The sequence below is a fragment of the Ictalurus punctatus genome, chromosome 9 (assembly GCF_001660625.3).
Source record: "Ictalurus punctatus breed USDA103 chromosome 9, Coco_2.0, whole genome shotgun sequence".
NCBI lineage: Eukaryota > Metazoa > Chordata > Actinopteri > Siluriformes > Ictaluridae > Ictalurus > Ictalurus punctatus.
This window is the reverse complement of record NC_030424.2, coordinates 22934156-23006244: the sequence shown is the minus strand read 5'-3', so window position 1 is coordinate 23006244 and position 72089 is coordinate 22934156. Positions and strand designations below refer to the sequence as shown.

Here is a 72089-nt window from a genome sequence, read left to right as displayed (position 1 = left end):
CTACAAACATGGGCCTTATATTTTAATTATATATCTTAAAAATGTACCGCCTTAGTGACGAGCAATGGTACGGTATGAAATAAAACCCCTAAATCTTAACTCTAGCCCCTAACCTGTAACCATAACCCAAACACGTAACCCGTAACCATAACCCTAACATGTAACCTGCAACCCTAACCACTAAACAGTAACCTTAACCCCTAACATACAACCTGTAGCCCGTAACCCTAACCCCTAACCTGTAACCCTAACCCCTAACCTCAACATGTAACCCGTAACCCTAACCTGTAACCCTAACCCCAACACGTAACCCGTAACCCTAACCTGTAACCCTAACCCCTAACCCTAACATATAACCTGCAACCCTAACCCCTAATGGTTATTAAAAATTACTGTAACATGCCATGAACTGTGCACACACAAAGGTATTCATGAGTGTGGTGGAACGAAGTAAGTGTGCAGAGAAACTGTTGAGTGTGAGAGAGCACTTCAGTTCTGCAAGCACTGAGCACTAGAAGCACGCATGCGTCCTTTACATTTGGCTTATGAGTCAAGATGCAAAGTATGGAATCTTATGTTAATAAGGGCCATGCTCACTGATACTGCTCTGCATGCTCAGCTCGGCCACCCTCACGCTCTCAGTTAAAGAAATATTTAAACACCATAAGATCTAGCATATAATACTCAGCAGGAGTCCATCGATAGCAGCACATGGCAGCAACCAGTATATAAAGAGCTCAATAAAAAGTTCCATACCAACCCTGATTGATCACAAATCCAGAAGGTTCCTCATTTCAGTATAAGTGTCACGGTATTACTTCATATACAGTTTGGTATAATTTTTGTCTAAATGTAAAACATATCGTATGTATTGGCGTTAAGGAATGTTTTCTATCTATGCTGTTTTCTGTGTTCCACTGGTAAAATGCACGTCAGTATAGTATTGCTGAAAATGAAAGGTTTATTGACACAGGTGGCTGACAGCCATGCTCATTCTCACACACAGCATCCGAAATCAACACCTTCATCCATGACCAGTCACACTAATCAATGCCTGTCATTCTAAAATTGCCCAATTTCGAGCTCAGATTCTGTGTCACTATTCTTGGCTGAAGATACAGAAAAGAAGATTCAGGGATGGGGGAAGGGGAGGGGGGACACTTCAGACATGAAATATTACAGTATATAACCAGAAATAAGGAAGTGTGATGCACACTATCTATAGCATGATGCTACAAAAGAAGCAGATGTTCAAACATAAACCCTCTGGGCTTCAGAATACAGCTCTCTCCTTGGCTGCCCGCTGTGCACCGTCCTCCCTCTGGACCGAGGATGAGCTTTTCCTGGATCTGCCTCTCCTCTCCTGTCCTCTCTCCTTTTGGAGGACGTAAGGGCTTTAGAAACGCTCGTGGGAGTAGGAAAAGTGGAAAGGATGAAAAGAATTTTTCCTTTTCCTTCAGGGAGGTAGCTCCCATTCAACAGCAGCACGTGGCTAATTTCCATGTGTGAAGGTCAGAGAGTGACTGAGAGGTGAAGCCACAGGGCTGGCTCGCTGCCAAACACACAAGTGACTGACAGAATCCAAAATCAAAGCAGAGAGACAGAGGGAGAGAGGGAACGAGAGCAGAGCACAATGTAGCCTAGTCTTCCTATGAGAAAATTACTCAAGTTGTGTAGGGCGTGCCAGCTTCCTGAGACACCACATGCCATTGACATAATGTTTTTTATTATTATTATTATTATTATTTAGCAATACTGTTATACATATTATATGTGTTTTTTTTTTTATTGAAACAACATGACAGACAGAGGTTTCTCATGAACTAAATGTCATGAGAACAGCTACAATAGTACACCATTTGTCCCATGATATGAAGGTCATGTGGTGTCCAAGAGAAATTTCAGCTAACAGAGAACATTCGGTATTTCATGAAAGGTTCTTAAAATACAAAAATAACATTCTGCAATTCTAAAAACATGTACATTTTGCTCCAGGGCGTAAAAAAAAAAAGGCTCATGGAAATGTCAGTGTTAATGTTCCTACAGCTAAAAATGTTTTAGCAACACTATAGGAGCTTAAAATGTTCTGTAAAATGGCTCTCAGAGCTCCCAGAAAATCTGACAGAGTTTTAATTTTCTAGAACTGTAACATTAAAAAACAAACAAACAAACAAACAAACAAAAAAAACCTTTTGCTATTTGCTAACTTAAACTTGTTAGCTGTGTATGTTCATAAGATGTAGAGAAACGATAGAAAACGCATATTGAGAGTGAGATCATCAGAGAAAATCATAGCGCAGGTTTTTAGTGTTTTTATAACTGAATCTGGCACCAGATAGCAAGTGAGATTCCAGCTGATGTTTCTAAATCATCTGAAAGAGCTACGTCTCACTTGCTGGTCAATGCTAGCTAGAGTTCAGTATGAATTGGCTATGATGAGCTAAACAGCCTAGTGTTGCACGGCTATGGTAAATAGATATGGTGCTAGCTGGCTAATAAACCTCAAATTTTAGAACGTTAGATTAAAAAAAAAAAAGTGATAACACTGGTTTATGAAAATTAGCTAGCTAACCAGTTAGCTAGCATCTTGTTCATAAAACAACTAAAACAAACTGCGTATAGTTTGCTTGTGAACTATATATAGTTTGCTTTTGATATTGAGATTTTCATATATAGATTAAGACTACTGCACGTTGCTAAATATTCAATTCAACCGTAATCAATTTTATTTGTACAGTGACTAAGATACCTATTAATAGACATTGTCATAAAGCAGTTTTTACAGAAATCTGGATGTAGATCACTAAGAGCAAAATAGAGATGACAGTGACAATTAAAATTCCCTGAGGTCAAATGAGGAAGAAACCTTGACTGGAAAAAAGTCCCAAAAGGGAACCCATCCTATTCTTCATTAGAGTATACAGGTGTTTGAAAAGTAAAGTCAAACAGTACTAAGTGTGCTGAAAGGATGTTCAGTATAAAACATATTGTGAATAAGAGTCCTAGAATGAGCACAAGACATTCTTTATGATTACAGCAGGAACAAATCTACAGTGATATTATCTACTGAAGCAAGGGTGAGACTTGGGCATAGACTGTGTTTGGGAATTGCAAGTCTTTAGGGACCATATCAACAACAGCATAAAGAAAGGCCTTGTTCACACTAGTTTGTTTTTGTTTTAAAATGGCATTTAAAATGAAAACGATCCTCGTCCACACGCATGTCACATGACCATCCATGCACACTGGGCATGTGCATACAAGTGTAAACAGGAAGTTGGTTGCTAGTCATCGGCAGGCACAACAAACTGGCGTTCCATGTAGGGCTTACGCCGCTTGAAATGAGAGTTGTTGCCGATTTCTCTAATCATAGCTCGCCTCTTGCGCATGTACTCAGCTGCAGAATTATAAAATACAGAATTTAACTGTACAACGGCTGCCAAGAATGACGACAAAGCCAGCAAAGCTTGTGGTTCATTCTCCGTGTTGTTGTGAAAACGATCAAGGTAGTGTAATGGTCATATGATAGGGGCTTGACAAATCAGGGAAGGATACGCAATGATCCAGAAGACCCAATCAGGGGGCGAACGTGGGCGAAGCCACGCCTTCATTTGCAAAAGTCTTCGTTTTGGTCTGTTTACACGGAAACGTGAGCCCGGAGTTTTCAAACTAAAACGGGGTCTTCAGCGTTTCCAAAAGTCTCCGTTTATGAGGGGCGAAAACACCGGAGTAGTGTAGATGACAGGTGTAACCGTAGCAAAAGTTATGTGTTTTAAAAGGAAAACGCACTAGTGTAAACAGGCCCTAAGTCACAGGGCTCATCGGGATGAACAAACAAGATAGATAAATAGACATACAAGATACATCAACTAACGGAAGGAACTATCACAAATGGCATTTTGCAATCTAGGTGCTAAAAACCATGGCGAAACCATGGCTACAAACCAGCAGGAAACATGAGGTGAAAAATGTCTGCCAGTGTGAATGAAGGATAAGGCTCCAGGAAGGCTAGGACTGGCACTGAGCCAAGTGCACATGGGCAATTTACTGCAATTTATTGTAAACACCTTTTATTGCACTCATTCCAATGAAACATGGAAGACCGTGTGATATTCTCAAACCCGTAGGAATTCAGCACTTTGGTTATGTGATGTGAAGTAAATGATAATACTTTATGGTGCATGAGGTCTTCCAGTGCGACTGCCCTCCAGAGTTCAAATACGAGCCTTTTTTCCATTACTCTCCACCATCAGCTCCCCAGAAGCAGCACTCAGCAGCTTCTATTCACACCCCTGTGGAGAGCAATAACCAGAGAGACACAGCACTGGCAGTGCAGGCCGGAGTGCTGCTCAACCACACACAGTCACAGACACATGCTGTCTCTCTCTGTCTCTGTCTCTGTCTCTCTCTCTCTCACACACACACACACACACACACACACACAGCTTCTTCTTTTTTTTTTTTTTTTTTTTTTTACAGTATCAGAGCACCCCAAAGTCAGTTTTTCAGCATGGCCGAGCTCTGTGGCACAACCTGCCAACAAGCTGTTACAACATGCAGGCTACCACAAAACCAGCAAAGAAATCACAGCTGGATTAATTTAGAGTGATTCAGAGCAAAAGGCAGGCAGTGTCTGGGTGGTCCATATAAATCTACTCCACAGCTCATTTCAGCTGTATATAAATAATTTGTCTTTGATAAACTACATTTTATGTTTTATTAACCAGCTTCATTTACTCTTATATCGCAGTGCTGTTGAATTCTGGATTCCGATTGGCCAGAACGTGCTGATTAATTTTCTGGCAGTAGCATCGGCTGCAAGGTTTGTAGTGATGCACTCGTTTTAATGTTGTAGTTTCTATGGTAACAGTTAATTTAAGGCTAAGCGATATGTTAAAATCTATATACAATAAACAGCAATATTACAAAACACAATATGTATCACAAAATTTAGGTTTGCTCACAAACTGCCAGCAATACAGTAGTGTTGTTTTTCTTTTTCTATTTTAAATTATATCAAATGTTTGTTAAAATAAATGACCATAAAAAACTCAAACAAATTCTAATAATTAAAAAAATTACAATAATAATAATAATAATAATAATAATAATAATAATAATAATAAGAAGAAGAAGAAGAAGAAGAAGAAGAAGAAGAAATAAATCTTGCAAGGTTCAAAGTAATGCACTCATATATATACACGAGTGCATTACTATACATGCACACACACCCACACACACATATGGTGAAGGTTTCTGTAAGGAGAAGTGTAGCATAAAATAATTAATAACATGAACTAATGCTCCGTGACATTAATGTAAACATAAACTGATAAAATATAGGAATAATTATCTATTGCTTCAACAATTTATATTGGGTTGTGTCCTTCAGTGATTCATAAAAGTACTGCTTTATAATGCTTTATATTCAGGCCAAACCTAAGCCAAGATAAGAAATAAAAAAATGTCCTCTAATCACATTGTCATTCATTATGAAAAAAAAGGTGGGGGGAGGGGTGAGAATTGCTGTGATATAAGAGGAGTAAAACATCAGGAGGCATGCTGTTAAAAGAAAATAATCAACTTGTGGGTGACAACAGTAATTCCTATAACAGCATGCCCTGTCATGTTTTATCTCTTACTTATTATATTCACTTTTGGCAGTGGGAGGTGTATTTGTTCTGATATTGTAACAAACAGCACTGAGAATTAAGTGTCTGGATGGTCTATAGAAATAAGCAGTACCTTTGTAGCAGCTCTAAGCTTCTAATTGAAATTGGCAACCAAATACCAGATTTCTGCAGAATGCACAGGGTTCCAGTTTCACTCAGTGTTCAAAAACACTATTTTGACAGAGCTCTTAGCAGGCAATTATGAGCAACAAGTCTACAGGATTTCACTGATTCTAGTCACTGTCTCAAGGAACATATGGAGTTCATACGGTATATTATATGCCTGGCTAGGCCCATTGGTTGCAACCAATTTTAGAGAGTTCTGAAAAAAAAAAAAACCAGCAAACAACTATTAATTTCAAATTAACCATATTCATTTTCGGTACTATCAGCTCTACTGTAATTGCTTTTTCCCCTCTGTAAATACACACTATGCAGATCATCTACGAGATCATTATGCAGAAAAATCAACACACCATGATCTTGTTATGCAAGAAAATGTTAATGCAAGCCTTAATTCTGCTGAGAAGGATCTTTCTGTCCCAATGTTTCTGCTTAACTAAAATAAATCTTCAATTATTTTATTTAATTTCTAGAGTAAATTGAAATTAGTTGGCATTTTAACAAAAAAAAAAAATCATAGGCAATCCTGGGATAACCCATATGCCAATTACGCTCCGGCATTTGGCGTTTCATCCTAGAAGATGAAAACACTGCCGGCCCTTATCACGAGCAACGGAGCAAATTAAAATTTCACTCAGACCGCCTAATCAGCTAAACTGCTAGAGCTAGCAACGTAAACAAACACACACACACACACACACACACACACACACACACACACACACACACAAAGGCTGGGGCGCCTTTGGAGGTGTGCTGTGGCCCAGAAAAGAATTCAGCATCCTAACATAAGTGAAATAACGGCATGTATATTTACAGGCTTACATTGGTTATCGTCTAGGCCAGTGTTACAGCTAACGAAAAGGGAAGAATTCTCCATAGCTTCAATAATTTATATATAGTTATCTCCTTCACTAATTTATAAAAGCAGCACTAAAGAATCATTTAAAATAAACAATGCTTCCATATAGCATGCAGACTAACACTAAGCCATGCTAAGAAATTCAAATGCTCTAATAATAATGTGATCAGACCTACATTCAAAATTGATCATTTATTCCAATGTACAAATGATTTATGCAGGTCAGAAGATGACTGGTAAATAAAGAACATATATCTATTACGTAAACTGACAAACCCCTAACACGATCGTTAAATGTATCGTATACATCCACGTAATTGGCCTTTTAGTAATAAACAACAAACGGACATCTATCCTCCTGTCATTACAGAGACACAGACGTAGAAGACTCAGCCACGTTCTCCTGAAAGAAGGAGCACTCAGCAGTTTTTCATATTTCTATGTGGCCCATATGGAAACACATAGCCAGTCACATGTCAGATTTGATGTGAACTCGGAGCAGTGGGCTGGCAGAGCGCCCATGCTGAGTTTACCTTCATTATTCACACTCCAAGCCTGGAGGGCAGAAGCGAACAAGTGCAGAGGGCTATATGACAGCCATCTGAGGATAATAGCAGTTAGTGTCGACTGTTACAGCAATTATAATGTAATGATCATGTAACTAGTTTTAAGGTTTCATGCAATTAAAATGACATCAGTCAATCTTTAAATACTATTGCTTCTGTCTTGTGTAAACACACACAAGACAACTTTGTTACCCTGAACACTAAATCACAGAATGAAAAGCCATTTAACATGCCATTTAAAGAATCTTTTCATTACATGCTGTAATACTCAGGGATGGTTATAGTAAACACCCGAGGCCTAATAAACGATAGGTACACAGAAACATTCAGTGTAGAATTAACTTTTATAATGTAGCATTAGATTTACACCACCAAAAGAGACTGCATTATTTCATACAGCGATGTCCAGGTGAATATAGCAATGTATTTGCACGTCACAATAAAGCCCCAGAAATTCCTTTTCTGGACAATAATCAATATTTAATCAACATACTACATTGGGAGAATTTTCACAAAGCTTTTGGGTTTGTTAGAAAAGAAATACATTAGCCGTCATCACTTTATTCCCTTCACAATGCAATAAAGTTCCCTATAAATTGCTGAAACACATTATAATTTTTTTTTTTTTTTTGCTGTGTAAAAAGTAACACAGCATCAGCAGACTGATATTATATTATATTTTCTAATGTTGGTGTGTGAACAAGTGTGTTTACGCATTATAGTTGCATATATAAAAACATATGAATTTACACTGAATTGTACAATTTTACACCTTGCAAGCCCAGGCCTAAATGACTTGATATTATTACAGTAACACTTAACATATTAAATGTAAAAAGCAGACTATTCATTTTATTCTTATGAGTCACTTAATTAAAAAATAATAATAAAGGGATTCAGGCGGTGCTGCTTGGTCTAACTTTATTTCATATATAATATATATGTGTGTGTGTGTGTGTGTGTGTGTGTGTGTGTGTGTGTGTGTGTTTCCTGTGTTCATTGGGGGGGGGGGGGGGGATGTAACTCTTGCTACATTCGTTTAGCTGCGTTCATGTTATTAGCGTTGAGCTAATTTCATTCAGACTGAACTGACTGATGACCCTGACCTTTCACCTTTGACACGTTTTGAAAACAAATGGCTAAAACACAGTAAAACATTCAGAATTATCCAAAAAATATTATACAAATTAGAAACCTGGCTTACGACACAGAACCACCCCCCCCCCCCCCCCCCCCCCCCCCCAAAAAAAAAAAAAAAAAAAAAAAAAAAAAAAACAACAACAACAAAACAAAAAAACAAAACAAAGTATAGAGTGAGAATTTACCTGGTTCCGGTTGGCGCTTTGAGCGCTGTTTGCAGCCCCGGGATTAGTTCTCTGTCCCGGCCACCCCGAGCCTCCACACCCGTACTGAGAGCTCGCATCTTTGCCGCTGTTGTATTCATAGTATCGCATCATTGGCCCGGGAGAAGTGAGCAGCTGGTTCAGGGTGGGCGTTGCGCCTGTAGGATGCTGACTCTGTCCCGGGAAACGTGCAAACCCCGCGGCGTTGTTCATGGACCCAACCGGGGCGCATTTGGCCTGACTGGAGGCCGGGTTACTGTATCCCGCAGCCCCGTAGCCCGGATACGCGCCGTACTGACTCTTCTGATGTCCTTCGTGGGAGTTTGGAGACGCGTCCACATGATTAGAAGTAGCGGGATACATCAAAGTGCTAAAGCCCTGCTGTGCGCCGTGCTGATCGAAGCAAGGTCCTGATCTTGAACTTCCAAAATAGTGATTGAAGTCAGAGACTGGTGTTTTCCCACCACCTCCTCCTATTCCCCCTGCGCCCTGGGCATGGGAGGCTTGGAGATTCGGTGCCAAGTTGCCTTGCTCGTACCTGCTGCCACTCATGGGCTCTGCAAGGGCTCTACAAGGCTGTTCTTCCGCACTTTTTCTCAACATGTGTTGCTCAGAATTGCCTCCTACAGCACTCTCCCTGCCTCCTAATCTCTGGTTGTCGGAGGCGTCTTGGCTGCCGTGGTTACTCTGTACAGCGCGCTGCTGAAACTGGCTCAACTGAAGGTCTCCAGGCGCGTGCTTGAGCTTATGATTAGCCACAAAACCCGTTTCTACACCAGGAGAGCTCGATGACATTGATGATGATGAGGATGAAGATGATGATGAAGATGATGATGAGGAGGACACCGAAGTTGTCACGCTTCCACCGGTTCGGCTCAGGTCATCACAACGCCGATCCACATTATTATTATTACTATTAGCAGGATTAATATTTGTGTTGTTATTCGCGCTTCTGACGTCACCTATTCCTCCTGCGCGTTTCCCGGAGTTTAAGTCTTGTCCCAAAACCCCAGTTAAAGTCTTGCTCTTGTTATTAGACGCGGCTGGGACTGATGCCACTTGCGCGGCCATGGTCACTGCAACATCCCGAAAAGCAAACACTAATATCAGTGTAAACTGGACACGCAAACACTGCGATTAAAGCGCTCCGTCTGCTTCCTGTGTAGTATCCGAGGTGCTGTTTCCGGCGGAGGAGGCTGTCAGTGCGGCTTCATGCTGAAAGTTTTTTGGCTCCAGGGTCTGAAATGAAAACTTTCTCCGCTTCTCTGTGAGTAAATCGTGAGCGTCTGGGCAGAAACCTCTGCGGCTCAGCATGACAGGAGCTCGCGCTGCTCTTATCCGCCTCTCCGCCTTCCTGTGCACGCGCTACAATCCGCCCTGGATCTCCGCGCTCGTGGACTGAACTCCGCCGGTCTCTGTACAGCCGGGTGGCGTCGCCTTGAACCGGATTCTGTCCTTATAACAGCACTCCCCGAAGCGTTTTCATCATTGCACACCGCAGCAGTTTGCGATTAGAATGATTTAAGATTTTATGGTTCACACTGACTATGTTTACATGGACAACAGTAATCTAATTATCGACCTTATTCTGAGTAAGACAATATTCTGATTAAGGTGTTTACATGAGTCGCTTTTAGAATGTTCCTTTCATGTTCCTGTGTTACATGTTATAGAACATAGATCGATTAACCGCGCACGTCATTACGTCACCGCGCCACGCTGTCCGACGTTCCCTCCAGAATTTCACGTATCAGCATACAGCTCGTCTTCGCTATGGAACCGTATGCAGTTTGGGGTGTTTTTATTTGTCATGCTATACGTGCAAATAGACGACTGCTTGAAGCCGTGAGCTGCATCCCAAACCGCGTACTTACCCACTATATGGTAGCTGAGATACATGTATTTGACTTACTATATAATAGGTAAGTACGCGGTTTCGGCCGCAGTCGTGCTCTCTTGTTTACCGTTAAGCACTGCCATGTGTGAATGTGTCCTGTCGCAAAATGCGGTGAAATCTCCCACACGACGTTAATAGTATGATTAAGGTGTGTACATGTCTGTAATACACGTCGATAATGCGACTAAAACAGGAGTACTCCACACGTCTTAATTCGATCCGTGTTTACTTCGAGTATGACTTTAATCGGATTAAGGTAATAAAAAATGACTGTTTACATGCTAGTTTCTTAATCAGAGTATCGTCTTAATTGGGTTAACATTGAATTATTGTTGTCCATTTAAACATACTGACTGTATGAGTTTGGCCACAATCTGGTCGTCTGAGACACATTTGGAGAATCCTAAAAGATTCCTATAATCCTAGGCCAAAATCTGTAATCATTAATAATTCCTTACACACACATACATACATATATATGTATATATATATATATATATATATATATATATATATATATATATATATATATATATATATATATATATATATAGCACTTTTCTAGACACTCAAAGCGCTTTATATAGGTAGTGTGGGGGGAAATCTCCTCAAACACCTCTAGTGTGTAGCATCCACCTGGATGCTGTAGTCTTCCATCACTAGTTTGACATGTTCCCCGACAGCCGATTAAAGCCGGGATCACACTGTATGATTTTGGCCACGATGTGGTCATCTGAGACAAATCTTGTGAATCCTAAAAAGATTCCTATAATCCTAGGCCAAAATCTGTAGTATCTGATCGCTAGTTTGACACGTTCCCCGACAGCCCATTAGTGCAATCGAATTTTTACGCTTACATTTACATCTATTCATTTAGCAGACGCTTTTAACCAAAGTGACTTACAAATGAGGAAATACAAGCAAAGCGATATATCAAGTGGAGAACAATACAAGTAGTGCTACCATACAAGACATTTAATTGAGTTCCAGAAAAGCAAAGTGTGCAGAGTAGAGGTGTAAGAGCCAGAGTAAGGTTTTTTTTTTTTTTTTTTTTTTAAGGATAATGTGGGGTTGGTGTTTTAGGGGTTAGTTAGGTGTTCACGGAAGAGGTGGGTCTTTAGCTGTTTTTTGAAGATAGTGACAGATTCTGTGGTCCGGTTTGAGGTCGGAAGTTCATTCCACCACCGAGGGACAGTTAGTGTGAAGTAACACAATTTTCCTTCAGATTAAATTCTTGCAGTGTCAGAGGATTTGCAGCACAGTCCTGTAGTGTGGCGTCCTGTGTGATTTTTAATAGCCCTTTGCGAATGTTGCTTGTCAGACTGTACGAACATGATCCCCGCTGTAAGCCGTGTCACACTGTAGGATCTCAGTTGTCATTAATGTCGGACTGTACGACAGTCAAGACGCGAAATACGGATGCATGCAAGAAGACTCGTACGGAGTAGGAGACTACAGGACTGTGCCTCAGATCTTCTGACACTGGCAGAATTGAATCGGAGGAAAAATGTGTGCCTTTAATGGGCTGTCGGGGAACGTGTCAAAATAGCCATTAAAGTCTACAGATTTTAGCCTAGGATTATAGGAATCTTTTAGGATTCTCCAAATTTGTCTCTGACTACCAAATCGTGGCCAAACGCGTACATTGGGAACCCGGCTTTACAGCAGGGATCATGTTCATACAGTCTGACAAGCAACAGTCACAAAGAACTATTAAAAATCACACAGTGTGCGCCTAATTGAAGAATGGGACGTTGTTGTTTTTGGCAGTTTTTAGTTACATTTTGTGGAATGTCCGGTAAACAAGTTAATTTCCTGTTTATGGTTATGCCATTTAGCATTACATTCATCTCATTTATACAGTACAACTGAGCAGATGAGGGTTAAGGCCTTGCTCATTGGCCCAGCAGTGACAGCTTGGCAATGCTGGGATTTCAACTCACACCTTTCCAATCAGAAGTCCATCATTCACACTTGGGGGCAATTTAGAATAGCCAATCTGTACGTTTTGGGAGGTAGGAGGGAACCAGAGAACACAGAGGAAACCCATGCAAAACTTTGGCCACGTAGAAACCGCAGCTTTTTTTTTTATATGTTTGTTACTTGCCTCTTCTCTTGGTTTACACCACAATCTGATGGTGACTTTAAAGTCCTTTCTCTTGTTATCCTTTTCTCTGACATTATTACTGTGTCCCAATTCACCTACTATCCATCCTAAATAGTATCCGAGATTAGATTTCGTGTGTCCCAAATCATCGTATGTTGAAATGAGTATATCAAAGGTACCCGAATGGTCTACTGTTTCCGGTAGATTTTCAAAGTGTGGATCCTTGGACACTTTTTCAGCTAATATTGCTCTCACAACTCTTTGCGTGATGGAGGAGGAGTTTCGTGTAACGTCCGTGATGCATATATTAGAGAGGTGTAAATGGAATAATGAATGAAGGAAAGCTGAAATACAACAATGAGTTTGTTTACGGCGACAGTGTGCGTAACTAGGCAACAACGTTCTCTTCAGTTACATGGCATGTTGGGACATCCCAGTACTTGCGTACTCTTTTGCTAGACACTGATATGTATGTATTTTTGTTCACAAAACGAGGACATACTTTTAGTGCATAGTATAGGTGAATTGGGACACAACACATGTGTTTCTCCACTGGTGGCTTCACGCTGTTGCACATGCTCAAGATTCTCTTGATTCAGTTAAACAGTTTTGTTCAAAAGAGTTGATTTAGTAGAGGGAGTCATAATGAACTGTTACTACATGTGCCAAATAAAACCACTGCACAGGAAAACCATACAGCTGTTACTCCCATAAATGTCACTAAGCTCATTCAGCCTAATTTATGGTTAAACCAGACTTCTGTTCGCTCTAAATATGCGGATATGTGTAAAGAATACTTTTACATATATTTTATGTACATTTTTAATACGTCAGTTTTAAGCATGTACTGACCAGTCAGATTTGAGAATTCAACAGCTCTGTGGTATAAATGTGTATTTAGTGAAAAGACCTTTTCTGAGTATTTTAGGTGCCTGAGTTAAATGTGTATAATGGCTCTTAATGGAACAGCAGAAAGTCCATGTCTGGATTTGTATTGGCTCAGCAGTGCTTATGCAGGTCTGTGGATGCTCAAATCACACAGAGTCTACCAGCTAGGTGTTGTTATTATTATGTATCTCCTATAGAATAAGTGAGTAAGGTTTACTGAACAGCATTATGTATTTGATTAATATTTTTTAATAATGTACAACTCTGATTTTTAAAAAATTGCATTTCTTTACTGTTAAGGATGAAGGGATGTTTTTTTTTTTTCTCTCCCATGCATATTCACCAGTGTGGTATTTCTTTTCACTACTGTATCACTATCCCAAAATAAGTTTTAAACTGTTTAAAATCAGTCGTTTGAATTTGATGCACTCTGCGTGGATGTGGTCTGCTGTACAGTGTCTCTCACTTGTTTCCCTTTATAATATTTCGTTTAAACATTGTGTCATGTGAAGTAACTTACTGAGAAAATTCACTGCACACTTCAGATCTTCACATCTGGCTGAGTGAAGCTTTTTTTAATGGGTGGTGTCATTGAAAGAAAAGGCCACTAATGTTAAAATGGTGAAATTAAAAGCAAGCCAGGAAGGGACATCTAGGGGTGTAAAGACTTCCCATACCAGATCAGTGCTTCCATCTCAATATGTACTGGTAAAAGTTGAGATTTAAAAATGTATTCAAATTTTCTCTCTTTGTACTTCTGTTAGTCCCAGTGAAGGAGGTGTGGCCTCTATGTTTGTCTGTTCCAGTGAAGGAGGTGTGGCCTCTGTATTTATTGGTCCCACTGAAGGAGGTGTGGCCTCTGTGTTATACAGTTTAAGTGAAGGAGGTGTGGCCTCTGTATTTGTTGGTCCCACTGAAGGAGGTGTGGCCTCTGTGTTATTCAGTTCCAGTGAAGGAGGTGTGGCCTCTGTATTTATTGGTCCCACTGAAGGAGGTGTGGCCTCTGTGTTATACAGTTCCAGTGAAGGAGGTGTGGCCTCTGTATTTGTTGGTCCCACTGAAGGAGGTGTGGCCTCTGTGTTATTCAGTTCCAGTGAAGGAGGTGTGGCCTCTGTATTTATTGGTCCCACTGAAGGAGGTGTGGCCTCTGTGTTATACAGTTCCAGTGAAGGAGGTGTGGCCTCTGTATTTATTGGTCCCACTGAAGGAGGTGTGGCCTCTGTGTTATACAGTTCCAGTGAAGGAGGTGTGGCCTCTGTATTTATTGGTCCCACTGAAGGAGGTGTGGCCTCTGTGTTATACAGTTCAAGTGAAGGAGGTGTGGCCTCTGTATTTGTTGGTCCCACTGAAGGAGGTGTGGCCTCTGTGTTATTCAGTTCCAGTGAAGGAGGTGTGGCCTCTGTATTTATTGGTCCCACTGAAGGAGGTGTGGCCTCTGTGTTATACAGTTCCAGTGAAGGAGGTGTGGCCTCTGTATTTATTGGTCCCAGTGAAGGAGGTGTGGCCTCTGTGTTATACAGTTCCAGTGAAGGAGGTGTGGCCTCTGTATTTGTTGGTCCCACTGAAGGAGGTGTGGCCTCTGTGTTATTCAGTTCCAGTGAAGGAGGTGTGGCCTCTGTATTTATTGGTCCCACTGAAAGAGGTGTGGCCTCTGTGTTATTCAGTTCCAGTGAAGGAGGTGTGGCCTCTGTATTTATTGGTCCCAGTGAAGGAGGTGTGGCCTCTGTGTTATACAGTTCCAGTGAAGGAGGTGTGGCCTCTGTATTTGTCCCAGTGAAGGAGGTGTGGCCTCTGTGTTTGTCAGTTCCATTGAAAGAGGTCCATCTGTAAAGAAGGTGTGGTTTCTGCACCTGTCAGTCCTAGAGAAGAGGTGTGGTTTTGTTCTTGCATGTCCCAGTAAAGAAGGTGTGGTCTCTGCACCTGCAGTCCCAGTAAAGGAGGCATGGCTCTGTTTCTGTCAGTCCCATTGAGCGAGGAGTGGTTTTATTCCTGTCAGTCTCAGTAAAGGAGGTGTGGCTTTGTTCAGTTTATCATTTCAGAAGGACAGCTATACTACTCAGCCCTAACACTGCAGAAAACACTGCAGTGAACAGAACACATATAGCTGATTTATTCCCTATAAACCAAAGAGAGAACCAAAATGTTTCCAGGTATTAATTGTTGAGTGCGAATAAAATAGACCTGTGTATTTAAAAAAAAAAAATAATTCTACAGTGGGGGTGGTCTGTGCAGCCTACTCCCTAGTGGCATACACTCCAATGTCCCTGAATTAATCTAGAGACATGCTGATCTTTTTGAATAGGGAAAAAAGAACAATGGCACAGCTCATTTGCATTAATGTTTAATTTATAACTGTAAGCCTCTTCTGATTGAGCTGGGCAAGAATTTAAGACCAATTTTACTTACTAACAGTGGAGTAGGAACAAACACATGCGCACACACTCGTGCACACACACACACACTGCAGGTGGAAGTGTGGAAAAAGAGAACAATCTAGAAAGGAGCTGCTAATATGATGTATTATCGTGTATGGTTATGTAAATTGTTGTGCTGCTTTTGATAAATTCGATTGGGATGGGGCGTGCGGTGCCACCATGCCACTCTGGTTGTGTGTTAGAGGGTTGTGGAGGATCTCAGAGGGGAATCTGCAGGGAATCTCCCCAGCAGCACACGTGTACTCGGTTAGGCAGAGAAAGTGGGTCAGCTCAAAAAAGCTCTGGATGCACACTGAGGCCCTTTGCAGCAGCAGCAGTGTGTGTGTGTGTGTGTGTGTGTGTGTGTGTGTGTGTGTGTGTGTGTGTGTGTGTACTGCATGTGTGAAGAGGGGAGAGCATCCATGTGTTCTATCTGTGCAAAAAAAATCCCAAAGAAAACCATATGTAATCACTCATTTATGCCAGTTTAAATTAAAACTGGAAGTCTCATACCTGATGTCCAGTAAAGCAGGAAAGGCAGATGATTATAACACTGATCATACTGATTGATGCTGGCTGCAGGAGTAAAGAAGAGCCCCACAAGATAATGTTGAGGATCAGCTGGAGTAAATGACATCAAAACCATTTCAAGTCATCCTGTCACATGCTGAATTCTGAATTATTAAGCTTTCTTGTAATTAAGCCATATGTGATTAGGAAGAGGAAATTGCTCAACCATGACTTCCTGTTTCACAGAGGTAACACATAGGTCAAATTCCCTTAGTCATTCATCACAATGGGTAAGACCAAGGAATATAGCTGTGATGTGTGGCAAAAGGTTGTTGAGCTTCACAAAATGGGAAATGGCTATACGGAAATAGCACAAGCATTTAAAATGTCCATTTCTACCATCAGGGCAATAATTAAGAACTTCCAGTCAAATGGAAATGTTGTGAATCAACCTGGAATTGGACGTTTGTCTATATCGTCTCAACGCACTGTGAAGAGGATGGTTTGAGTGGCCAAAAAATCTCCAAGGATCACAGCTGGAGAATTGCAGAAGTTAGTTGCGTCTTGGGGTCAGAAAGTCTCCAAAACTACAATCTGAAGTCACCTACATCACCACAAGTTGTTTGGAAGGGTTTCAAGAAAAAAGCCTCTACTCTCATCCAAAAACAAACTCAAGCATCTTCAGTTTGCAAGACACTACTGGAACTTCAAATGGGATTGGGTTCTACTGTCAGATGGTTGGATCTTCCAGCAGGACAATGATCCAAAACATACATCAAAATCAACACAAAAATGGTTTACTGACCACGAAATCAAGGTCCTGCCATGGCCATCCCAGTCCCCTGGCCTGAACCCCATAGAAAACCTGTGGGGTGAACTGAAAAGGAGAGACCACTAGAGTGGATCTTGAAATGTGAAGGATCTGGAGAGATTCTGTATGGAGGAACGGTCTCAGATTCCTTGCCATGTATTCTCCAACCTCATCAGGTGTTATAGGAGAAGACTCAGGGCTGTTATCTTGGCAAAGGGAGGTAGCACAAAGTATTGACTAAAAGGATACCAATAACTGTTGCACACATATTTAACTTTTTTTTTTTTTTCGATAAACCTGTGTTGTGTTTCCAATTGTTTGATATCCATGAGAGCAGAGTATTTTTGTGAATTGTTTGAACAAAAGATCAAAAGGTTAAACAATAAAGACAAATGTTCACAGCTTTCTTTGCTCATATTTACCAAGGGTGCCAATATTAGTGGAGGGCACTGTATATATGTGTTATATATGTGTGTGTATATGTGTGTGGGTGTATCTAGTGTTTTTTTTTTTGGTCTCTTATGACTCATACGCTACACAAGCAGGCTGTCACGAGTCCACCTTGTTGTGTGTAAGTGCATCCAATTGATCCAAAGCCTTTTAATTTCAGGCTTGGCTAAATAACAGCATTTGAATTGATCAGTGTGCAAGGACAAGCAGGGAGACTGGGAGGACTCGGAGAATGAGGAGGATGGCAGCCTCAGGGAGAGACACAGGAGCAGCCATGCGCTTATATATATACACATCACATAGCATGAAAAATGACATAAATGAGCCTATATAGATGTATAGTGAAATCAAGGATTGGCAGGATTGGATCTTTACTGTAAGACATGTCGAAACCCTGGTGTGATGTGTGTTTATGATCAATATTGCTCAATACTTTAACACTGGCTAGTATGTATGGCTGTCATGGTGTAATTTATTCTAAAAAAATTTCATACTGTCAACATTAGGGTACTTTCACAGGTAAGGCTGCCGCTTCCAAACTTCCTTGGGTAAAAATTTGACTATCTATGTGTTGAAAACTTGGTTTCTTTGGGGGTTATGCACATATATGGGAGCATAAAATAAGACATTTCAGAGTTTAATCGCTTAGTGTTTTCTTTTAATATCAATGTAAGTAACACTCAGCTACAGAATGAATAGGTATAACTTAACATAGAAGTGCTGTACCAGGAGGAATGTCCATCCATTTATCCTACACAGGCTCATGGGGGAGCCTGGAGCTTATCCCAGGGAACTTGGGGCTCGTTTTTTTGTTTGTTTGTTTTTTTGTACTTTTTTTTTTACTTAGAAAACTAAACAAGAAACAAACAATGTTGTCTGTTTGATCTAACCACTGAAATGCTACTTACTATTTTTTTTTCTTAGCTGAATGCCTGTGAGAAACAGGTTTGTCTTCTCTGGTGGCAAATTTATTAGAATAAGTGCCTTTACTGTTAAAAAAAGATCGTGTACTACAATCAGTATCAAGAAAAAGTGATGTTCATGCTTTACTTTATTATTATTATTATTACTAATCTCCACTGTCATACATATGCTATGATTAGGCGAGGACATTTTAGTTAAACATTTTATATTTCAAATTAGTGCTCATCTATATACAGTATACATGGGTACAATTGCTCCGCTCTAAGATAATATATACACCACTGTGTTACAGCAACATGCTCTTGTACAATAACTTTCCAGCTTCAGGAGAGGACACTTTATAACAGAAATTTTGTTTCCCTTTGTCATTTGTACATTCTAGTGTGTTTCCGGGTTATCCGATCAGTGTCTTATCGTTACAGAAGATAAGAAAAATGTACCCATTAACAGTTTATCACTGGCCAACAAAGATCTGTCTGATCATGGGTCAGACTTTTAATTCAGCATTTTAGGATTTTATAAATAACTGGTCAAATTTGGGCTATCCTATGCATAACCTGTACTTTTCACTATAAAATCATACTTTTTGGGTTGTTTTTATTTATTTATTAATTTTTCTTAACATTTTTAAGCTAAAGATAATTTAGCTTAAAAATGCAATAATGTATGTAATATTGCAACAATCTCTTTATACTGTATAGAAAATGCATTATTTTACTTTTTACATGCAATCAAATGTCATTTTCTGAAGTAGCAACCTGGTGAAAGTGTCCACTATTAGAACGTTCAGTAAGTATTTGGGAGGTTCTGCGAAGGTTAAACTGGAACATTCCAGAAATAACGATCCTACAACATCCTAAAAAGCTTCTGTCATAATGGTTTGCTTTGTAAAGAATAAAATGCAATGTGGCATTCTGCTGTAAGAAAAATGATCAACAAGGGGGTGGTGTGATGTGGCCCGAGGTGTAATTTTTTTTTTATTAGTTTCTCGTTACATTTAATGTCGTGGAACATCTGCAAAACAAGTTAGTTCCTGTTATTAATTATATTACAGCAGCTATAAATAGTCATTCCCTTACCCGCCTTAATTTAGTTTTTTTATTTCTTGAAGCTATTAATGCAAAAAAAAAAAAAAAAAAAGAAAAGAAAAGAAAAGAAATGCAGCTTGTCATGTTACAGAGAAATTGCAAAATGCAATGTTCTCGGTCCTGACTGATATCTGAAAAAGGTACAGCTTTACGTCTGTTTGACACTGGAGACTCCTTCCATTAGTATAAAATAAACATCTCCTAATAGAAAACTTTACCATATCACTGATCATATTCTTTCTTTTTTAAATAACATCACATTTTAAATTGGTTCATTACTAGCCTTAGATTATGTGGAGTGTCCACCATACAAGTCCCTGAGATATTAGCTGTTACTATAGAAACGATAATGTAGTACATTATAAACCTGTGATTTGCTGTGCAGCCAGCACTACAGTCACAGCAATGCTGCTATAGAAAATGAATGAACACCTTCTGACCAATCAGATTTGAGAATTCAACATGTGATTTAAATGTTTGCTTGTTTGTTTCGTTTTTTTTTTTTTTTTTTTACAAATATTATGCCGTCACAGTATTAGCAGTTGGACCAAAAAATCCATCATGAGAATGTTATATAAAATGTTATACATGTTATATAAAACATTCACAGAACACAAAGAACACATGAAGTTTTAAATGTTCATTCATAAATGATTCAGCTAACCTAAAAGTGGCATCAATATCTGTTATCAACACATTTACATCGACTGCTGGCATACATGGGGTCAAAGTTCACCAACTGCCTGAAGGCTGTACATATTATAGCTAGTAAAAATTGCATGTTTTTATTTGTACACTTTGAACATGTGTACTTGAATGGTGCACCAAAAACATATCTACCCAATTTTCCCAAATTTTCCCATTTACCCAAAATGTTCTTCCCAAAGGTATAACAGTTCTGTTTTCCCAGTATGTGCTGGATCACGTGCCATTTTATAAGCTGTGTGAAATAATGAGGGTGGAACCCATATTGTTAAATTAAACCAGATTTGCAGTGATTGATGTGATGATTACGACTTGGACTGTTCATGTAGCTATTTGTTATAGATCTGCATTAGACGACAAGACAATTCCCAAAAGTGTTCCAGAGTTTGAAGGTGAAATTATACAGGAAAAATGAAAGTTCAGTGACTGAGAATATAGTTCCACTTAAATTTGTAAATATGCCCCAATTTCCAAAATGATTTATTTAAAAATAAGCTATTGAAGCTTTCTGAAGTCATTTGAAGCAAATAGTTAATTGATAATTTGTGCGTGTATTATTCATGGAAATGATTTTGGTTTAGACAGACTTGTTAGGGAAATTAGCAACATTGCTCTTTAAAAAAGAAAACGCCGGACACAAAACACGTCTTGTGAGCACTCGTTTCCTTGCATGTAAAAAAAAAAAAAGGTATTTAGCCAATAAAGCATTTCTGGTTCTTAAATGGGTTTTGCGAGAGGAACTAGTGGGAATGGAACCAGAGGCCGGCATGAGTGAGTGTGTGTGTGAGTGAGAAAGCTCTCCCGTGGTTTGAGTGCTGTAGAGTGCAGTCTTCCTGATGCCTGTCACTGGCTCAGCTCTTCACACAGCCCTACTCTGCTGAAGTGTGTGAAGTGTTTCCCCCGAGAGGCACGACTCCAACACTGCATTTACAAGATACACAGTGAGACCGCGTTTAATTGTTTGTGCTGAATTTAACTAAATCCCTTTGACGTGAAAACTTAATGGTAAGAGCTTGCCGGAAGTCACTACTAATGTTAGTAGATGAATGCTAATCTCCGAGCAGAGCAAGGCTGAGTGTACAGGAACACTCACACCTCCTTTATATTCCTTTTTACGTAAGGAAGAAAGATTTCATGAGTAATTATGTATGAGTTTAGTACAAAGCCTTATGAAGGGCTCTGTACAGGAAAAGTACATAATTACCCGAACTAAAGTCACACTTAGGTTTTACATTTGAGCTACAAGGATGAATTAAATGGAATGCCATTCAAAGCCTATATTGAATACATAAATACAACATTATTAATGAATTGATTCATTCAATTAATTAATTACTTTCTTACAGCTGAAAGCCACATCATATTCTATTCTTTACTAAGCAAACCATTATTAGCTTTTTATGACGTTGTAGGCACATTATTTCTGTAATGTTTCTCTCTGAATTGTTTATAAATAAAATATGAACACTTACTTATAGTGAGCTTAAAACATAGCAGCTGAGTACTCGGTCAGCTTATCCTTCAAACAATGGGCATGTTTTCTTTACAGGAGAGCGTATCGAATTAACTAAAAAATTTGCCATTATTTTAACTGCGACACTAAAAAAAATTTATGCAATATCATTTTTGTTAAATAATAGCATGTGCTGGATCAAGTGCTATTCTATAAGCTGAGAAATAATGAAGGTGGAGCTGAAAGGGAAGTTACTTACTAGGCAATAACTTAACCGATAACCAAAGCCTGCCATTCAACTGTGTGAGGAACTCACACTGTGGAAGGTTTTAGACATCTTTAGGCAGACTAAATGCAATTCCTGCTGAGTTTGTAAAATTGGCTCCTTAGCTGATATAAGGCAAGGTTAGAAAGCAGGTTTAAATAAACATTTCTGTGTAAATTTGGTTTTCTTGAAGTACATATGTCAAAGAATTTTATTGACAGAAATCAATTTTTCTATAATCCAGCCACAGCGATATCTGATGGGTTTTCCCAGACCGCCACACGTTTAATAGTGTAGCTGCTTTACAAATGCATTCTTAGGTATCATGTTACAGGAAAGTATCCTTTTATTATACGTAAGACTCAGAATGGATGGGCCAATAATCACCCGGATGTAACTATGAAGCACATGAGTGCATATGAGGAATAAGTAGGGGAATAATTAGTATGATGACTGATGGACCGCAGCCATTTAGACACACTTCTGTTCATACGTGCGTGAATTAGAGAACACTTCCTGTGCATTTAGTCTAGATATTCTGCAGCTATTTTAATGTCTTCCATTTGAAGTAAGTTTTACAGCTTTTTTTTTCATCCCTCTTATTTAATCCTTTTAGCTTTAGTGAGAGTTACCTTACTGATAACGTTGAATAATAATGAACATTTTAAAATGACAAGGGGGAAAATGTACTAAAAATTATTCCTGTAAAAGAAAGGCTAATGGAACACCACAGTCAGCAGTCAGAGGCAAAGTGTCACATAATAGAATCGTACAGAAATGTTCAATGAGAACACCAATGTGTTGTTCTTTCTTTTGTTGGCGCTCCCTTTCTAGCATGCTGGCTACTGGGATGTGTTTGAACTAAGGTAATAAAGTCTGTCCTGTGTTATTCTCAAGAACAGTGTCATTTCTCTTAATTTAGACTATGATGGGAAAAACTTCTCTTGAAAGATGTCTTATACTTTCCTTAGTTCAGACTTAATTCTTTGAGAACATTGGAAACAGCATTAGTTTCACCCTTTATTAAAATGAGCAAATATGAGCATATAAATGTGACAATTGCTATTTTAAGTCCAAACATAATATAGTATAGTATGATATAGTATACTATAGTTTTATTTTGACACATTTTCTAAGTAAAAATGTAACAAAAAAACTACATTCTTTAATGTTTATCATTATATTACATTAGTTCACTAATACTAAATAAAGCAAGATTCAAACATTTTACCTTCACGTTTGCCTCACACCTCCGGGGGTTTGAATGTTCGAATCCCGGGCTCTGCCCTGTGTGCGTGGAGTATGTTCTCCCCGTGCTTCAGGGGTTTCCTCTGGGTACTACAGTTTCCTATCCCAGTCCAAAGACATGCGGTGTAGGATGAGTGTCACTTTCAAATTGTCCATAGTGTGTAAATGAGTGTGGGATTGTGCCCTGCGATGGGTTGGCACCCTGTCCAGGGTGTTCCCTTCCTTGTGCCCCGAGTTCCCTCAGATAGGTTCCAGGCTCCCCGTGACCCTGTGTAGGTTAAGCGGTATGGAAAATGGATGGATGGATATAGTGGGGTGTAATGCAGTGGCACTGTTTAGTGCTCCAAATATCCATATCTGTGTTTGGAGTTTTTGAACTTTTTTCTCACAAACACTAAGTGTTTACTCTCTCTCTCTCTCTCTCTCTCTCTCTCTCTCTCTCTCTCTCTCTCTCTCTCTAATTATATATATATATATATATATATATATATATATATATATATATATATATATATATATATATATATATATGTAATTATTATTATTATAAAAAAAAACACTGGAACAAATAACACCATCAGCACTGTGCGTGAATCCTGGCTCTGACAGCTCGTCAACCTCAGCTACATCACTCGATTTACAAATTATACACATAATTTGTTTCACCTAGACATGTGCAAGACATTTTTTCCCCAATAATTCCGTTTATGCTGTTATTACAATTTGTAACAGCCCACTATATATTCTAAAAAAAAAATTAGTTGGTTCTATCTCCCAAAATATAAACAAAGTAGTAGCCTAATTTAAATCATCGTCACCTTGACCATGGCCTGACATGGCTTTTCTTTGTCCTGCGAGCGGTGTCTTGTATTGATGCACACCTCTCATCTCAACCAGATGACAGATTTGTATTTGTATCCATTTAGAACACATTATTTGGTCATTCCAAGTAATGTATTCATATTCGGTTACATTCCTATTATGAAAGCTGCTGTTTTTGTTTCATTATTCACTGGATTTATGTCTAGAAATGTAGCAAAAGATAGAGAACTCTGACTAAAGTTTGAGTAAGTATTCAAGAGTAAACCATTCTTTTATGAACCATATAGCCCCATATAGCCACCTAGTACTGGTTTTCTGCAATTCAAGCTGTCGTGCTCTATAATGGTTTCAGATTGGGAAATATTGCTCAATGAAAGTCAAGTGTGCGCCTCATTATTCACCAAAGTGGCCGGATTGTGTGGACCTTTTGTTGCCATAATGGATCCAACAAGACACCGATATTGTAATTACACACAGACGGCTCGTCTGATGATACTGAGAGCCAAGTGGATAATTCCATGTGGTTTTGTGTGTGGTGGTTGCTTTTCCTGTCTGAAATGCCCATTATCCCTCTGTAGACCGCTCCTCTTGGTTGCTGCGCTGAGAGGAGCCACAAAATTGGCTCAGGCACTGAAGACAAATCACTCGCCTTTAACATTCACTTCTCAGTACTCAACCTCAAAGAGTTTTAATAAAGTGAAAACAGGTTTAAAATGGTGGCCAGAATAACAGCAAATCACAGAATCAGTGCTTTCTAGCATGTTCTTGGTTAGGGCATGGAGTTAATGTTAGTCTAATAAGCTGTATAAAAGCACTGTGGTTTCTACTGTTATTTCTAAAACATGTTTTACAGCACATGAGGATTATACTCAATTCCAGAATTATTGGCACCCTTCGCATAAATGAGCAAAAATTAAAACAGAAATAAGAATAACAGTGAATGATAATGTGTTGTACAATTGTTGTTGTTGTTTTTGTTTTTTGTTTTTCAAAAAAATATATTTTTATTTTAGAAATATTGGCACACCCATAATTAACATGGGTGAAATATAATCTGTAAAGACTGACTTTTGAAACATATTAAGGTTGGATTTCTCCATACAAAACATTTTAAGCTCCTTTGTAATCTTATGTTTGTACTCGTCAATTTATATCAATTTCATATTTTATTACAATTTATTTGCATTTATTTGAAATGTTCTTTAGGAGTGTGAATAATAGTGGGGCTGTTAGGCGGCAATGCTGTCTACCCGCTGTTTCACCATGCCGCTGATAAACCTAAACAGTGCCAGTATTTCTGAAGTTTACTGTAGATGATTGGTATGATATCAAAGAAACATCATAAAGATGTATAAAAAAAACAAAAAACAACAAGAACAAAAAAACATTAGCTTGTGTTATGAACCTCATCAACACAATCAAGGACTAAAAGACTGCAGAATGAACTGCATCTCGGCATGAAAGGCAAGCCATCTTTTATTAAAATGCATCATCATTTTTGATGGACATGAGCTCAAACATCATAATCTCTGCTTCTAGCCTCATCTCTAATTGATGTATTGACAAGAAAATACATCATAATCTCTGATGAACATCAATTCCTGTTTTCATAGCCTCAAGGGGGAACTAGATTTAAATGTTAAACTAATCAGCGTCTGAAACGTGAAGTATGGTTTTGCTTCGAGCGCCTGACTAAGAGGCATCATAGAGCCGGGACGAGAGAAAAGATGGTGATTAGAACACAGCAAGGCTGTGATCACCTGCATTTACCACGAAGCTGAAGTCCTACCCCCTGCCCCTTTAAGAACCTGCAATATCATCCCCTGTCCAATTAATGCTGCAGAGCTCAGAAGCTACCTAATCCATTTGATCACTCCACTTCAAAACATCTGCATCCGATATTTCATCCCTTGATCCGCTGTGTCCTTTATGACAAGAAAAAAAAAATCCAGGGTCCTGTTCTGAAGCTTTAGGGTGGGAATAACTTCCATTTATTCTACAACAGATCTCTGAAATCTCTTTGAACATTCTCTCCCTCTGTTTGCCCCTGACCCCCACTAGCTGATGATTCATGGCTGTCTCTGGCCTCCTCCTCCTCCTTCTCCCAGACCTGCTCTCCTTTCCTCCACTTTCCCTCTCTTGGAGGTTTTCTCTGGATATTAGAACAAGCTCATAATCTGCTGAAAAGCAAGTTACTCAGCATTTTGTTTAAGATCTTGCAAGGAAACATATGTTTCCTCCGGGTACTCCGGCTTCCTCCCTCAGTCCAAAGACATGCATGGTACGCAGATTGGTGTCTAAAGTGTCCGTAGTGTATGAATGGGTGTGTGAATGTGTGTGTGATGGACTATCACCCTCTCCAGGGTGTACCCTGCCTTGTGCCCGATGCTCCCTGGGATAGGCTCCAGGTTCCCCGTGACCCTGAAAAGGATAAGCGGTATAGAAGAGGGATGGATGGATGGAAAAAGACCCACTTACAGGGTTGTCGTTTTCTTTTTTGCATAAGTTCTTAGCTTCCTAAAAGCTAAACGGAATCCTTTTTGAGAGTAAATACTCGATTATAGGGTTCTTTATACCACGGACTGACCAAATACTAGATTTTGATTGGCTAGAGGGTGTGCATTAAAACTGTATATGCCACAGGTAGTTCTGGTCAGTTTAATCACCGTTCTAAATGAATGTGCAGCCTATAAACAACTGTAACCATAGTTACATACAGATACAGTTGCAGATACAGTAAACTCACAATTTCATTATAAGTAGAGACGCGGCACAGACGCAGGTAATTCACACATGCACAATCTCTCTCTCTCTCTCAGAAGAGAGAGAGAGAGAATTAAATTAAATTAAATAATTTAATTTAATTTAATTTAATTCAAATAAATGTAATCTTACTGCACTACTTTATCTCTGTGTATGATTTAGAGTGGGCAGAATTCTAGATCTAACGACCAGTATATAAAATAACTAACAAAAAATAACTTATTTTTATCTTTTCAGTCAAATTTTGCACTGCAAACATCAGTGTCAGCTTTAACTTGTCAATGCTGGCAAGTGACCATGGTATAAGCGGGATAATCCACGGCCAGGTGCGCGTTACATGATTTGAATGCGTTTCGGAAATCCCAAGTTTGTATTAACGTGCTCACTTTACTACATTATTGTTTCTATTACAACACCTTACACAGGAACTCTTATTGCAGACACTCCACATAATCTAAACCTAATAATGTGTTCTTGTAAAAAATATATAACTATTGGTATGGTGAAGGTTTCTGTATGGAGATGTTTGTTTATGGGTGGAGTTGATACAGTCAGGGCTTTGTAAATTTTTCCACAACGTTAAATGAAAATATAAACTGAAAAAAGTATGACGTGTCATTGTTTAATTAATGACAAAAATGTAATCTTTAGCAAATTGCTGTGGTATAAGAGTAATAAAACATGACAGGGCATGTGGTTATAGGAAAGTGGTCAACGATGGGATGGTGATTTATGTTATATTATTTCCTATGTGTAACATCTCTATTTTTATTGTAAACTGTGGAAAGTTATTATTATTATTATTATTATTTAAATAAAGAAATCATTCAGTGAATAGTTTGGACTTATTTATATCACCTCAAGATACTGTTTGCTCTTAAAATATTACCAATAAAATGACACATTTCAACATATTCAATCCTTTGAATATTAGCTCTGTGACTATAATTCTGGTAATTATACTGTTTTATTATTTGAAGCAAAGTTATTTCAAACTGCTTTCATTTTGAAACAGAACAAAGGAGTCATCTTATTTTCCTGTGCCTATTCTGTCAACAAGCCTAAAAAAAAAGCTCATTTATTTGTTTAAAAAAAAAAAAAAAAAAAAACTTTGCAAGTTTCTCTTGGAGTATTAGACAGCTCCAGCACACAGGTCTGAGGTATTCTAATATAAAAATCTTTAAAGCTTTAAAATTTAATTGTCATTTGCAAGTTTCTACAGAAGTTTCCAATATACAAGATATCAACACCAGAGAAAATAATATTGACAATATGCATTCAAATATAGAGACTGTGATGATGTGTATACAGCATCCAGTAGTCTGTATCTGTGATGTTTTTACATTTACTAATGCTGTTTTTTGTATATAATAATACCACAGTATTCGCCAAAGCTTATACTCTTTTCTTCTTGAGTTACAAGATATATGTATACTGGCTGTAGCAGAAAATCCATCATAATTTCCAGTGGACATTAAGTAATGCCTTAAATCTTGTAGACAAGTGGTTTTGAGGGTTTAAATGAGCCATAGTGTATGTGGCTATAGAACTGTGAAAGAGATCTCTGGTTCAGCCATCAGACTACGAAGTAGCGCTGCACTGCAGTCTGACGTGATGGACACTGAGCTGCTCAGTCAGTCTTTCAGTTCAAATATCTTTAAATTGTCCATCATTGAAAAACCTCTCCAACTAAATGAACAGGCTAAATGCCATGTCTGCCATTTTTACAGCAAAAGGCTTTTAGCATGATAAATGCTCTTTCTGTACTAATAAGCCCAGAAATAATGGGAGAGAAGAGTGCAGTTTCATGGATTTCTGCTGGGCTGTAATCCAGAGAATTAAATTCATAATCTACTGGGGAAAAAATGGAGAGAGTTTTTAAAGTAATACCTTAATTATGGAGCGCTGCAAATTTGGAGTTTCCATTGCACTGATTGGTTTAAATAGGAAGTAAAAAGAGCAATATGAAAAAACAAAGGATGGCCAAAATATAAAATTATCCTTGAAAAATATAATATTAATACAGAAAATGATTTCCCAAAATGGAGGAGTATAGTGATGTTAAGAATGAGCCTGAATACTTTGTGCATAAAAATAAAGGTCTGGGTTTTACATTTAACCCTTGTGTTGGTGGATGTACTGTTCACAGGTCATACTGAGTTTGGGCAGCTGAGACAGAAAATATTATTTGAAACGACCGACCTTGTATACATTTATGTTTTTGGGGAACAGTAATGATAGAGAAAATTACATCCCATGCCCCAGGCATTTTTATTCTCTGGTCAAAATGTGCAGAATATAACCTGTGTAATATAAAACATAAAGCATGAAATATGAACTTGTCCTTTTTTATGTTCAAGAGAGTAAATGAAGCAAGCTCACAACACTTCGTGTTCCGGGCGGGGGTGTGTGTGTGTGTGTGGGGGGGGGGGGGGGTTGGTTTCACCTTAGGTAAAACTTTTAAACAGGTTGTTCTGACCCAAGCAGAACACAAGGGTTAAAACAAGAAAGAAAGAAAAAAAATCAGCAAATATTCAAACACAAACATGAGCAGTCTGTGAACACAATGAGGTTTGGGATCCTTTTCAATTGAATTAATTCCCTGAAATCTAGTTCACTTGAGACCTACCAAGGCATAATAATTATTCACTTTCATAATTCAAACCACAAAATATCTCAGATTTTCATAATTTATTCCCTAAAACATCTCACATCCAAGGAATAAAGCAATCCATACATTTGTACACATTCTGGTTATGTTTTATAGGTCCTCAAGGTTTAGCAACAGTTTTAATTAGTAATTTCCACTATTCTTTGTGTTCACTTCGCCATGTTGACTTAATTTTCAGATAATATTCTTTGATTAACAGCATTCAAATGAGTTCACTGTATTCAAATAAAATACAAATATGCAGTAAAAAGATACAAGCTCAAAATACATCACTAAGACCCTCATTTTCTCTGTGGTACCATTGTTTTAAGCTTGATGACCGATTCCCTTGGGCAACTTTAACAGAAATGGTCAATTACATAAGCATAGCACAGTAACTAACACTTCCAGCTGCCTTTGAATGACATTTCAATTGAAATGGTTTTATAGTGTAGTGGAGTCGATTAGCTCCCTAATAGCTAGCAGCTTAGCTGGTGATGTGGTAGTTGAACACTAGTGCTTGTGTTATATCATGGCTGAGTGACTGAGGTTAGAGTTAAAGCTATGTTCATCCGTATCTGACCTTGCTCACTTCGTGACAGGGTCAAACATTTCTCATTAGAGGTGAACATACGTTCCAGAGTATCAAAATCATACATCAGAAAGGTCACCAGCTGCATAATGAACTGTGAAATGTCAATTCTATTACTTCACATTTAAATATTGTACTTTTTGTTGCCGGGGGGAGCACAAGTGATATTTACTCCCTTCCTGAAGGCCTAAAGCAAAGATTGCTCTTCATCTGGCTGTAAATGTAACCCATTTCTGGGAAGTAAAGTGATTATTAGAGTAATAAACTTACTTCCCTAGTCATGACCTTAATGTTGCCAAGACCACAATCCTTAAATCCTATCATCCAAATGCAAACATTACATATTAAACCAACATATTTAGCATAAGCAGAATTTTTTATTTTTTATTTTTTTACAAGAGTGGGGGATTTGGGAAAAAAAATTGGCCAATTTTCTGCATGATAATTTATACTTGTTCATGCAAAGAGAACTACATATCCTTCCTCCCAGAAGATATGTCTACCCGACTAAGGGTGGTGGGGGAAGCATGGAAGCCACAGCATTATATCAAAAGGGCATCCAAAGGAGAATGTTAATAATGATCCCTCTAAAACAATTTCCATTAATTTTCGGCCGCATCACCAGGGAGTAATATCTACATGCCCGAGGCAGGTTTAAATTGCCCAGACAGCCTGTGAAAAGTACACTGCCTCCCTAGTGTCCACCAGCAGCAAAGCATGAGCAAGGCCTCTGGAGAACACACACTATCCGAGCCTATTACCACCAAGCAATGACACTGAGGAGGCGGAATGGAGGAGTCTCCAGCAGAAGAGTCCCGCTGTTTGTCAATGAGGGATGGAAGCCAATTATAGGAAAAATATGAAGTGCCTTGTAAATGCACTGGGACAAAGAGAAGAGTTGTTTATTATGAGCAACAGAAAGTGTCCTACATTTAGTATATGTGCTTCTCAGTTAGCAAGGGATCATTAAAAAAAATTCACCACATTAGTGCACAAAGATACATTTGTGGCGAACATTGGATTCAATTCATAACTGATATAAAAGGGAAGACAATTTTGTCATGAAATTGTCCATCTAAAAAAAATAAAACCAAGATCTAATTCAGAATTCAGCACTCATCTGATCTAATGTACTGCTGGAGAGCAAAGGGAGCACTTCTTCCAATACAATGTCACAGCTACGACCGATATGATCTAGACATTTAATATTCTGAAGCTTTGCCAAAGTGCATCTCCCAAAGACAACGGGTCACCTACTTAATCTGAACAAATGCTGGTCTGAGCGATAGGGGCTTCGTTGAGAGGAGCAGGATGCGAGCCAGCAAATGTCATCAATCAGCAGGGGGATCTTCATAGACTACAGCCTGATGACAAGTCATCCTGTGGCATGGTGGCACTCGTTCTTTAAAGGCAGATCATGCAGAATGGTCGGTCAGAGTGGGCACATCTCCTGGGCATCGGCGCACCTGCCGACCTGTCTGCAGTCACGGCTTAACGGGAGCACTTTCACTGTTTGTCCTTGCATTTGGCTAGAAATACCAGTTATGATCAAGGGAACTGTGAAGCTAATGAACCTATTGAATTGAAATCATATCTTTGTAGGACACTCGTAGTTAAACATTTCTTGGTTTAAACCTCATATGCTTACCATTTACGTCTTGAGAACTCTGTTGCTAGGCAACTGAGGAAATATGGATGTCGAATATGAGCTAGCTAATGACTGAGGCTGACAATTTATCTATACCTAGTCTTTAAAATAAACAATGCAAAGACCCAATGACGATGGAAATCACGGAGAACCATCGGGAATACCAACATTTCTCTCAGATTTGCTGGTAAATTGCTAAAAGAAAAAAAAGACACAACATACTTAGCATACACTTAGCATTGACTGTACACCAAGCTTCCTCATATATGGAGAAAGGTCAACATTCCATCACAACTCAACTTTTAAAGTCATGAATATATGAATACCATATACCAAGTGTGGAGTTTTCTTAAAAACAAACAAACAAACAAACAAACAAACAAAAACCCTATCTTAGTATTATCGTAGTACTATATAAAATAAAGTATTCTAACTTCCATTCACTGTAACTAGGCCCATTTTCGAATCTAGTTTCCAGGGAGATGAGAGCTGGTGGAGGAAATGTCTGTGACTAGTGAAGGGGGGAGCACGACATAGTCTGGCTCAGGCTGTCTTTAGAGAGAGGACACTCATGTCTTTATGGCTGTCCAGGGAGCAGCCTGTCCATGTCAGGGGGGTAATGAAGCAGAACAGGGCCCAAGGACAACACGAAATGTGCACACTACAAACAAAGCACTGTGCCTTTCCTCTGCCTCCTTCACACCATCTCTCTTTTAGGCAGGAGTCCTTTCAGCCAAATTGCTCTCTGTGTCTCCTGGCTTTGCCCACCATCTCTGTGACTCTGTCTTGAACACTCACAAATAGCAGCACACAACCTGAATATGTCTCATCCTTCGTCATTCAGACAGCCTCTGTCATTTAGCGTAATGCAGGACAATAAGTCTCATGCCTCTCCCTCTCTGCGGGCCATGAGATGACATGTCCTGTGAATGGAGATGCACATTTGTAAGTAACCATGCAAGAGCGTGATTTCTCAGTCTTCCACAGCCAGAGCCAGGAAAGACAAAAGCGCAGCGGCTAGGTCTAAAAAGGACATTTTAGCTGGGGATAAGAGTGAGCAGGAGCAGCTTAATGGGGCCGGGCCCCTGGCAGCGGGAGAGTCAGGGCAAGTCTGAGCGTCTGAGAGGATTACGCTGCAATGAATTTAGAGAATCGCCCCAGTGAGCCTCCCCTCCCTGGATGGGATTTGCTTCTGGATGTCAGCTCGGCGGATGCATCCATAGAGAGGCGAATAGAGTGAATATGGGGAGGCATTCGAGCAATTACCAGACTCTGCCCTCTGAAAAAAAGGTTGAAGAGAGAAAACAGAAAATAGCAGAGAGCATGAAACCCCAAGATGGAAAAGGAGAGTGCGAGAGAGAATGTGTGCAAGGGCAGATTTCTCACCCGCAGAGCCATGTCCTATTTACCTCAGTGCGGCTCTGCCTCACATCTGATTACATCCTGCCCCGAGAGACAATAAAATCCTTCTGTCAAAGGTTATTTAACAGGAATGCGACACTGAACCATTCCTTGTCCTTGTCACACCTAACCTCAGGCAACTGTACAGCAGGACGTATGTCTACCGATGGTTTCAGTATTTATCAATCAAATGTCTTAGAGATTTCAACACACACTTGAATGAATAGTGACTGCTATCTATTCAAATGTTATGGAAAACAAGTCAGCATAATTCATATGATAAACCTCTCATAAATCATTATTCAAAATAGATCCAAATGATGGAGTGGTCTTAAAATATTCAGCGTGAGAATATACAGGGAAATACAGGAACCCTCCTGAGAGGCAACCAATTAAATCAGTTATTAAATTCTTTTTAATTTCAATTGTCACTTTAGGACACTCAAGCACACAGACAACCAGCATATGGTAATTTAAAAGATTGTACATTTGCATGTCGATACAATGTACGTGGTCATTTACTTTTCATCAACAGTCCCTTGGAAAATGTGAAAAGCGGGTGCTATGCACACATGACTGTGCACGGAGAGTCACCTCCATAGAAACAAATGGAGGCGTTGAGCTCATAAGTCAGAGAAGTGGCGTTGCTTTGGGCAGTAATGACAGGACTGTGGCAGCCTGAATCCCCAGTCATGGCTGCCTGATGTGATGAATGGCTGCCGCTGCCAGGGAGTGTGGGACCTGGGCAGCTTCAACCAATCGATACGCACCACAGGAAACACCTTGCATTTTAAACAGGACCTGTCTTATGTCTCCAGGCCCCAAATGTGTAAGGAAAGACTGAGACGAGAAGCCTGTGCATAAAAGTGTGTGAGCATGGCTGAGCTAAGGGACCTCATGTCAGCAAAATCAAGGTCGACCAGCCTCAACAAGTAGCCAAAGGGCTGAGCAAGATGCATTTTGAATCCGCTCTTTAAGGATTCGAATCTATTCTTCGACTAGTCATGTTAGCAGAACAAGCTAAGTTGGAAGACCCTGTATAATGAGGCCTGTAATGGAGATATTGAATACTTTGGGTCCTGTGTGCTCAGGACCTTCATTAAGAGTCAGCATAACCATCTAGGCTAAAATATACAGTAAGGAGAATAGTTGTAGAGTCAGGCTTAGTCAATACAACTAAATGGATTTGCATCATTGGGTTGGTGATTCACAAAAATCACTGACCATAAATAAAACATGAAGTCAAAAGGCAAAGAATTACGGTAATCTTGAATTCCCTCCTCTCAGAGCGAAAAAAGGAATTGTTAATGTATTCAATTTGAGGAGCCAAAGTGAAATATAATTCACTGGTTTAGTGTGAACGAATGAATTAATCTAAGGCATGAGGGAGAGCAAGAAATAACCAAAATAGCAAACCGGAGAAGCTAATGGTCGGAAAAGGAATTACAGTTCAATTGCACTGTCTGATCCATGCTTGTTAATGCAACAGAGGCCTTTCACTGAGGTGGACAGCTCCCAGATTTGATCTGATTCCTGAGAGAGGCTCATTTTGCTCCTCGTCTTATGCATTTAAAACTCCATTCACCAGTCGCACTTAATGGAGGAGGACAGTAGAGGTGGATAATAGAGGTGATTAAGAACAGTCATTCACTCTTCTATTTAAGAAAAGGCAGGATAAAAGAGTAAAATAAAATATAACTAAATTAAATTACATTTTTGGAAATCTATAGATCGAGATTGCATAACAATTAATTAGGTTATCACAACAGATGTCAAAAGTGATTGCCATATTTAAAAGAATGCATGTGTATCAAATGAGTATCAGCTGAGTCAGTGTGCTCCATTTATAAACAAACCCCCTCAGGAGCTTATCTGCCAAAACAATCCCAGTTCTGACAGAAATGGAGCGTTTTCATTTTGGTACCCCATTTATTTTAGGGAGCTAGGTCTTGGCAGAGAACCAGGCGACAAGCAAGCGTGAGGGAAGGGATGCTGATTGTGTTTCTTCTAATTAAACCTTGGCTGACCTTGGTGTTGGGAAACCATTAGTTTTCAGTTGTAATCATCCCACCACAGCAATTACATCCTATTTGGTCCCACTTGCATTTGCGAGATTGCCCTGAACAATAAGGAAGTGTGCTGGAGAAAAGCGTGGAAGCAGAAAAAGGGGTTTTGGACTGCAGTGTCTAAAGCCTGAACGGTGATGTGCCAGTCATACAGCCTAGCACAGGAGGAGTAGAAGTGGACAGACATGATGGAAACCATATGACACAGAGATTAGATTGTGATCAGTGGAACTACTTTGACTTTACAGCATAAATGCTTGATAAAATACTGTTTGTATATCTATAGATGACTTTTGCTTACTCACATCTGTCTGTTTATGAACAGAATAAGTTGCTTCTTATATAAGGGCAAGTTGTTTTAGGAAAATAATCAACAGTGGGGTGGTGTGATGCAAAACATCCATGTGAGGGCCATTACCACCCTAAAGTTCATTATTTTCCTATTTTCCTATAAAAGCAAGTATTTTAATCCTTGTATACCACAGCAATTTGCTAATGCTAACAATTTAAAAAAAAAAAAAACATTTGTTAATGAACAGCACATCATATATTTTTACTATTTAAAGTTATATTTAACATTGTGGAACATCTGTTCCTGTTGTCAGGTATGTTATAGTAGCTATAAACAGCCATTCCCTTAGCAGCCTTTTTTGTTTCTCTCTTAAAGTTAATAATACAGAAAAATACAGTTTGGCTAGTTACTGGGAAATTAACAAAATAAACAAAACACAATATCCTCCATCTTGAGGGCTCTCCCATGGTGGAATGCTTCACCTCTGACTGTTACAAAGTCATAACACTGGAGACTCTTTCCATAAAATATAAATAAATATTATGGCAGATACACCACAAAAAGATTATGTAGTGTTTCAGCCATAAAAGTCCCTGTGAATTAGTGAACACTGAACAGCTGTGTGCAGTTGATTAACACACCAATGACAGGACAGAGTAGCGACAGGACTAAAACAGAAAAAAGAACATATCATAATAAACAAAAACAACACAGAGAACCCCAAAGAGAACACATGACACAAAACAATGGTTGTCAAGGGAGAATTCCTGATTGACACTGACTTAATCAGAAGTAATACAGCGCTGTGTTGTAAATTTTAGATATCACTCAAAATCATATCCATTACCTCTACTACAAAGCCAAACAAAGGTGAATAAAAGTTTTGTTTGGAGTCCTTCTAATTGAAAGAAATGCTGAATGATTTACAATGGAAAATGGCAACCAAGCATTTTAGTGAACCCAGGCAAAACACTGGGCTCGGCCTTATGCTCTCAAAAATGCACATGATCCAAGCAAATATCTGCAGGCCGAGACCACCTGTGTGCCTCTGGGCTCTCTTCATCGTCTGATGTTTGCTCTGAGCTCTGTGCTTCAGGGAACTTTGCAGCCAAAAACAGCAGCACACCAGGGTTTGAGAACCATTAGAGATAATGACTGCATATTATGTAGGCGATAAAACTTGAAGCTCAGCAGTTCTGTGTAGGCTTTCCAAAACCCAGTAACAGGATCCTACCTCAGAGCCCCATCGGTAATCTGAGCTCTTTCTCCCTCTCCTCTCTTGTGCCAGTGAAGCTGCCACTATGGTTAATGAGAGGTGCTCCATCATTCCTAAGCAGGTGATAATGTGTGTCATTTAAGAGGCCTTGGAGTGCACACACTCTGGGGTTTAGCGGTCCTCCACCCCAAAGGGCCTTGAAAGCGGAGGATTATATTGTATAAGGACAAAAGTAGAAGGGGATTGCAACTGCAGTATTATTGAGAGTGGGTATAATACGAGCCATGCAGTGCTCATTTTTACATTTAATGTAAGTGGGGTGCTCATTTTTACCTTTAAATCTGAAACCTGCTGATGTTAGTCACCTCATTCAAGAGAAACTCCTTGCCATAGTTCAATAGGAGCAAGGTTTCCACTGCTTTTATACTTTTTGATTTAAATGGGGAGGGTGAAGGCAATCACATGTTTCATTTGTAACATGTGAAGCCAGTCAACTTTTCAGACTACTACTCATGCAGCTAACACACATGGAGGAAAGCGCTATCTGCCCTCTTCTGCATACAGGATCTTACAGATGCCCATGTTTGGCTAGTTTCACTATGATTGATAGGGGAGAGAGTGTATGCCATCCCTCCCACATGGAGAGAACTGCCAATTTTGCTCCCTTGGCTCCTGGCCATAGATGGCTGTGGCATTGTCAGATTCAAATTGCGATCTCCAGATGCAACAGATGCTTCTTGTGGCATGTGGGACCTGAGATGACAGTAAAGAAAAACTCCCTGAGATGACATGTAGGAAAAACCTTGGTTGGAACCAGACTCAAAAGGAAACCCATACTCCCAGGAGAAACTGGATATTGGGATTATAACTCATTAGAGGATACAGTTGTAGAAGAGTAAAGACAAACAATATTGAGTGTGTTGAAAGGATGCTCATTATGAGGATAGTTTGTTATTTGCATTTGTTGGTATTTAAACACTCCCTTTTGTAATATCCCATTTGTAATATTGTGCAGATCCCACTTGTGCCGCCAAAACAGCTCGATTCACGAAATCCACAAGACTTCTGAAGGTGTGCTGTGGTATCTGGCACCAAGACATTACCATCAGATCCTATAAGTCCTTTAACTTGCGTGGTGAGGCCTCCATGGATTGGACTTGTTTGTCCAGCACATCCCACAGACGCTCAATCGGATTGAGATCTGGGGAATTTGGAGGCCAAGTCAACACCTTGAACTATTTTTGCAGTGTGGTGCATTATCCTGCTGAAAGGGGCCACTGTGTGTTCTGATACCTTTCTATCATAGCCAGCATTAACTTGTTCTGTGATTCTTGGTAAATGGTCTGCACTTGTACACCATTTTTATCCAAAGTGCTGTGTCTCATTCACCATTTCACACACACACTCACACACCAATGGTAGCAATGGTAGCAGAGCTGCCATGCAAGGTGCTAACTTGCCATCGGGAGCAACTTGGGGTTCAGTGTCTTGCTCAAGGACACTTCGGCTTATGGAGTCACGTGGGCTGGGAATCGAACCACCAACCCTATGATTAGTGGACAACCCACTCTACCACCTGAGCCACAGCTGCCCTGGTACAGAAGCTCTTCTGTGGGATCGGATCAGACAGGCTAACCTTTGCTCTCCACGTGTATCAGTGAGTCTTGGGTGCCCATGACCCTGTCCCCGGTTCACCGGTTGTCCTTCCTTGGACACCTTTTGGTAGGTACTTACCACTGCATACTGGGAACACCCCACAAGACCTGCCGTTTTGGAAATGCTCTGACCCAGTCGTCTAGCCATCACAATTTGGCCCTTGTCAAAGTCACTCAGAAACTTACGCTTGCCCATTTTTCCTGCTACCAACACAACAATTTCAATTACTGACTGTTCATGTGCTGCCTAATGTATCCCACCCCTTGACAGGTGCTACTGTAACGAGATAATCAAATGTTATTCAAGTCACCTCTCAGTGCTTTTAATGTTATGGCCAATAGCTATACACCTAATTACTAACTACAAACATCTTAAAGTCATTATCACACCTCAATACCTGACAATGCATTATATCCCATTTTGGCTTATTATTTAGTTATTAATTTTAAAGCATATTATTTAATAACTACAGTGAAATGAATAAATTAAATACCCATCAAGAGTTGAAGTGGTTAAACTAATCAATGATAAAATATTGACTAGTGCTTATAGTTAAATCTCAACACAGCAAAATAAAACACCAGCTATTTTGAATAAACTCTGCTGTTATTTACCGAACAAAAAGGACTTGTGATCAATGAGAAGGAATCCATAAAACTGCTGCATAAAGTTCACGCTTGAGGTTGTTCATCAACAAGAAGTTGAAGAGAGACGTATACGCATAGTGCAGTCTGAAGAAGAGGCTCTGGCTCTTAGCCAACATGCTATTATCAAGCCGCATCTTCAGAGATGGATGGGAAAGCTCTTGTACAGGCCGTCAGATTCTCACTCGCCACTCAAAGGAGAGACAAAACGCACCACTTGACCTTAATCTGCCCAAGTGCGAGCTACTGAGAAATGACATGCAACCTCAAAGGTAAAGGACAATGGGGTTTCTTCTCTGTTTCTGAAAGCCAATTTATAGCCACAAGAGAATATTTCAACAGAGAGAGCACTCTGCTATGCTACACTGCTGCTTTTATTTTCTCACTTCAGCTGAGATGAGGAGTGGATAGTGGCCTTCAGTATTATAGTCCTCTGCTGAATATTGTCCTCTGTGATTTGAATGGTGAAACTATATAAGGCATATAGCTCCCTGAAAAGTAGTATATGAGGCATTATGCACTGCAATATCAACTAGATTTCATATAACATTTGAACTGCACACAAGCCATAAAATCAGATAGTGTAGATATCTAGCAGCACATACACTTCTCTGCTTCTCTAGCAGTGTTTCAGCTGCAAAGTGTATCTATTAATGGCCTAATTACACATTTAACTACTAATTGTCACAACATAACTGCATTTTTCCAACGATGGAAGATTAAGCACCTCCACAAAGCCATTGATTCGTATAGAGTTTCTGCTAGTTTGTGATACTGAAATATTATAAAAGCGATATTACACTGCGCATGTACAGAAAGTGTATAGCGAGTGATGTGTGAAGATATGTGCGAGAGTGCTGTGTAAGTCTATGGTGAGAGTGAAACATCCAGTGAGCAGCAGTTCTGTTGATGCCGGAATGTCTTGTTGATGAGAGAAGTCAGATGAGAATGGTTCAAGCTGACAGGAAGGCTACAGTAACTCAAATAAGCACTCTTTACAACCATGGTGCGCAGAAAAGCATCTCAGATCACACAACACATTGAAGCTTTAGGCAGATGGGCTACGATAGCAGAATGGCACATCAGGTTCCACTCCTGTCAGCCAAGAACAGGAATCTGAAGCTACAGTGTGCACAGATATGCCGAAATTGGACAGTTGAAGATTGGAAAAAGACACAATGAGGGGTACAGATGTTCCTATTAAAGTGACTGGTGAGCTTATCTTCTAATAGGCTTTATGGCACAAATCAACACAATCTAATAGAGTTCAAATACCTACAGTTTAATGTGTATAATTTGATCTTGCATCTGTCTGCTGTGTATGAGTTCAGCCAGTTTGAGTAACTGTACCTCCTACACAATGTCAGGAATTGGAAGTGAATTGGAAGGGAATTGGGAGTGGAGTGGAGTGGAATGGAGTACTACAAATGACAAAAACAAAAGCTTGACATATAGGCGCAGAAAAACCGGAACTAAAATAGTGACAATAATTAGGTGAAGCAGGAAACAGGTGTGACTGATCAGTGAACATGTGGAAAGATCATGTGACATGCAGGGGCTGATGTGTAGTGTAGTTCTGAACCATTAGGCTGTTGTTCTGTTAATAGAATGAGGACATGCATATTTAAGGATTGCAAGCAGAGACACTGCACATAAATAAATTATTTGCTATTTAGTTATTTGTTAACAGTGAATATTCAGATAGTGTCCCTGGACACAATTTTCTTATATTTGAGATTTTTAAATTTTAATGCTCTCGTTAAACGCTAGTGCTTAGCTTTAATTGAATCCTTGAGGAAAGAAATGTCAAGAGTGAAACACAATTGAGTGTGATGTACTAGGAAAATTATTAATGCTGGGGTGGTGTGATGTGGGTCAAAACAAAGCGAAATTACTGTGTCCAATACACAAGTCTCTGTTAAAGTTGCTACTATGGTAACAATAATGTAATCAACACCTTTTGACCAATCATAATTAAGAATTGAATAGTGCTGTGGTATGAAATAATTATAATTAGTTAGCAATATTTGGCCTGGCTTTAGGATTGCTACATATCCAGCAGCCCAATAACACCAGCTCACACAACTTACCCCACTGAAAGCTACCTTATCTTACCTAACCTTACCTTACCTTACCTTACCTTACCTTACCTTGTGTTTAAAGGATGTGACATTATATACAATACTAATCTTGAATTATAGAGATGCTGTTAATATTAACCAACATAACTGTCAGGCAGATGTTTTTTCTATTCCGGGTAAACATTATAGTCGAACATTCAGTTGACTAACTGTAGATTCAGGAGCTCATTTTTTTTCTTTCTCCATTAGGCATGACATACAAAGATATATGAACTAATGCATTTTTTTTAGAGTTATAAACACACACCATAAGGCACAGGTAGAAAACTGAAGGCTTTAAAGCAGGCTGGCAGGACGTGTTGTCAGCTCTTATAGCTTAACACTAATGGAGGCTCAGCAAGGCCATTTCATCTCGCCTTTGTTGCAGAGGCGTCTAGACCCCAGACACTCGAGCCAGCCGATATGTAGCTGCGTTTTTTTCCCTTGCCACTCATGCAATTGCCTCCATTTAGCCTGTCAGACTGCCTAGGCGAGTGCTGTTTCTCCTTTGGTTAAGATGGAGTGTTCTTTTGCTTTTCTCTGATAAAGTGCGGCCATTCACAGGTAGGGGTTGTCTGAGGTGTTTCTGTGTGACAGAGCAAGCAGCTCAGTAGGGGTTCTTTATTCTACTCTCAGCACCTAGAGGTAGCACATTCAAAACCAGGCCAGCTCTGGGACACGCAGAGGCCAAAATGATAATTTTACTTATATAACTTGTATTTATGTATTCAATATAACCCTGCCAAAACAGCAGGAGGGTAAACATTTGAAGTATACGTGGGGCTCACTAACACACACACAAGATAGCATGTCCAAATTTTAATTGTATAAAGTAATAAATAATTGTCAGGGCCACGAACGATCTGGAACAACATTCTGGCACACTCAGTAACCTTCTGTAAAAAAATTAAAATAAATAAAAAGTTGTGTTTCACAGTAAAAAAGTAAGAACCAGTCATGTTTCATCCTTCACAGTTGTTGCCCAGTTTATTGCCCAGAGAGCGTATAGTCTGATCACTTCAAATCAAATTGATTTTAACAGTGCTGGTGATTTACTGTCCATGGTCATTAAAAAAAATAATAAAAATCTTAAATGTGAAAATCCTACATTTAATGAAGCTCTCATTGTGTCCAAATTGGTTTATCAGATTATATGTAAAAGTAACTAGCTTGCTGGCTTGGTGATTAGGTTAACTAGCCAGCTAGCTAGTACATAGTGTGATCTGATTTTGTGAACACAAATTCAGTGATAGCTGTTTGGAACCCACTACCTAAGTGAATTCTGCCAAATGAACACAAACAGTATTCTACTGCTACATGTTATTTTCCTCCAACAATATCACAATGAAATCCCTATGCTTTGTATCTTGTGGACTACATGTAAACATCTGCTATGTGAAATAGCTTATTCGAGGCAGTACTAAATAAAAAAAAGTAATAAAAAAAATGTGATATCTATGATCCCCTTATTATTATTTTTTTAAATTATTAACATTTTACAGATTCTGCAAGGTATATGTAAATTGATGACCTCAACTGTATCATATAATTGTGAGTTTCTATCTTGCAAATACTTTTGAATATCACATAGTTACTTAGCTACTTAATGCATCCAATAATGCATTTCCAATAATCAAACCAAAACAAAACTCAGCAGTGTGTAAACGAGCAGTTTACCTACCTGAATTATTCTTCTCAGTGAGAACTGGCTTCTCTGGGAGCATGTTTTGGGTCTGGAGTGGGTGTGGCTTTTTTTTTTTTTAGGAGTATGGGATCGCCTAATAAAGGGGAGTATGAAGTCACAGTAACTAACAAATGTGAGATAAAAAGTCACAAGATAAATCAGCATAATATTTTCTCACATGACTGAAACAAGCTTCCATACAACTGATGTCCCAGTTGATTGGCTTGACTTCAGCTTGATGTTAGTGTGGAGAGTCTAAATGTAACCTATGTACAGTAGGTTAACTCTGTGTTCATGTTAATGTTAACTCACTGATCATTGATGTGAAATCTAAGTGAAATGGCAAACTTCCTTCTCAATCACTGCCAGAGTTTCACCACTTTCCAGATTCCACTTTAACCTCTGGTCAAGGCACATTAACTTGAACTATATGCATGACCACATATGGTGAACAGTGTTTATTCCGTGAAGCCAAAGGATGGAGCAGAGTCTCCAACACACACACACACACACACACACACACACTGAAGATCATACAAGTAAATGTAACCAGCTTTTATTATTATTAAAGAATTTTAAATAATATCTTACAAAGAGAGCATTGCTTTAAAAAAAAAAAAAAAATTAAGTTGCAAAGTAATTAAACAGCACAAACTTCAATGACGCTTCAGCTTTGAGAGAACACTGGACTCTAATTAGAAGCCTGTCACATGTGCGCTTCCACTGAGCGTGTAACACCGGGACTGATTCTATCATTAGAGAGGACCGTCCCTTTGAGCTGGCAACTCTTTCAAGTTCCCCTCTATTCCACTGCATGCCAGCCAACAGGTGTTTTCACAAGATTGTTTAAACTTCATTAAAATCAAGCATGTACACTCTGTAGTCGCCCTAAAACCTACAGAATTAATGAACACTTCCAGATGGATCATGTGCATGCTAGACTGCTTTCATTTCTAGTCACACTGAGGAAAAGCAGGTGAGCATTAACAAGGACTTATTGGATGTGTGTGCATCAGGAGAATCATATTGATCTGATTTACTGAAAGCCTGCACCTCTAGACTCAGGATAACACCATCATACTATGGTATCAGGAGCTCAGCAGAGGGGTATAGACTAATGCTGTGGTTTTCAAAGTGGGGGCTGCGGCTCCCTTGGGGACCGTCCGGGGGGCCTCAACAATTTGGTGTGAGAAATAAATAAATACATGATTTTCTCTTTCTCACTCTCAGACAACCACACACACACAATCAGTTCCTAATCTAATGTAATATAAGGATGCAAGATGTAATTATTAATAAAAAAAGGGGGGGGGGATACAGTATATTTAAAAGTATGTATTTTTAATGTGTTTTGAAGACATCTTGCAAAAGGGGGGCCTCGGTCAAATGTTAATGCCATTTGGGGGGCCTTGTGCTGGAAAAGTTTGGGAACCCCTGGACTAATGCATAATATCTGATACATAAAAAAAACAACAACTGTCCTTCACAAATTCTTGTAAGAATGTCAGCCGAACTGTTTTATATGGCAGATCTGACAAAATTTAACACAGATCTTCATGGGGTAGCACCATGTACAATAATCATATGAATTTCTTCAGTATATTTCCTTGTACAAAAGTCAAAAATATAAGGCAGAACTTGTCTTCAGAAAAAATAAAAGATTTTGCTTCATTCCTTCTTCTGTCTAAAATGACTATTATTAACTCTGTATATATTTATTTATATAATTATATTACTATTATTAACTCTAATTTATTAAGTAACAAATAAAAGACGGCAGGGTTTGCTGTTATAGGAAAATAATCAATGACAGGGTGGTGTGATACAGTCAAATGTGAAGCCGAGTTACAATTAAAACCCCAGTGTTGATTATATATATATAAAAACATCACATTCTGAAGTGTTTTATTCTTTTTATACCACAACAATTTGAAAATTCGAAAAAAAAAAAATACTACAATGTACATTTTATACATTTACAATTACATTTAACACGGTACAATCACGATTCGTTCAAGATCATCTCCATCATCGCTTATGTTATTGCAGTTATAAACAGTCATCTTTCGCTAAGTTAATAAAACAAAAACACAAACAAAAAAATAAGTCATAAATAAAGCAGCTTGTCATGTTAAAGAGAAGCCAAAAAGCACAAATTCCCCTCCCTTGGCAGAAAACTTACTGTCTGTTACTGCTGCTCCTTCCATAAATGTTAACAACATATTATTCCTTACAGAATGCTTCACTATATTCACAATTATATCTTTTTCTTTTGTTAAATTAGAATGTTTTTTTTTTTTTTTTTTAATACAATTGTTACTAGGCAAGCCCATAATTTTAATTAGACAGCACTATTGTCAGAGCTGCGATCCAAATATTTCATTGTTGTCTTTAACTAAATATGAGGTTGTAAAATTTTCTTTGTCATCCATCATTATGGACAAAAAAGAGGAACTTTCAACACAAGGAAGATAGATGTTGATTGGCCTGCACAAGTCAGGAAATGGATATGAAACATATGAATAGCTGAAATTTGGAATTTTCCAGGAATTGGAAAAGTATTGAGGACTTGAGCACTATTACTAGTATAGTTTGGCTCAATGACAAGCATATAAAACATAGCTAGTATATGGACCTTTCAAAAATGCAACTACCCAAATTACTGGCTTATAAAACAGTTTTACAGACCACAAATGCAAATTTCAGAATACAAACAAAACAAAACAAAACAGGACCTTCCTCCATGATGCCAGCAGTAGCAAATTCATGGAAAGCTTCTGTGTGGATGAGTGTGCAGGCATATGTGTAAAGAGTGAAAAAGAGACTTACAGCAGTTATGATATCTGATATAATGTAGATCAGCCTGAGCAACTGTCTCATGAATCATGTGTCATATATCCGATACATGCAGTGTTCTCCCTGTATACCTGTCATCAATACATATGGTATTTAAGTGTCAGTGTCATATCTGAGAGCTGTTTCAGTCTCTTGTTTGGACTGTTCGGATCTGAGCTTTCACCACATGGAAGCAACACAGAACTTTATTACATTTGTCCACAAAGAGGCAGTAGAGGCTGTGCAGTGTCAGAGCCAACTCAATGGCTGTGTGTTTCATATCAGGGCTCACCAAACACACCTTCGAGTAGAGCACAAGTAGTATCATTTCTTTAGATAACTGATTATTTTGGAATTTCTGTAACGTTACTGTAAAGCACTGTAAGCACTGAAAAAAAAATAAAGAAAAATAAATAAACTACAGGATAATGATGAAGTGAAACTGACTGTATTTTTTACTCCAGATCTCAAGGCCACATGGATGATCAGAAATGTTTTACCTAGCTAAAGCATCTCTTCTCATTTTGGAGTAATTTTTTTTTTTTTTTTTTAAATTTTTTTGGTCCATGAATAACTGGACTGCAAAAACTGGCATCTTAGCAAGTGAATATACAGTCTATATCTTTAATATAGTCAAATGTGGTATCTCCTATTATAAGTTTACAGTAACAAGTATAAGATTATTAAACCTATTTCTAGTATTTAAAAAAAAAAAACTAATTCCAAGCTTTAATTGTCTTTTTCTATGGGCAGATAATTTTGCTAATTTATTTCAGGAAAGAAGCTCAATTATCTGCCAATAGAACAAAACTATTTATGCAGATAAATAGGTTTAGTACTATTATATTTGGTTTACTGTAATCTTATAATATGGAAATTAACAGTTTTTATGAAAATGTCTCAAATGCAAAAAATTGAAAGACATTTTGATAAAAACTGTTAATTTCCATATTATAAGATTGCAGTAAACCAAATATAATAGTATTAAACCTATTTATCTGAATAAATAGTTTGGATTGGGAAGCTGTTACAAGGTTGCGATGGACTTTAACAGGAAACATGGCAAGCACATCACACACAATACTGTTGCCAAACCTATTAACGTATTCAAAAAGTCTGGAAATGTTGCGGACCAACCGCGATGTGGACGTTCACGGACGCCCACTGATGAATGATGTCATACATAGTCCCCTGTGGATACATTTGACTATATTCAAGATAGTTTCCCTTGCTAAGATGTCATTTTTCACAGTGTGGTTTCAATTAGACTTTACATCTGGTCAATTGTGAAAGGTGAATTTTAAACCTGTGTGCACCTCAAGAAAACAGCTCTAGGCTCTGGATATCCTTTGACTCTGACCAGCATGAATCAGTTACTAAAGGGGAAAGAATGAATGAACAAAACCAGTGGTCTTAGTTTCACTTCAGATGAGCTCAGATGAGCTCAGATATAGACCCCACCATGTGTTGATGTTCTTCCTGGTCTAGAACATATCAAATAATGGGCTTAGCTGCAATGTTTATACTACATCCTGGTTCAAGTTTTGCAGTAGTCTTCAGAAAAGATGGCATTCCTTGCAGGTATATGGAACAAAAAAAAAGTATTCAAATTGACAACAGCTTTAAAAATTGTCTTTATAATTTAGCAAAAAGCTTTGACTGAAAGGTATCACCAGAACTGTAAAAAAGTAAAGATTTCCTTTTTTACTTACAGATCCATCTTCAGAAAGCTTTTTATCTGGTTTAGGGTCATGGTGGATCCTGGGAACCCTGGACACGAGGCGGGAATGTACACTTGTGCACTTTTGCACACTCTTTCACACCTATGAGTGTATAATATAGCATAGTCAATTCACCTCACGTGTTTTTAGGAGCTAGGAGGAAAGCAGAGAACCCAAAGGAAACTCATATGAACACAGGGAGAACATGCAATTGTCCACATAGACAGCAAACCGAGCTCAGGATTGACCCGAGGACCCTGGAGCTGTGCGGCACCAATGCTACCTGCTACACCAACATGCTGCCTAGTAAAGCTATGCTAATTAAATAAATAGTTCATTAATGAAATAGACAATGATACAAAGTGTATATTCTTCCATTTTTTTTGTTTCCAGACATTGTGCATTCAACCAATTTTTCAGAGGAAATTTCTGTATGGGAAACCAGAACAAGTAATGACTATGCCCAAAACAAGTCCATAATTGCTCAGACGCCAGTATTCGGGTCAAAATCAACCTAAGACTCATAAAAATCGAGGTATCTTCTATTCGAAAGTGCTAATATATTCCCATGCTTAATTATTTTTAATATTGGCATTTCTAATTAAGCACCATAATTGGAAACCCAGTACCAGCAGTTACCATTACAGCTGTGAATGATTAATTCATACAAAAATTATTAATGAATGTGGTCTATTTTAATTGCTATGTAACCACATTTATAATTGCTCACACCTCCTCCCCTAAACTGACACGATGACAAATAGAAGTGTCATCTCAATGTTTTAGCTGCTTATGTCCTTCCATCAACGAAAACCTCATTGAACCTCAAAGCCAATCTCATTGCAACCATGTTCAGCACAAAAGAAATTAAGCCTGCATTTCATTTTCGATCTTAATTAATGTATCTGTTTTCAAGGTTATCTTTTACTGGGACTGTCACAAAGAAACTTCTGGAAAAAAAAAATTGGATTGGGAGGATGATACACATACACAGCAGGCCAAATTCTATTTCATTAATAGAACATTAAACAAAAAGTAATTAAAGTATCAAACTTCTGGATACATCGAATAATTGCAGTCATGTTTTGTATGCTGTTTGTTGGATTATCGAATATTTCTCAGTTTTCTCACGCTGGCCAAACAGTCGGTCTGTCTGGCCTGTAATCGCTGCTGAAGTTTTATGTTCTTTAAGGTCTTTTATCTTTTTAAAGAACTGGAGCATCTTTTGAAAGTTGTATGAGTTCACGGAGGTTGTCTGAAGGAGACTGTAATTAATGCTTTCAGGGAGTGTAAAAAAACTCCCCGAGTGCACTCCAACCTCTGCTGCCGTTAAAGTAATCTAAGTGCAACTCAAACTGAGACTCAACCTGACACCCTGCGTCAACTGTAATAAGAAGGTCTTCTATTTTATCTTTATGTTTCACCAGAGTGTGCATCTAACATGCTTTTGCAAAAACAATGCTTGACTTTCTCTGAGAGTTTGAGAGGTGAAAATCTCACTGGCATTAAAACAAATGACAACAGGTCAGTACGCACAAAATCACTGGATAAAATAAAGTAGACAAATTCACTGGAAAAGTAACAAAAAGAGTAAGTCACACATACATCAAATGTAATCAGGGCTGTAAATCTTACGCAAAAGTCAGATGAACTTTTAAATTATATGTTTCGCAAATTATGGATTCATACCATGTGTTTCATTTTTATTACATTTTTAAAAAAATGTTTTTCTACTGATTACTGGATTTTAATGGGATTTCTGCAATCATTCAGTTATTTTCGCATGGGAATTTTGCAATTATTTATTTATTCTCATTTGTAATTTTTCAAATGATTAATTTATTTTCACGTGATTTTGCCATGATTTGTTTTCTACAGTTGATTTTTGATTCATTTATTTTCACATTTTCAACCAAAGATTCATTTATTGAATGTGATTTTTCTAAAGATTCTTATATTCTCACAAGCGATTTTCCCCTCATTTGTTTTCACATGATTTTTCAGTGATATTTTTTCCACGCATGATTGTGCAATGATTCTTTATTATCATGTGATTTTTAATTCATTTATTTTTCGCATGTGATTTTTGCAGTGTTTCATCTTTCACATGTGATTTTGCCACGACTGATTCATTTCATGTGTTTTTTTCCCAATCATTCATTTATTTTTTCATGTGATTTTTCTAATGATTTATTGATTTATATTTTGTTTTCCCAATGATTCATTTACATTCACATGTGATTCATCCAATGATTCATTTATTTTTCTACATGATTTTCCCCTAAATGATTCATAATCATTTTCACATTTTCATTTTTTTCATGGGTTCATTTATTTTCACATATGAATTTTCTAACGATTCAATGGTTCGTGTACGTCAAAATTAAAAAACAAATACAAATGACGACGTGTTGATTAAGTTTTTGTTTAAATATTAAAAGTTAAATTACGAATTAACTTGGCCTATGGTTAAAACCAATTGTTGTTTAAAAAAAGTTAAATACTTCAAATATGCCTCATTTGTACTTTCTTCCTGTCTCATTTTTTTAGTTGGAGTTATTTATTTTTAGGTTCGATATTCACTGGATCTTCACTTTCCCCAGCTCTTGTAGAGGTGACAGTCTTACACATATCACTACCATCATTACTTTGAATAATATTCAATTATTATACATGGACATAAAACAATTACTCAAAAACACCAGCGTGTATTACAGCTGCATATTTACACCTGAGAATGTTCTGACCATTATCACAGAGCAAGTTGCGTTAGAACCTTCAGTTAGTTTCACGTGTGATTTTGTCATGATTCAGTCATTTTCACATGTGATTTTTCCAATATTTCTTTTATTTTCACATGGTTTGACCAATGATTCATTTATGTTTATGGTCAAATGCCATTTTTACCACTCACTCATTTAATTTCACATGTGGATTTTCCAAATGACTTAATTCTAGTTTGTTCTATTTTGTTCTATTGCTCCATCTTTAATGATTCCATGATTCATTCATTTTCACTGTTTTTAATGATTCATTTATTTCAACGTGTGATTTTTGCTTTGGCTCATTCATTTTCGCATTCTTTTTCAAATCATTCATTTATTTTTTTCCCCCCAGTGTCATTTTTCCAGTAATTCATTTATTTTCACATGTCAATAGTTCACATGATCATTGACATTTAATGAGTACTGGAGTAAAATGCTGAAATGCACCTTTATGTGTTTTTTCATGTGATTACATGTTACTCACATATACAATCACCTGAAATATACATATGATTTTTCTGTAATCAGCAATGGCTTAATCACAGCACAGGAACTGCATGTACAGAAAGCCTTGTGTGCTGTAGTAATTCACACTGTTCATTACTGACTTCAAATCTCAAACAAATTGAAATGTTCATAGGGATGAAATAACACTTCAAATTTCCATTTGGCTCCCTCTCCTTTAAAAGGTATAAAATGTAACACTAAATGTGAAAATGTGTTACTGTTAGGTTTAACAGGATTGCATAAAACCATCCACCTATAGTAGAATTTCACACATCTAATGAAACTTTGGTCAGATTTTAAATATAAATAGTGCTTTCTCTCCTGGCACAGGTTTTAAAAAAAATTAGAGAAATAAAAGGAGGTGAAAACATGCAGCAGCAAGGAGAGAAAATGATGAGCTTTCAGCCTGGCCTCTTTTGCATGCAAATCATATCTGAATTTCTCATTAGCATAAATGCATGAGCAACTCTAAATGCTTTTAATTTCCAATCTCAGCGAGCGGAGGAGTAATTTGTCACTGTCAGGGCAAAAATCTAGAAGGGGGAGAGAACTGAAGGCAGCCAAGGACTCCACACCAAATTGGAATCATAGGCACATTTCTGATTTGTTAATTGACTGATGTGCAGTTCAAGCAAGCTGCCTTGAAGGTATAAATAATCACATGAACATTCAGATCCAAAATGGGTAGGCTTTACATGCACTGAGACTCCGGGACATACTTTGCACAGCATTTTGCAAAATCAGACATTGAGAAGAAGAAAAAAAGAGAAAAGAAAATCATCATTTTCTGGCTTTAACCAACAAAATGCTTATACAGTTTAATTCCTTACTTATTAGAATCAAATGTTGAGAATTTGCAAAAATTGAGGACATTTAAACCAATCCAAATGGTTTAGCTACAGCTTAGAACATTCACAAAGTAAAATAGTATCTACTGAAAAAGATCTCCTCAGCAACCCCCTTTTCACAGCAGGACTCCTGCTTGTGTTTGTGAAGTGTAGAAATGTGTCAAATGACATTAAACAGTAATACACATCAACAATCTGTCTTTCATGAGAGTGCTCAAATAAGTACTTAAAGTCTGCTAAGCATTCTACTACATGAAGGCTTGTTAAAGTAACAGTTTTGGGCAAAAATAATATCTAAACAATTTCCCCCTTATACCAAGCAGCTTGGTTTGCACTGGAGCTACGAGACTAACTGTAAGCGTGTGATGTTTCTTACTAATAATCATCATTATGTTCAGTAACACCATATTTGTACATGAACAGTTTTGTACATACACAGTTATACGAGATCACTCACTTACCAGTGCAAGTTGTTTTGAACCAAGTGTTTTATTGTGCATTTAAGTTAGTATGATGCTAAATTAGTAGTCGTAAACCTCTGTTACTTATTAGCTACTTGAGTGCAAACACTAAAGTAGCAGACTTTTGACACCAAACATATCTTGGCTGACTACGAGAAGAAGGCTTGATTTAATTTAAAAAAAATATATATTTATGCTGAAGGTAGGAGTCTGGACCTCCTAGAAGTAGTACATACAGTTGTCCAGAGCTTCCTTGCAGATGATGAAGTTTTCTTTGTCATAGAGTGCAAATGTCAGCAAACACCAGCAGCTCACTTACAATAGGCAATATCAGTTACACCTGATATTGTAAGGTAAAAATAAGTGTGTGTGTATGTGTGTGTGTGTGTATGTGTGTGTGTGTGTGTGTGTGTGTGTGTGTATGTATATATATATATATATATATATATATATATATATATATATATATATATATATATATATATATATATATATATATATATATATATATATATGTATATTCTAGATTCATTACACATTACACATCATTCCGGCTTTTTTTTGTTTTAATCTTGATTAGTACGGCTTAAAGCTCAGGGACATAAAAAAACCAGTATCTGAAAATATTATAGAAAAGAATTTATAATACAGAAATGTCGACCTGAGAAAAGCTCTAATCAGCTCATTAACTCAAAACACCTGCAAAGGTTTCCTGAGCCTTTAATCTCTCAGTCCTGTTCAGTACACACAACCACAATAACGGGGAAGATGAAAGTAAATGTTGCATTTCATTTGGAAATCAAGGTCCCAGAGTCTGGAGGAAGAGTGAAGAGGCACAGAATCAAAGTTGGTTGAAGTCCAGTGTGAAGTTTCCACAGTCAGTGATGATTTGGGGTGTCATGTCATCTGCTGGTGTTGGTCCATTGTGTTTTCTCAAGTCGAGAGTCAATGCAGCGTCTACCAGGAGATTTTAGAGAACTTTACGCTTCCATCTGTTGACAAGCTTTATGGACATGCTGATTTCCTTTTCCAGCAGGACCTGGTACCTGCCTACAGTGCCAAAACTACTAGTAACTGGTTTGCTGACCATGGTATTACTGTGCTTGATTGGCCAGCCAACTCACCTGACCTGAACACCATAGAGAATCTATGAGAGACATCAAACCCAACAATACAGATGAGCTGAAGGCCGCCATCAATGCAACCTGGGCTTCCAGAACACCTCAGCAGTGCCACAGGCTGATTACCTCCATGCCACGCCACATTGATGCAGTAATTCATGCAAAAGTATTAAAGCCCCGACCAAGTATTGAGAGCATAAATTAAAATACTTTTCAGAAGGTCGACATTTCTGTATTATAAATTCTTTATTCTAATATTTTCAGATACTGGATTTTTGATTTCCATGAGCTGTAAACTGTAATCTTCAAGATTAAAACAAAAAAAAAGGCTTGAAAATTTTCACTTTATGTGTAATGAATCTAGAATATTTGAAAGTTCCACTTTGTAAATTCAATTACAGAAAAAAAATAACTTTTCCACAATATTAATTTTTTTTTGATGCACCTGTATGTGGTGCCTATATTTGGGACATATAATATGTATATAGTCACAGTACTATGAAGTCACCAGTTGGTGTCCCTACTACTGGTTGCCATAGTAACATTTATCACTGGGTGGCGCAATTAGCATTCCACTTTTGATAACAAACCAGTTTTCTTGCATCTAAAATTAATTATTCTGGAGGGAGAGCGTTTGTATATAAAGTTCACCAGTGTATGTATGCATCATATCCTACGATCTGAATGAGAAGAAGTGTGTGCTCTTTGACACTGAGTGGTTTACAATCAAATCTTCTTAAACTCAACAGCAGTAAAATCGAAATTCTTCTTGTTGGTTCAAAAACCAATCTGGCCAAATCTAAATGTGAATACTGATCATCATTGATCATCATATTCATCACAGGTTAAAAGTTTAAAGGGTTCCATCTTTGACAGTACTTTATCATTCGTAGCACATGTAAACAGTGTAATTCGCCCTGCGTATTTCCACATACGTAATATTAATCGACTTCGTCCGGCTCTCTCATTAAAGAACACTGCGATTCTTGTTCATGCTTTAGTTACTTCTCGTATTAATTAGCGCAACGCTCTTTTGTATGGCCTGCCTTCAAAGCTTCTCTATAAACTCCAGCTAGTACAGAATTCACCTGCTCAAATTATTTGTAGCACTCCCCTAGCTGAACACATTACTCCCATATTACAACACTTGCATTGGCTCCGGGTTGAATATCGTATTGAGTTTAAAATCCGTCTTCTTACCTACAAGGCACTCAATAATCTTGCCCCTTCATACTTGTCTGACCTTCTTCATATCGACACTCCTACTTGTACTTTAAGATCATCTTCTGCACTCACTCTTGTTACCCCTTGAACTCGCACTACAAGCCTTTAGTCATGCAGCTTCTTATTTATGGAACTTGTTGCCACAAGATGTGTGAAACAGTGAAAGTCTTCTTGTTTTTAAATCTCGCCTTAAGACCCATCTTTTTAGGCAGGCTTTTATGTGATTGCTTTTATGCTTGTATCCAGTCTGTCCAGGCTGTAATAATGATTACTGTTGTTAATGTTGATTGTTTTATTGTGTTTCTAAGGTGTCCTTGAGTGTCATGTAAGGCGCCTATAAATAAAATGCATAATAATAATAATAATAATAATAATAATAGTAATAATAATAATAATAATAATAATAATAATAATAATAATAATAATAATAATAATAATAATAATAATAATAATATTTGTTATCTAATAAAATTGCTATCTGCAGCAAAAGTGCAAGTGCCAGACTGTCTGTGTCCACAAAACAATTCGGACTCGCAGGCAACATGGCAGATCATGTATCGCGTGTCTTCAATACTCTACTGTCTTCACTCCCATTGGTAGTTGCTGCACAAAGTTGCTCCAAATGTGCATAAAGTTAAACTATTCAAACTTTGCTTGACCCGCCCACATCTAATTACCAACGGTCACTGTTGCTCATGACGCCGGAAGTCACCAGCTCTCACTGAAAATGAATGTTCTCTGGTCGTTTTGTCTCTGCGAGACACTGTAGGCTATGTGTGAACATACCTTTAGGCACATGCAAAGAAATGCTGTAAATTAAAAATGTCTTCAAAAATAATTTTTATCAACATTTAAAAAACTTCTATAAAGAGTAGTAAACAGCACTAAATAAAGTCAGTATTTGTTGTGACACTTTATTCTTTAAAAATGCATCAGTAGTCTTAGGTACACTTTACATAAGGTGCAGGTACATCAGGAAATTGACTGGTAAATTTTTGCAAGCATCCTGCCGCATTTCTTCAGATTTCTTCTGAAAATGAAATATATTACTATGCACTTATATGCATAGGTGGCTGTGGCTCAGGTGGTAGAGCGGGTTGTCCACTAATCGTAGGGTTGGCGGTATGATTCCCGGCCCACATGACTCCACATACCGAAGTGTCCTTGGGCAAGACACTGAACCCCAAGGTGCTCCCAATGGCAAGTTAGCGCCTTGCATGGCAGCTCTGCTACCATTGGTGTGTAAGTGTGTGTATGAATGGGTGAATGAGAACCAGTGTAAAACGTTTATAGAACTGCTAAGGTTAAATATGTGCTATAAAAGTGCAGGCCATTTACCATATCTACATGTGTTCAATGTCCTGTACAGGGATTTAAAAATGAAGCATAAAACATTTTATTTAGTGATGAAAAAGGCCTATACTGTGCATTTGATTCAAACAAACAAACAAACAAACAATCCTTGTTCCAAACCATTTTAAGCTTAACACCACTGTGGTTACACTCTGCATTTATGGCATAACCAATAAAAAGCTGTAAAGAGCATAAATGTAGACCGACACTGCCTTCAAGTGGACTATTTGACCATTACAAATCCAGGAAAAAGAAACACATGGGGTTGTATATTGATAAACGCAAACAAACAAAGACAAGGCACATTATGTATTTTTGAAATCTTTCTGACTATTATTAGAGATGGCAACATGGTGCAGATCAACACTAATGTAGAAAATGGTTAGGTTTGAGTGAATAAAGAGATGGGTGGTATACTGGTATAGTGGTTAGTGTCACAGCCTCCCAGCTCTAGGGTCCATTGTTTGATCCTGAGCTCAAGTTACCATCTGTGTAGAGTTTTGTGTGCCCTCCATATGTCCATGTGGGTTTCCTTGGGGTACTTTTATTTTCTCCCATCTCCCAAAAACATGCCAGTGTATGAATTGGCTACAGTAATTGTCCCTATGTGAATGGGCATGAACGATGCTCTGGATAAGCTCTGTATCCACTGCAACCATGATCAGGATAAAGTGCTTACTAAAGAAGAATAAACAAACGAATGATCAAGTGGAAGAGTTAACCATGCTGCTGCAATATTCAATAAAAAATGTGTTCCTCTCAATCAAGTAAATTTTAATACATCATAAAGCATAAAAGCCAATCATGTCTAATATGCCATGTCATTGTCATAGAATCTGTATTTCTTGATGAAGAATATTTCTTGACACCCCCCCAGCAATATATTATTTAAAAAAAAAACAAAAAACAAAAAACATTGTGCCAATCAGGAACAACAGAACGAACCAAAAGAGGGCAGTATAGCACACCAAATGTACAATCTCTGAGTATGAACTCTGCTACTGTAATATTTTGATATGGCTACACCCTATTTAATGTATAGTATTAATCTAAAAACTATGTTTGTGAAAAGGTTCTATAACATTGTTTGTGTTTATGAACAGCATCAATAAGTTTATGGCAAATGAAAATTAGAAACACGTATCAATATCATCGTAGTGTACAATCTGAATCTTTACAAAAGTTCATCTTAAATATATACACACTGTAAAGCTTTTTCTAGAATTCAAGATTAATTTAGATCAAATTAACAATATATAAATACACACTAATCCTGATTGACCATTTATAAAGTGATCAGTACGAAATAAAATACAACAGGGTGTGTTTTTATACGAAAATAATCAGTGATGGTTGGTGTTTTAGGAATGTTTTATGAATTATTTTATAAATGTTGCTATAAAAACGTAATCAACAACTACCTGACCAATCAGAACTCAGCATTCAACAGAACTCACCTCAATTGTTTTGGTCAATATTATTGTATACCACTCAGTGTCATTGCTTATTATGGATCGATTGTGTTTTACATGCCATTTTACTTGACTCTCTTGTACGGTTTGAGGTGCTGTATCTGCCCCTCCCATAAACTGTGACATCAAATTGTATTGTTTCCTCTATGAATTAATGCTGAATTTCCCATGAAACATATAGTTACTAATATTGCTTCTATCAGACTGATCTCAGCATGAATAAACTGTTGAGAACATTTCTTCTCATCACTAGCATCCATTCTTTAATCTGGATAACAGGTACATTTTCTTTTTTGCTTTAAGCTCAATCAAATATGGAAGTAAGGTTACTTGTCACACCACACTATTCAGTATACAATGTGAAATCCTAATTATTTTTTTTTGCAATTCTTCTTTTCTCCCACACAGTTTATGCTGCTAGTACAGACGTTTTCCAAACTCCTAATGATCTGCTCAGGAAGCATGGAGACTCTTCAGAGCTTCATTGTTCTCATAGCATTTCAGGCTACAATACTATTCAGTGGTACAAACAAACTCGAAACACAGAGATCCAGTTCATGGGATATCTTGTTGGATCCCAACCTCAGCTGGAGCCTGAATTCAGGAATATGGTTACGTTGACAGGAAATGGATATTCTAATGGTACATTAACTATAAAATCCCTAACACCAAATGACAGTGCAGAATACTTCTGCGCAGCATTTACACATCGCTTTATATCTTCTCATTCCTCTACAAAAACCACTCTGGTATAAACTGATGTTTTTAACAACATAAAGCTTATCAGCTTCTGCACACCTGCATTCAGTCATTCTTACAGTGAGACATGCATTTTAAAACATATTAGTTTATTGGGCATTAGGCTAACTGTGAAATTTACAGTATTTTATGGTGAATGTGTGTCATTGACTGACAAGAGCATTTTACATGCTGGCTTCTACAACATGAATTGCTACTTTCGCTCAGAATTAATATTGCTATTATCACACTGTGCTCACAAATACATTATTCATGGTTTCCTGGCCAATGTCAGTAATGGCCACTTCTCCAAATCATTACAGTCATCACTTATTTAACCATTAGCAATACACAACAACACAATATTTCCAAAGATTTTACTTAACATCATGCAGTGAGAGAGAGAGAGAGAGAGAGAGAGAGAGAGAGAGAGAAAGAGAGAGAGAGAGAGAGAGAGACCTTTCAATAAAAATAAAAATGGTAAGGTAACAAATAAATAACAGAGCACCAATATGTTTCAGACAGGAAGTACAAAAGAAGTGACACTTACACATTGTTGTTTTTTAATTGAAGCAGATCTACATGCAAAGTACAGAGAGTCAACATGGTTCAAGTTTTCATCATATTTCCTGCCACACTATTGTCTCTCACAAGTAATAGCACATACAAGTAATAATATTTTAAGCTCAAATAAACAGTGACATAGTGTCATTTATGTATAGTATTTTTAAGTAGTACAGTTTGTTTCTATAATACACTGGTTCCAGAATGATCTGCACTCGTGCAAAAAATAGTTTCTGACAGCTGCCCTGGAATGAATTGCAGAATCATCCTGTAATATCCAATAAGGTTGGAGACACTTGTAGAGGGATCGTACATGCACTCCTACATGTAGAACTTGTTTTGCCCCTTTACATTCTTAAGTTTGTACAATACATGTAGACTTCGCTCTTCAATTCAGACCACAGCTTTTCATTAGGGTTCAAAATCCAGAGATTGAGATGTTTATTGCAAAAAATCATTCTGTTCATAATTTGTGAGTATGTTTGGTTCATCATTTTGTTGAAAATAAGATCTGTCTATATCCAAGTCTGAACCTCCTGGCAGAGGCAACCAGGATTTGGGCTGGTATACTGTACGTATCCTATTAATCTTCACAACAGCCCAGGATCCACCAGCCAGAAAACAGCTCCAGTGCATCAATAATCCACCAGCATGTTCTGCACTGAGTATCAGAAGTTATTTTTCTCGTATGAAGTCCCATTTTGTCACCAAAAGTAGTACCAAACTGATGGTATGTGTAGATGCTAATTCTAATGATGCTTGGTAGACGCTGCATTTCTGTGAGATGCTCTCAGAAATGCCTTCAAAATTCTAAATTCTTGTTATGAAAGCGGTGTTTAACAGTTGATTTTGAAACTTGACAATCACAAGAATCAACTAAACTGTGCCATTATTAAACTCTGACCTTTGGGCTTGGCCATCCATTTTCCATACTGCTTATCCTATACATTGGTGCAGGCAGCCTGGAGCCTGTCCCAGGGTACTCGGGGCACTAGGTGGGGGACCTCCTGGACAGGGCACAAACCAATAACAGGGGACACTCAGGACAGGGTGCAAACCAATCACAGGGCACAATCACTCTACGGACAATTTGGAGATGCCAATCAGCCTATAACGCATATCTTTGGACTGAGGGAGGAAACCAGAATACCCAGAGGAAACACTTGAACATGTAAGAACATGTAAGCCCTGTGCACACAGGGTGGAATTGGGATTAAAATCCCCAAACCTCGAGGTGTGAGGCAAACATGCTAACCACTAAGCCACCGTGTCCCCCCTTTGGGAGCTTTTGATTTATTATCCATTGTCAAAGGATACTTTGGGAGCCAGGATTAGTAGCTGGAAACATTATTTATGAAATGCTCAATAAAAGTACATAAAATGTCTGCGTCATGATAAGAGCTGATTTGAATTCACATTATACAGACGTGTTTTTTTTAGACTTCCAGTATAAGTGGGTTTTGATTGAACAGGTTTGTCATTCATTTCTCAGTACAGAGAAATCACACAGCTACCACAATTCCCATTTAAAATGTTTTGCTACTTCAGTCCTTGAAAATTTAGAGCAATATGGATTTTCACGATTGGCTTTATTTTCATCTAAGGGAACACATTATTTCTCTTATTAACAGACATGATTATAATTAAATGTTGTTAATAGTAAAGTAAAATTTTTGCACAGTAACAATCTCAGAAGCATCTCCGCAACCACAATTTCAACGATATACATATGCATCCACGTAAAATATTTTCAGGTGTTGTCACTTGAGGGATTGATATGCAAAGAGTATGAATGATATGTCTCTGTGGGTGGAGTTACAGTATGATCATCAGTGACGAGGATGTGAATAACCTTACACATTATTAGTTCAGTCTTTAGCCTTGAGTCAAGTCAACCATGATCAGAATTCTAGTCTTTTTTCAGTCACTTTACTGGATACAAGGTAACTAAAAAAACTCTTCACTGCACCTGCATGATTATCAGTGTAATGATCTAACTGTTGTACATGCTTACAAACCAAACTAAGACTTTTTTTAAATAAAAAACGCATAAAACTATGTATTATTTGTCTACAGGAGTTGCAGGGGTGAATGATGTCTCTCAGCCCAATATACTCTGGGCTAAATTCGGCCAGTCAGCCACAATAAACTGCTCACACACCAAGGGTTCATCTTACAATCAGATGTACTGGTTCCGTCAGCATCATGGACAGAGCATGGAGCTCATCGTGTACACTGGCACATTCATCACTGCAGATTTTGGAAAGTTCAGCCAAAGTAAATTCTCAACAATTAAAACAGTAGCTGAGAGCGGCTCTTTTACAGTGAACGATGTGGATTATAATGACAGCGCTGTGTATTTCTGTGCTGTGAGTGAACACAGTGTTATAACCATAGGGCAGAGCTGTACAAAAACACACTGTGTGTCAAGAAGAAATGGAGATGCCCAAAGAGGGCAGTATGACACAATAAATCATTCTGTTAAGCAGTCATAAAGAGTTTGATTTATATTTCCTGAATGGAGAGTCTTGCAGAATTGTGGATGTCTTATCAGTCAGTTGTGATAATAATAACTTGTCAAAATGATAGAATTTCTGAGGTAACGTTTTACTGCAAGTCAAGCAAAGTTCAACCAAAGTAAATTCTCAGCCATTAAAGCAGTTCCTGCGAGCGGCTCTTTTACAGTGAAAAATGTGGATTATAATGACAAAGCGGAGTATTTCTGCGCTGTGAGTAAACACAGTGTCATAACCACAGGCAGAGCTGTACAAAAACACACCATGTGTCTCAGTCAGGAGCAAAAGTAAACAAACCAAAGGGGGCAGTATTACACAACAAATCTGCAGACTCTTAGACATATATACAGTATATGTACCGACAGTGTAGTAGACGTAATCCCATGTGAATTCTTACACAATTGCTGATAATATCATGAGTATGTACGTCATGATGATATGATTAGTTTTCTCCAAACATCAGTCATAGTGGTTTTGTTACTGCTTCTGTCAAACTGAATAAACTTCTATGTGATGAAAACATTCATTAAACAATGTGAAACTTTTATTCTGCTTGACAGAAAATGGAGACAGTAAAGGCATATTGAGCATTAAATCCCCAACACCTAATGACAGTGCGGAATATTTCTGTGCAGCTTTTCCAGAGTGTCTCACTTCTTGTAATTCCCTTCATTTTTACTAAGAGACAAAACATAGATGTCATTTTCCATTCATTTTTTTGTGTTAATGTATTTTGTAGCAGGCTAAACTCAGACGTCCAGAGCATGGCAGGGCCGTTTACTTTACATAGTATATACAGTATATGTACTGATAGTGTAGTAGAAGTAATCCCATGTGAATTCTTACACAATTACTGGTAAGATAATCATGAGCACATCCCTCGTGATTATGACAGTTTTGTACCTCACCAAAAGGTGGCGGTGTTGTGTCTGAGCTGTGACATCATGTCTAATTGATTCCTCTAGACAGTGTAATGATTTAAACTTCAATCATATTGGCTTTGTTACTGCTTCTGTCAAACTGATCTAGACATGAATAAACTCCAGTATATATTTACTCTCCTCATCACCATCCATTCTTTAATCTGGCCAGCAGGTAATTGATTGATTTTTTTTTTTTTTTTTTTTGCATTAATCCTGTGAGGAACTTTTCATGACCTCTTTTAGAATTAATAAATACATTCATTATACAATGTGAAACCTTGATTTATTCTGCAGGTATTTTTCTCTGTTTTCACACAGTTTTTGCTGCCAGTAAAGAAGTTTTCCAAACTCCTCATGATCTGCTCAGGAAGCATGGGGAATCTTCAGAGATTCAGTGCGCTCACAAGATTTCAGGCTACGATCGCATTCTGTGGTACAAACAAACCCAAGACCGAGAGTACCTGTTCATGGGATACAATTTTCTGTCACAATCTCAACTGGAGCCTGAATTTAACAATCAGATGACCTTGACAGGGAATGGAGACAGTAAAGGCATATTGACCATTAAATCCCTAACACCTAATGACAGTGCAGAATATTTCTGTGCAGCCTATCCACAGTGTCTGACATTTCCTCATCCCCTAACAAAAACACTGTCTTTGTTTTGACCACATTAAGCTTATCAGCTTCTGCACACCTGCATTCATTCATTCTTTCCTCAGTAAGACAAAACATGACTGTAATTTCTATGCATATTTACATGTGTTAGTGTGTTATGTATTAAGCTAGTCTGTTGATGTTCTTACAATAGATGTCTTATCTTGTGTCATTTGCATTAAAACAGCTTTGTCTTTGTCTTCCTTTTTTTTAGTGCTGTCATGTTAGTGCTCTTGTAGATGCAGTATTTCAGTTTTCATGCACTTTGTATTTCTTAATCAATGTTAACAATAACCACTTCTCAAAACTTATTTAACCATTAGTATTTCTGAGGTTGCATTTAACTATACATTGTGCAGTTCATTAGAGCCATAGTTGTTAAAATGGGCTCTGAGGGGAGGGGGGTGTCCATTTATTATTAATTTATGTTAAAATGTGTTAGTGGTGCAAATCACAACACAGCATTATCAAACTGATTCTATTAATTATTGATTTTGTATATGAATTGATCTATTTGGCTGGTTGTTTGAAAAAAAAAAACAGTTTCATTCAATCTCAAAAACGTAAAAAACAATGGAAGCCATACATATGATCAATTATTTCTTTCTCGTTTTCTCATGATCACGACTTAATTTTCTCACACTCTCCACAACAAGCTGTTTCACGTCTCACGACGTAATTATATCATGAAAAAATCTTGCAGCTTGTGAATGGGACTGGTGCTGCACGTACTTTGGCGTCTTCACCATCACCCTCGTACATCATAAATGTTCAGGGTCGCTATATTGTCTTCGATGATAAAGTTATAGACCTGACAGCCTCCTTCTCAAATGTCAGACATTAATGTGGAAGTTGTCAGTCACTAACAGACATAGAGCTATTCTGGCTTGCGTGAGTCCCTGAACAAAGTAAAAATGAATTTGTTCATCCATGAAGCTGTGGTTATTAGCATTAACATTAGCTTGTGTTAAGCTTTTGCTGCCTCCAGAACAACAAAACAACGTTATGCTGAGTACACAGAAAAATTAAGTCGTGATCACAAGACAACAACTTTTTGTTATGTCACGATCACGAGAAAATTAAGTTGTGATCACGAGAAAACAAGAAAGAAAAAATAATTTAAAAAATGCAATGTCTCTTAGGGCTTCTGTAAAAAAACAAGTCAGCCTATTAATAATTTCTAGTAACAATTTTAACAAAAAAGTGTTTTCTTTTTTCTTTTCTTTTTTTTTTCCAAGTTAAAGAGGTACCTGGCTGCACAAAGTTGGCACTAGAGGGAGCCCACTGAACATAAATGGCACGGCGACAGTTACTACTACACCAAAGACAAGGACGAGTGACACCATTGTGCCTCTTAACTCAATGCAGAGCAGAGTCTCACACACAGCACAAAGAGCCAGCATGTGTACTGTTCTCATCATAGTTTCTGCCACACTATTATGTCTTGCAGGTAAGCATAATATTTTCTAAAAATCTAAAACTAATAATGCCAAGATTCATTTTCCATTTTATATAATCTTTACTGTTCTCTCTTTTTCTCTCTCTCTCCAAAGGCTCTGCTGTTTTTACTGTAGACCAGAATCCTCCTGATCTCATAAAATATCAAAATGAGACTGTTGAGATGAAATGTGAGCACAGTGTAAATACCTATGACCGCATGCTGTGGTACAAACACAGCCAGGACACAGGATTTAAATACATGGGGTATCTGAACACTATTTTTCCAAAAGAAGAGGCGGAATTTGGAACGAAGATCAAGTTGAGTGGTGATGGGAGAAAGAGCGGCTCTATGACCATAAACAGTCTTTCCGTGAACGACAGTGCTGTATATTTCTGTGTAGCTTATCACACAGTGCTGTAGATCAGCTCACATCACTACAAAAACTTTACCCTGAAACCAGAACAACTGCAGCTGTGGACTGGATTTGAGTTAGTGTCAGTAAACCACACAAAGACACACAGCATTTAAAAATGTGAAGATGTGTTTATACAGTACTGTATGTACACAGTGATCACACTGACTACCACAAATCCATATTAAACTTACAGCCGCAATGTTCCCATCTTCTTTATCTATATATAGTGATATGGTTACATTATTAGTTTTATTATTGTTTTTTTTCTTTTTTCTTTCTGGAACACAATATTTCTCACATTTGACATAAATTAACACTTTCTACAGATTTGGATAGTCCCACATGGATACCATAAAGATTTGCCCTTCCAAAAAAACAAACAAACAAAAAAAACCCAACAGAAAACAGTTTATGTCCAAACCTCAGTGGATAATATCATCATCTGAATAATGTAGATTTATAGCCTTAGAACTGCGGCTATAATCATAAATCTTGCCATATTCTTTTCCTAATATGAGTCCAATAAACAGAAAACGAATTTCAGGTAACTCTTACAAAAAGAGTTTGTTAACTGTTTATTCCCAGACTGACATGCAAAGCCGTATGGTGTATTTCGACACTGTCTGTGTGGGTGGAGCCATGATATCACATTATACATCACTGATGAGAATCTGAAAAATCTTATATAGTGTTAGTTCAGTCTGTAGCCTCGTCATCAAGAATCAACATGATCCGAATTATAATAGTGTTTCAGTCACTCTATTGGATTCAAGGTAACTAAAAACTCTGAAAGGAGGTGAAGGGTTATGACTGTAATGTAGCTGCTTTGCAAAAACAAGACAATAAGACAGCAGATATATATTTCTTACTGTAACACTTTATTTACTTTATTTATTCACAGGAATTGCAGGGGGGGATGATGTCTCTCAGCCCAACCTAATCTCAGCTAAAATGGGCCAGTCAGCCACAATAAACTGCTCACACACCAAGGGTTCAACTTATTATCTGATGTACTGGTTCCGTCAGTATCATGGAGAGAGTATGGAGCTCATAGTGCTCACTAATGCCTTTGGCACTCCGGACTTTGGAAAGTTCAGCGAAAGTAAATTCTCAGCCATTCAAACAGTTCCTGAGAGCGGCTCCTTCACAGTGAAAGATGTGGATTATAGTGACAGCGCTGTGTATTTCTGTGCCGTGAGTAAACACAGTGTTATAACCACATGGCAGAGCTGTACAAAAACACACCGTGTGTCTCAGTCAGGAAGAAATGGAGACACCCAAAGAGGTGTTGTATGACACGACAAATCTGGAGCTTCTTATTAATTGTGAAACACTCTTTGCATGAGTTATAGAGAGTTTGATTGACACTTCTGGACTGTAGAGCAAATAATATAAACATGGCCCGTGTAGTAGAAGTAATGTCAGTAGCACTTTACTTAAATCCTGGTGCCTAACAGACATAGCCATGTCATACAGTAAATATGTGAAGCATGACTTCATATGAAAGTTGTTGTCCAGTAATATAACAGTGTTATGTTACTGTTAAGTGTAATTGTCTTGAAAGACATCTCTTAAAATTATAGCTTCACCTCTGATGTTACAACGTCTAGTCTAGTAACACTAGAGACTCCTACAGGTGTTAGATAAACATCCCCTTACAGAAAACATCATCACATCAACAATTACACACAGTTTTGATCACTTAATGTGGAACATCTGCCATACAAGTCCCTGTGTGTGTTTTTACTATTGAAACAATACTGTATTAGAATGAGTGCATTCATATAAACCTTACAGCCGGAACTAGTGCCAGGCTCTTATAGCAAATGAATCGACACCTTCTTAACAATGAGAATGGAGAATTAAACAGTGCTGTGTATAAGACAGATGTTTCAAGTGCCGGGGCTCGAACCCCTGACCTTCCAATCAGTAACCAAGAGCCTTAACTGCTAATGTTCTATGTGTTCTATGTTCGTTCTATTATCAACTTGTTCTAGGTTTTTATGTATTTTTGATATGTTAGTGTATTGTATATAATGCTAAACTGCCAGTGTATGTCCCCTGCTAATAAATTAATTTTTCCCTGTTATTTGCATTTTTTTTATTTGTCTTTTATTTCATTGTTTAGAGTTAGCCTAGATTATGCACAGCACTTTCACTGAGACTCTACATAACTAAATCTTCTCTCATTTACCCCAAAATGCTTCCACTTTAACATCAATCCTCATCAACTAGAATTTAAATTCTACTATTACATTAATGTTCTCACAAATATATTGCACCCCCCCCCCCCAGTCAATATCAATAATAGCCACTTTTAGAAATTATTACAGCATTCACTTATTTAACTAATCACATAGCACACCAACAAAATCCTGCCAAATATTTGACTGTAATCAGCTAGAGGGAGCCATTTCATTAGAAAAAGGCAGTGTAACAAACATAGAGTACTGCCATGCCTCAGACAGGAAGTAAAGGAAGGATGTTTGCACTCTCTTTTATTTTAATTCAGAGCGCAGCAACACACACAGCACAGAGACAAAACATGCATTCTGTTCTCATCATATTTTCTGCTACACTATTGTGCCTTCCAGGTAAATATATCTCTACATACAATATGCTATAAAATATACTCGCAATATTGAACAGATGACTTCATTTTGTACACCTGGAATGCTGTCTTTTTTCTTTCCACAGGATCTGGTGTTTGTTCTGTAGTCCAGAATCCTCCTGATCTCATAAAATATAAAGACGAGTTTGCTGAGATCAAATGTGCACACACTGTAAATAACTATGACCGCATACTGTGGTACAAACACAACCAGGACACAGGATTTACACTCATGGGATACCTTTACACTGTTTCTTCAACGCTGGAGGAAGAATTTGAAACCAAAATCAAACTGAGTGGTGATGGGAGAAATAATGGTTCTTTGACCATAAAGAGTCTTTCAGTGAATGACAGTGCTGTGTATTTCTGTGCAGCTTATTACACAGTGCTGTAGATCAGCTCACTTAATAACAAAAACCTCCATCTGATCCACGTTACCCCCAAACCAGAACACCTGCAGCTATGGGCTGGATTTGATTTACTGCCAATAAACCACACAAAGACACTCAGCATCTAGGTGACATGTTTCTATTTACATTTAATACACTGTGATCTCACCGGCTACAGCTATCTCACATCATGTTAGCAAGATTTATCACTAATAATACCATCTTCATTACATCAATAAAAGAAATGGTCGTACACGCATTTAAATCAAAGCAGAACAATAAACAAACAGTGAATAACCTTATCATAATGGTTTGTGTTACATATTTATCCTCGATTTTTTCACTTGAGTGAGTGATCATCATTCATGCAAAGATTATGAATGATGTATTTTTACACTGTCTCTGTGGGTGGAGTTATGATGTCACACCATACATCAGCGACTAGAATCTGAATAATCTTATACAGTCTTAGTTCAATCTGTAGTCTCATCATCAAGAGTCACCATGATCAGAGTTCTAGTCTTTTTTCAGTCACTCTACTGGATTCAAGGTAACTAAAAACATCTGAAAAAGCCTCTGTAATTATAGCACTGCTATACAGGCCTATTAATCAAACTATGACAATAAACAGCTGATACATATTTGTTAAAAATAAACTTTTTATTCATTGTTTATTCACAGGAGTTGCAGGAACGAAGGATGTCTTTCAGCCCAGTATACTCTGGGCTAAAATGGGTCAATCAGCCACAATAAACTGCTCACACAGCAAAGATGCAAATCATAATCAGATGTACTGGTATCGTCAGTATCATGGAGAGAGTATGGAGCTCATAGTGTTTACTACCAGCTTTGGCACTCAAGACTTTGGAAAATTCAGCCAAAGTAAATTCTCAGCTATTAAAACAGTTCCTGAGAGCGGCTCATTCACAGTAAAAGACGTGGATTATAGTGACAGCGCTGTGTATTTCTGTGCCGTGAGAGAACACAGTGCTATAACCACAGGGCAGAGCTGTACAAAAACACACCGTGTGTCTCTGGAGACACCTAATGGGTGCTGATTGACATAAAAGTCATTGGAATAACAATAGGAACACTAGCAGATGATTAATATGTCCTGTAATGTAACATGTTATGACATGCAATATTATGACATCTATCATGATCAATACTGTTATATTACTTCATATGCATTGTAATGATAACTCATGTTATGAGCATTTGAGACATGTTTATGACATAGTAATATCTTTGTCATAACATAGGTTTAAAGTAAAGTATCATTATAAGCTATAAGAATTCTGGTATAACATTGATTAATAAAATATTTTCTCCTATTTTTGAATCTGGTCAGCATGCCACATTAAAAACTTTTATAGGCACATGAGTGACTGTGAAATCACACTTTATACTATACTATCTATCTAGTGTTATTTATCTAAAGATTCTGCCTCTTGGATTCTTCAGTGTCTTTCATCATCACTCAGAATTAACATGCGTAGCTCAATGTTTTTGCAAAAGCATTATTTCTGGTTTAATTTAGCTTTTTTCAGTAAGTGTCAATACTATTACTGTACATCATGCAGTCAGCTAGAGGGAGCCCTTTCAATAGAAATGGTAATGTAGCAAATAGATAACAGAGTACCGGTATGCCCCAGACAGGAAGTAGAGGATGGAGGACATGCTTCCACTCCCTTTTATTTGAATTCAGAGTACAGAAAAACACACCGAGTGTCACAGAGTGTCAACATGTGTACTGTCCTCGTCATATTTTCTGCCACACTATTGTTTCTACCAGGTAAGTATACTTATCTCTCTACGCAAGATTTTCAAGAAAATCTATTCACCAATTGCTTTACATGTTCATTTTGTGTATCTTGAGTGTTCCTTTTCTCTCCACAGGTTCTGGTGTTTGTTCTGTAGTCCAGAGTCCTCCTGATGTCATAAAAAATCAAGACGAGTTTGCTGAGATCAAATGTGCACACACTGTAAACAGCTATAATCAAATACTGTGGTACAAACACAGCCAGGACACAGGATTTAAATACGTGGGATACCTTTCAAATGCTTACCCAAAGCTAGAGGAAGAATTTGAAACCAAAATCAAACTGAGTGGTGATGGGAGCAAAAACGGTTCTTTGAGCATAAAGAGTCTTTCAGTGAATGACAGTGCTGTGTATTTCTGTGCAGCTTATTACACAGTGCTGTAGATCAGCTCACTTCATAACAAAAACCTTCATCTGATCCACGTTACCCCCAAACCAGAACACCTGCAGCTGTGGTTGTGGCCACAATAAACTGCTCACACACCAAGGATGCAAATCATAATCGGATCTACTGGTATAAACAGCATCAAGGAGAGAATATAGAGCTCATACTGTACACTACCACCTATGGCGATCCAGAATTCAACCAAGATCAATTTTCAGCCATTAAAACAGTTGCTGAGAGCGGCTCTTTCACAGTGATGATGTAGATTAATGACAGTGCTGTGTGTTTCTGTGCTGTGAATGAACACATTGTCATAACAACAGTGCAGAGCTGTGGAATGGAAATGTTTAGAGCTGCAACAACTAACCGATAAAATCGATAATAACCGATTATGAAAATCGTTGTCAACGAATCTCATTATCGATTAGTTGGTCTGCACGGTACATTTACTCATTACGTTAGTTCTGTTCCGAAAACACGCACTGGAGAGTAAATACTGAAGTTGTGTCCAAAATGAAGTATTATACACTTACACTATGTACTGTCTACTCTACCCTCTAGTGCAGTGTTTCCGCGGACCCCTAGTGGTCAATGGTGTAATTGCAGGGGGTCCGTAGGAAATGTTTTAAATGTTTACATAATATTACATATATTTTTGTTAAATGTATCAAAATATATTCAAATGAGATTTTTAAAAATTAATCAATTTGGTTATTTGCGTGCATTCACAAATATCACGTTAGCTGAGCTGACGATCGCTCATTGATGGATTTATTTTAAATTTATTTATAAATGAAATGATAATTTGCAAAAACCTATGAGTGGTAGACACGTTGCATTGATGGATAAAATAAACTAAAGATAATTCACAGAGTCAAATTAAATGTCACACCAACAATAAAATATAATTGAACCTGGTATTTGTACCAATGGTATCTGAACCAATCCCTGGGGAAGGACACGTTCTACCAATCAACCAGGGATTGCTAGGACTGAAGAGTTTTGCATAAAGTAATGCATAAATACTAATATATATATATATATATATATATATATATATATATATATATATATATATATATATATATATAAAGTTTATATAAGTATTTATGCATTACTTTTTATAGATGCAAAACAACAACAACAACAACAACAACAAAAACACAGAATTAAACTACAGTCCTAAATGAATAATATTTATTCTGGTGTATGTGTGTATTTGGTTCTTTTCAGTCTTACATAATTGGAAACACAGCTGTGTAAAGTTTTAATCTTAAGTTTATAATTGTAACACTCAGTTTGTGGATTTTATTTTAAATAAATGAAAAAATGGTACTGAAAGCCCCCCCCCAATTAATCGATTAACTGAAAAAATAATCGGCCAACTAATCGATTATGAAAATAATCATTAGTTGCAGCCCTAAAAATGTTATAGAGTTTTCTTTTCCTTTTTTTTTTTTGGTGCTGTGTGTGATTAGTTTCTATAACACTGTGAGTCATGGATGCAGACAAATACATTAATTACAGATAAACATTAATGAATATATTAAGCTTACTGATTGAATGAATGGGAGCAGCCATTGGGAGCCCTTTAATTAGAAATGTCAAACAAATAAAGAGAGATAAAAGATTACATTCATACCATGAAGAGGAAGAAGGCGTACAATCTTTCCATTTATTCTCTCATTTAATTTATAGCAGTACCACACACACACACACACACACACACACACACACACACTGTTATAATTATCGGCACACTATTGTATTGCACATGTGGATTCAACCAGTGTATAATTTAATTATAATAATATATATATTTTTATATAATCTGAAAACCATTATTCTTTTCTCTATTTTTTTTATTTGTCTTGAATGATCTTTTTGTTTCTTCACAGGATATGTTGATTGTCCTGTAGTCCAGAATCATTCTGAATATGCACAAACTGTACTTTTATATATACATATATATATATATATATATATATATATATATATATATATATATATATATATATATATATATATATATATATATATATATATATATACACACATAATAGGTACAAACACAGTCAGGACACAGGATTCACACTCACGGGAGACTGTTGATTCTCTAATTAAAGAGGCAGATTTTGAAAGGAAGACCAAGTGAGTGTGTATAAGATGAAATAGAGACACCTAAAGAGGGCAGAATATGACGCAAAAATCATTCTTTTCAGGAGTCATGAACATTTACATTTACACAAACTCTAGTTGTGTTTAAAGCATTTACGTTTAAAGCATTTACGCATTTTACTCGTACTGTAGACCATGCGGTAAGCTAGAGGGAGCACTTTCATTAGAAATGGGAATGTAACAATTAGGTAAGAGAGTACCATCTCAGTCAAGAGGATGGATGACACACTTTCACTTCCACAGCACAGAGACTCAACATGCA

At 37.8% G+C, this 72089-nt stretch overlaps 3 protein-coding genes and 3 gene segments (V, D, J or C); 5 read left to right on the top strand and 1 right to left on the bottom strand.

Annotated features, from left to right (window-relative positions):
* LOC108269987 (AT-rich interactive domain-containing protein 1B) overlaps positions 1-9946 on the bottom strand; it is a 223742-nt gene extending 213796 nt beyond the window's left edge. Inside the window, exon 1 of the mRNA XM_017476201.3 lies at positions 8549-9946. Coding sequence (XP_017331690.1) covers positions 8549-9637 — 1089 coding nt within the window. The 5' untranslated portion in view covers positions 9638-9946. The remainder of the gene's footprint in view (positions 1-8548) is intronic.
* A 50404-nt stretch (positions 9947-60350) lies between these two features.
* Positions 60351-60984, top strand: LOC108269586 (T cell receptor beta variable 12-3). Its single transcript, XM_053682683.1, has 2 exons — positions 60351-60432; positions 60566-60984. Exons 1-2 carry the CDS (start codon positions 60387-60389, stop codon positions 60982-60984), a joined length of 465 nt encoding a protein of 154 aa, XP_053538658.1. The 5' UTR covers positions 60351-60386.
* Positions 60985-63828: 2844 nt separating this feature from the next.
* Positions 63829-64604, top strand: LOC108269678 (uncharacterized). Its single transcript, XM_017475636.3, has 2 exons — positions 63829-64035; positions 64139-64604. The coding sequence occupies exons 1-2, from the start codon at positions 63948-63950 to the stop codon at positions 64444-64446; spliced, it is 396 nt and encodes a 131-aa protein (XP_017331125.2). The 5' UTR covers positions 63829-63947; the 3' UTR covers positions 64447-64604.
* A 478-nt stretch (positions 64605-65082) lies between these two features.
* LOC108269584 (T cell receptor beta variable 12-4-like) lies at positions 65083-65737 on the top strand. The segment is given in 2 exon segments: positions 65083-65214; positions 65343-65737. Coding segments are annotated over 2 exon segments (441 nt in total).
* A 2193-nt stretch (positions 65738-67930) lies between these two features.
* Positions 67931-68499, top strand: LOC108269583 (T cell receptor beta variable 6-1-like). The segment is given in 2 exon segments: positions 67931-67991; positions 68123-68499. Coding segments are annotated over 2 exon segments (423 nt in total).
* A 611-nt stretch (positions 68500-69110) lies between these two features.
* Positions 69111-69648, top strand: LOC108269675 (immunoglobulin lambda variable 2-18-like). The segment is given in 2 exon segments: positions 69111-69236; positions 69341-69648. Coding segments are annotated over 2 exon segments (357 nt in total).
* Positions 69649-72089: the final 2441 nt, after the last annotated feature.

What these genes read in the sequence shown, in the direction of transcription:
- LOC108269586 (XM_053682683.1), top strand. Translation starts at nt 60,387, where the DNA reads ATGATCAGAATTCTAGTCTTTTTTCAGTCACTTTACTGGATACAAG. An exon ending in GTCACTTTACTGGATACAAG is followed by an intron (nt 60,433 to 60,565) that starts GTAACTAAAAAA and finishes ATTTGTCTACAG; the next exon opens with GAGTTGCAGGGGTGAATGAT.
- LOC108269678 (XM_017475636.3), top strand. Translation starts at nt 63,948, where the DNA reads ATGCAGAGCAGAGTCTCACACACAGCACAAAGAGCCAGCATGTGTACT. An exon ending in CACACTATTATGTCTTGCAG is followed by an intron (nt 64,036 to 64,138) that starts GTAAGCATAATA and finishes CTCTCTCCAAAG; the next exon opens with GCTCTGCTGTTTTTACTGTA.